The 72089-nt window shown below is 35.9% G+C and overlaps 3 protein-coding genes and 3 pseudogenes across 5 annotated transcripts; 4 read left to right on the top strand and 2 right to left on the bottom strand.

The window, feature by feature from the left end:
• Positions 1-30821: 30821 nt before the first annotated feature.
• On the top strand, positions 30822-32541 carry LOC143627167 (protein FAR1-RELATED SEQUENCE 5-like). The gene is made up of 4 exons (XM_077097053.1): positions 30822-31073; positions 31158-31727; positions 31838-32273; positions 32420-32541. The coding sequence occupies exons 1-4, from the start codon at positions 30822-30824 to the stop codon at positions 32539-32541; spliced, it is 1380 nt and encodes a 459-aa protein (XP_076953168.1).
• An 8662-nt stretch (positions 32542-41203) lies between these two features.
• Positions 41204-42088, top strand: LOC143627131 (ethylene-responsive transcription factor ERF039 pseudogene; annotated as a pseudogene).
• A 5049-nt stretch (positions 42089-47137) lies between these two features.
• On the bottom strand, positions 47138-50573 carry LOC143627155 (putative glycosyltransferase At5g03795). The gene is made up of 4 exons (XM_077097046.1): positions 50090-50573; positions 49864-50000; positions 48765-49113; positions 47138-47942 (listed from the first exon to the last, which is right to left on the bottom strand). Exons 1-4 carry the CDS (start codon positions 50504-50506, stop codon positions 47259-47261), a joined length of 1587 nt encoding a protein of 528 aa, XP_076953161.1. The 5' UTR covers positions 50507-50573; the 3' UTR covers positions 47138-47258.
• Positions 50574-54219: 3646 nt separating this feature from the next.
• Positions 54220-58172, top strand: LOC143627149 (uncharacterized). Its single transcript, XM_077097043.1, has 10 exons — positions 54220-54378; positions 56544-56603; positions 56708-56747; positions 56811-56989; positions 57070-57108; positions 57190-57276; positions 57369-57429; positions 57512-57636; positions 57733-57824; positions 57987-58172. Exons 1-10 carry the CDS (start codon positions 54331-54333, stop codon positions 58099-58101), a joined length of 846 nt encoding a protein of 281 aa, XP_076953158.1. The 5' UTR covers positions 54220-54330; the 3' UTR covers positions 58102-58172.
• A 1928-nt stretch (positions 58173-60100) lies between these two features.
• On the top strand, positions 60101-65758 carry LOC143627154 (E3 ubiquitin ligase PARAQUAT TOLERANCE 3-like; annotated as a pseudogene). The gene is made up of 14 exons (XR_013152545.1): positions 60101-61405; positions 61909-62020; positions 62257-62338; positions 62449-62615; positions 62700-62776; positions 62876-62944; positions 63033-63189; positions 63291-63439; positions 63523-63686; positions 63769-64167; positions 64240-64499; positions 64587-64714; positions 64799-64880; positions 64994-65758. The product of XR_013152545.1 is annotated as an E3 ubiquitin ligase PARAQUAT TOLERANCE 3-like (transcript).
• Positions 65759-69246: 3488 nt separating this feature from the next.
• LOC143627152 (putative aquaporin TIP-type RB7-5A) lies at positions 69247-70848 on the bottom strand (annotated as a pseudogene). The gene is made up of 3 exons (XR_013152543.1): positions 70706-70848; positions 69782-70032; positions 69247-69656 (listed from the first exon to the last, which is right to left on the bottom strand). The product of XR_013152543.1 is annotated as a putative aquaporin TIP-type RB7-5A (transcript).
• Positions 70849-72089: the final 1241 nt, after the last annotated feature.

The following is a 72089-nucleotide window of genomic DNA, read 5'->3' as shown; positions in this document are numbered from 1 at the left end:
ATCATGCACTGCGTGCGCAGGAATGACGAAACCATTGAAGACTACATAACTCGTTTCAATCAGGAATCTCTTGCAATCGGAGGCATCACTGAACAACTCTTGCGCGTGGCCTTTATACAGGGTGCGCGCAGTGATCAACTCCGCAGAGCTCTCGTAAGCAGAGATGGCATGCCAACCACTTGGGCTAAGCTTATGGAAGCATCGCGAGTCTTCGCGCGAAATGAAAAACAAATTGCCCAAGACAGAGCAAGAGATAGATGGCATCAAACAGAAGCGTCGCGCAACAATGAAAGGAGGGGCAAACAAAACTCCGTTTGGTCCAGGTTGCAACAAACCAGTTATTCTCCCGCAGAAAAGCAAGCGCAACAAAGTTCACCCCAGCCCCAAAAAGACATTCTTAATCGCGGAGAGGGTGACAAGAGGGAAGGCGGCAGAGAGCCTAACAGACCTCTGCCAAGAATATGGACTCCCCTCACCAAAACGCCTTCGCAAGTGTTAAACACAGAGAATGTCCAGTTTAAAAGCCCCAAGCCGTTATTCCATAAGGGACCACCGAACAGTGGCAAATATTGTGAGTTTCACAAATCCACAGGGCACAACACCGATGCATGCCATCATTTGAAGGATGCGATTGAAAAAGATGTGAAATCAGGCAAGTTGGCTCACCTGGTAAAAAATCCAAGACCAGAGAATGAACAACCAGACGGAGCCTCAGCCAGCAAAATATTCAAAAGAATCTGTGTAGCTGAAGGAAGAGGACAAGGGCAAAGATCGAGGAAGAGAAGCGCGCAAGTCCAAGGGGATTGGCGCGAGCAACAAGTAATCTTCCCAAGAATCAGAGGAGGCCCGTCAATCAGCAGTCCTCTAGTCATCACTGCACACATCGCTCATTATGAGGTGTCAAAAGTCCTGGTGGACACCGGCAGTGAATCAGACATCATGTATGAGCAATGTTTCAGGAAGTTGGATCCAGCAGACCAAGCAAGGCTCGAAATTGTGAATGCACCAATCTCGGGTGTCTCAAACGAAATTATTCACCCCCTAGGTCAGGTACAATTCGAACTAACTATGGGGGATGAGAAACACAAGCGAGCTGAAATTGTCAACTTCTTGGTCTTGCCCACCACTTCATGCCATAATATGATCTTGGGTAGAGGAACGATTGCCCAATTCAACGCCATACCGTCACCAGCGCACGGCGCGTTGGGGTTCCCAACACCAACAGGAGTAACATTTGTATACCGAGATCATTTGTGCGCAGTAACAAGTATACCTCGAGAAGGGAGAATGAAGCTTCCAATGGCAAACAACGCGCCAGAGGAATGGATTCTCAACCCAAAATTCCCAGAACAAACAATCACAATTGGAGCTACGATATCAGATGACACAAGGGTGAGAATGAAAAGATTGCTCACAACGTATGTATCGGTCTTCGCGTGGCAACATTCTGATATGACTGGGGTTCCGCGAGACCTGGCGCAGCATTCTCTCAACACATTCAAGTCTGTAGAGCCAATTGCTCAAAAGAAAAGAGTCATGGGAGATGAGAATGCAAAGGCCATGAATGAGCAAGTAGAAGATCTACTGCGCGCAAATATCATCTGCCCAATACGATACCAAACATGGGTAGCCAATCCTGTGATGGTAAAGAAGAGCAATGGGTCATGGAGAATGTGCATTGATTTCAAGGACCTCAACAAAGCGTGTCCAAAAGATTGTTACCCCCCCCCCCCAAACATTGACGCGAAGGTGGACTCTGTGGCGCCATTTAAGCTCAAATGTTTCCTGGATGCCTATAAAGGCTATCACCAAATTCAAATGGCACCACAAGATGAGGACAAGACTGCTTTCAGAACTGACAAGGGTGTTTTCTGTTACACAAAAATGCCCTTTGGTTTGAAGAATGCAGGAGCCACTTACCAAAGACTCATGGATGCAGTTTTCAACGAGCAAATTGGAAGAAACTTAGAAGTCTACGTGGATGATTTGGTGATTAAAAGCAGGGAGGAAAAACAAATGCTCAAAGACATCGAAGAAACCCTTCGGCGCCTAAATGAAGTAAACATGAAGCTCAACCCGAGCAAATGCACATTCGGCGTAGAAGAGGGAAAATTTCTCGGTGTAATGGTCACCAAGGATGGTTTCAAGGTGAACCCAGAGAAGGTGGAGGCTATCCTCGACATGCCCTCGCCATCCACCATGAAGGAAGTTCAAAAGTTGAATGGTAGATTGGTATCAATTAACAGGTTCCTAGCGAACCATGCAAGCAAATCTACCCCATTCGTTAACACATTGAGAAATTGCTTAAAGAAAAGCCAATTCAAGTGGACGCCTGAGGCCGAGCAAGCTTTCAGTGAGATAAAAGAATGTCTGATAAATCTGCCTGCGCTCACAGCTCCACTACCTGGCGAAACTCTAACGTTGTACCTGTCAGCAGGAGAGCGCGCCATGGGCGCAGTGTTGTTGGTGGATCGCAAGGGAATCCAAACACCAATCTACTATGTAAGTCGGGTGCTGACAGATCCTGAGACGCGCTACACCATCATAGAAAAGTTAGTTTTATCACTAACACATGCGTCGCGCAAGCTTCATAGATATTTCAATGGTCATCCCATTGAAGTCCTGACTGATTACAACATCCAGCAAGTCTTGCGACGTCCCGCGCTCTCAGGAAGACTGACAAAATGGGCGCTGGAATTAGGGGAGCACACGATCACCTACAAACCTCGTCCAGCAATCAAGGGACAAGTCTTAGCTGATTTCATTGCAGAAATCCCTGAAGGAAAAGTCGAAGAGGCTCAGCGCGAAGTAGACCCTCCGCAAGCCAATAATGAAGAAAATGTTTGGAGATTATTCACTGATGGAGCTTCAAACAACGAAGGGTCCGGCGCAGGCCTCAAGCTGGTGGATCCAGAAAATCATGAGTATACTTACGCAATCAGGTTGGATTTCAAAAGCACCAACAATGAAGCTGAGTATGAAGCCCTGCTGGCTGGTTTGCGCATCGCGCACAAGTTCGGAGTTAAAAAGCTAGAGGCTCATGTCGATTCATACTTGGTAGCAGCACAGGTCAATGGCCTTTATGATGCCAAGGAGAACACTATGCCTCTGTATTTAGAGCAGGCGAAGAAACTCACCGAGCAATTTGACTTCTTCAGAATCATACATATTCCGCGCAGTGAAAACAAGTCTGCCGACGCGCTGAGCAAGATGGCATCAACCAGCTTCGATCATTTCGGCAAAGATGTCAGAGTGGAAGTAATGAGCAATCCGTCGGTGGGAGCGAAGTCTGTCCTTGTAATTCATACAACACCTTCATCATGGATAACTCCAATAATGGAATTCTTGAAGGAGGGAAAGGTACCAGACAATCGCGCACAGGCGAGGAAGATAAGACACAAGTCGCAGAACTACGAACTGCTTGATGGTACGTTATATCGACGCTCTTATCTTGGACCGCTCATGAAATGCTTAGACGCCGAGGAAGCAAACTATGTGATCAGAGAGATACACGAGGGAATCTGTGGAATACATGCTGGCCCACGCATGGTGGTTGCCAAGGCAATGAACGCAGGTTACTATTGGCCAGGCATGTACTTGGACGCATTAAAAGAGATCCAAAAATGCAAAGCGTGTCAGAGCTATGCGCCAAACACCATGCGGCCAAAGAACAACTTGATTCCGGTGACCTCTGCATGGCCTTTCCACAAATGGGCAATCGATATTGTGGGTCCCTTACCACAAGCGCCAGGGCGGTTAAAATTTTTGGTAGTGGCAGTAGACTATTTCACAAAATGGGTTGAAGCCAAGCCACTGGCAAAAATCACAGCCGAGGCAATGAAGCAATTTATTTGGAGCCACATCATATGCCGTTTTGGCCTGCCCATGGAAATTGTGAGCGACAATGGCAAACAATTCACTGACAAGAAGATATCCAGTTGGCTCAAAGAATTGCGCATCAACCAGGTCTTCACTTCAGTATACCACCCTCAAGGGAATGGCCAAGTGGAACGCGCGAACCAAAGCTTGCTGAACGGGCTGAAGAAAAGGTTGGAGGGAGAATCCCATTCATGGGTCGAGGAGCTGCCTAATGTCCTGTGGGCGCACAGGACATTAAGCAAAACCAGCAATGGCGAATCCCCGTTCAGCCTAACCTATGGAACGGAGGCTATGATTACAGCAGAGATTGGATGCCCATCCTATAGAGTGCTCATGATGAGTAAGACGGATAACGAGCGCGAAAGGAGGTTGGATCTCAACTTACTTGAAGGGCGCAGAGATGCGGCTATCATCAGTGAAGCCAAATACAAGAAAAAACTAGAAAAATATTACAATCAGCGCGTGAAAGAATGCCACTTCAAGAAGAATGATTTTGTCCTTCGAAACAATGAAGCTAGTCGCGCGATACCCCCGGGAAAGATGTCCCCTAACTGGGAGGGACCTTATCAAGTCTCGGAAGAATTGGGAAAAGGCGCATACGCTTTAAAAGATTTGAATGGAAAGAAGATCCCGCGCACATGGAACGCAGCACAGCTTAGAAAATGTTTCATGTAAAAATTGTCAAGTTTATAATCAAGGCTTTTTAAGCCATTATGAATAATGATACGCGCTATTTTCTCTTAATGTGTGTTCTATTACCTTTTGCATACATGTTTCACACTTCCCTTTATTAATTTTGAGCAATATGACAACATTGTATTGACATCAAACTAAAAATAAAACGAAGTAAAACATACATGCGCGAGCTTCAAGCTCAAACGCGTTAACGAGTTTTAACTCTAAAACGTCATGGCCTTAGCCCAATAATATGAGCCTTAGCTCAGGGCCTTAGCCCAATAATATGAGCCTTAGCTCAAATTACTCACAACATCCATCCTACATGCTACGCAGCTAGACCATAAAAGTACCTAAGGACAACTAAGGCAAAGCACATGCCAAAGCATAGTTGTTAAGGTCTCAGGTCGGGGCCGCGCATGGGATTACAATGGATATCAGAGTAACACATACTGACACATAAAGGCTAAAAAACTCATTCATAATTCCCTATAATAAATGCGCGATAACGTCGCGCAAAAGATGAATAATGAAATGCCAAGGCACGTGTCAGCATATTCAAGATATCGCAAAATAACTTGAAATATGACAACTGTTAAGGATTAAATAAAAATAATTTCCTTACAACCTTGTTCAAGTTTCAATGTGTAAGCATACGTTATATTCAACAAGCACACGCATGCAATATAAAGAGATGAATTGGGAATGCGCAAGATGCGAATAAGGGAAAAACAAAATTTCATTCCATAAACATAGAAGTTTACAAATTTACAAATGATGAGGTAAAAACTACAAATAAAAAAAAACAAGAAGGGCTTTTCAAGTCTCTATATCAACATCAGCCTCTTCATCGTCCTCATCATTACTTCCTCCCTCAGCATCTGGCGCAGCCCGCTCCTCGTCATCTCCAAACTTACCATAATCAAGCTGTTCGTCTTGAATGGAGTCGTCTTCTATCACGATAGTGTCAGGAGTAGGTCCTTTGGCCACGCCAGAGCCACTAGCAGAGGCAGCATTGCCCGCGCCACCATCGCTGCCACCAGTCCCTTCACATTCATCAAGTAATTTCTTTAGCGCGCCAAGATCGGGCTGGTCAGCAAGCGAGGCTATCTGCAAGTCACAATGAAAAGTATGAGTACAAAAGATCATAAAAATAAGTCAAGTAAACTCATTAAGGTTAAAATACCTGCTCAAGGATGGGAATTGGAGTATTCAAGTACTTCTCCCCCACCTCGGCCATGTCAGCGCAGACAACGTCGAGCTGATAAGGGTAGTCGGATGGATTCTTCTTCAGCATGCCATATTCATAGCCATCCTTAAACCCTTCAGCTCGACCCACCAAGCGCGATGCCGCATTGCAATCCATCACAAGGGTCTGAAACTCATCTGAGTATTTCATCGCATAAGCGCAACGAGTCGCGCCCTGTGAAACTAGCCATTGACGATCCTGCGCGAGGGAAGAAACAGACGTCTCAAGAGCAGGAATCTGAGAGTTTAACAACTCAACAGTTTCCTTGGCTTGTTTTAGCTCTTCTTTGTCAGACGCTGCTGCCGCCAAGGCTTCATTCTTTTCCGCTCGCGCAGCATCGAGCTCTTTCTTCAGGCGCGCAACCTCACTCTCTAATAAAGATTTGTCAGTGTTAGCCTGCGCAAGAGTTTGGTCACGCGTCTCTGCCTCCAACTCCAGGTCACGCGCCCGGTGCGCGTACTTGGCGGCATCCGCTTCTGCCGCTTGCAGCTTCTCCCGCGCGGCCTGCAGCTCATGCCCGCGCTTCACAAAGGCAGCGTTGGCACTTGCCCGGTTCTCACTAAGTTCTGCTTGGAGTTTCTCAGCCCTCTCTATGGCATCAGAAAGATTCCAAGCAGAAACCTTAGCCTCTTGCTTGGCCTCCACAAGGGCATCACGCACTTTTATATAATCATTGCGAAGCTCTTGGGAGGCAGCAAAGAACGCAGACCCAGCAAAAAGGTGGTCGTTGAGCAAGTCCACGCGAGCGCGGTCCTCCTGAAACCTCCTTTCAGCCGGAGGAACAGAGTGAGCCCAGAAGTCTTCACACACGCCCATGGATTGAAATGAGCTATCTTCATTGATATCCCAGCTCGGGCGGTATATGTGATCGGCTTCCTGCAAACACAAAACCACGCAAAAGCAACGTTTTAGTCATCTAAACACTAATCTGGAAGTCCTCACAGCGGAGCAAAACAAACTTATACCTGCGGAGAGCCGGCAGAAAAGTCAGCGCCAGCCCCGCGAGAAGAAGGCTGCGCCACGAAATCTCGTGGCGCTACAGGGCTTGCGCGGCCACCATCGGAATCTTCAAAATTGACCTCCTCATCATCCTCTGTAACAGGTCTTTTCTCCTGCGACTTGGAAAAATCAAAAACAGTCTCACGAGGAGGGCTGCGCACAGGAGGAGGTGAGGGAGGTCTTGACGCCGTTAGTTCAGCGCGTAAAATAGTCTCCTGCTCCTTAGTAATCCCAATGAGAGGAGATTCAGTGCTTGTTGGAGCAGGAGCAGAACTAACGGCGCCGGCGCCAGCAGTGCCACCAGCAGCTTGTGTGCCAGCTATAATTCCTATGAAAAAACCAACAAGGAGAAATGATTCATGACTTGATCTAAAGGAAAAAATCAGAAAATCAAAGCGCAATAAATACCTTGGCGCACCGCCGTCCGCGAATTGAGCATCGCCATGAAGTCCATTTTCCCCCTCTTCGAGGGTAAAACAGGGGACTTCAAAGCAACCTTCGGCGCAGCCTCGGTACCTTGCTGCGCCTGAGGATGAGCCACCAAAGTCGCCGGCTCTACAAACATTTGAGTGAGCAAAGCTTCATTAATAACTCTATCGGAATCACGCTCATAAAACCACAAAATATAAACAAAGTATACCTGTTGGAGAAGATGAAACAGCAGGCGCATCGCTGCTTCCCTTGTCCGCCGCGCGAAGAGATGAGGTGGCAGCATCATACCTCGTGTGGACGGGAGGATTGCCCACACCTCGAGGCAAAGAAGACGAGGAAAACTTGGAGGTAAATCTCTTGGTTTTCTCAAGTCCCTTCGCTTGGGTAGGAGGATCCTGGGCAACAGGGGCATCATTTTTCTTCTGTTTTTTACTGGCCCCTGCGCCAGTTTTGCCTTTAGCTTTGCGCTTAAGTTGTGGCGCCTCAGCTTCTTCCTCCACCCCCTCTTCCGCAAGCTCCAACTCATAATTCTCGAGCGCATCTACAATACGTGCAACAGAAATGTTAACCAAATTTGGTATTCTAAAGGCCTAAGCATAAGTACAAAGGCTTACCAGGCGCATCGCTGTCAAAGCAAAATTCTAAATCAACAGGGATGAACATATCATCGAAGCGATCGGGGAAAGCAACTTCCCCAGCGCTCAGCGCGACAGAACCACCCTCCATATGCTCGTCATAGGCGGCATGGACGTATTCCTTGCTTACTGCATAATACAAGACAAATGATATCAACAAAACGAATTATATTCGCGCAGATATAATGCAATGAGCAAATAACTCACCCAAGCCATCAACATGGAGGACAGGCTCAGTCGCGCTTTCGGTCCACCTTTTGCTCATACCAACCCCCACCAGCGCCTCCTCGCAAATATTCTTGGCGGGGGATGGTTCAGCAGTTAACTTGTTAACTCATGTGCCCGTTGGGTTCTTAAGAACATTCTCATCCGCGGGCGCAGAAGTGATCGCGCGCATGGTCATGCGGATGGGAATCACACCAGCCTTAATATAAAAAAAAATTTCAGACCAGTCATGAAGGCTTTTGAAGGAAACAGTGCAGCACTTAACCTTCTGATTGCGCGGTGTGAATGAGAACCAAGAATCTTGGATTTTTGGCTTGTAAAGATATTGAAAGCGTCGAGGGGTGGGCTCCTCGCGCTGAGCTTTGCACATGAACTCAAAATGAGTCATGCGCACTAGTCCACAAGGATGGACTTGGGATATGTGAATCCCATAAAACTGAAGGAGCGCACCTATAAACCTTGTCATCGGAAAACGAAGGTTACAGTGAGTGAAAAAGTGAGAGTATAAAGAGATATAGCCGGTGGGCGGATCTGCCGCCGTTTGCCCGGTCGCCGGGAGCAGACAGCTGTACTCAGGGAGAAAACCCTGAGAGGCGACGAGATTATCGAAGTCAGACTGTTTCAATTTGCAGGGAATCTCATCCCATCTCTTCACCGTTTTGTTCTTCCCCACCTCCTCCGACGAGGCCTCGGCAGCCCGTTTACCCTTGCCGGTCTTCTTCAAAGTGGACATAACTAACGATTTCACACGGCGTTTGCTGGGGGAAATTGTGGTGTCTGGGTTATCAGACATACAATTGGGAATCAAACAGCGGTTACTTTAAGCACGGAAATCTGGAAGCAAAAGATAAAGGCTCTTAATCGGAATGAAAATTGAAGGAGAAAGAGCTCTGAAAATAACAATGAAGATGAAGAAAAAACCACTCAAAAGGCTTGCTTTTATAGGCCCAGGAGAGAGAAAGAAACAGGTACTGATCAGAGTTACGCTCACGCGCCCCCACTCGCAGGTGCAGGCCAACATGAGCGCGACACGTGTTCCTGACATTGTATGAGGAGACATGAAAGGCCACTGTAGCACCTCGAGCACACGAAAAGTCTGACACATAACGTCTCCATCTCTAACGCATGTCAGCACCAACCAACCACGTACATGGACGATTCATTTCAACCAAAAGGATAGAATTTCGCGCAATGCACTTGTGAGAAATGAAAAAGAAAAGATAAACCCTATTAAAAAAGCAAACCATTAAGTCTAATATCTCTCTTACCTCGCTCGCGCGAGACAAGACACACATTAGACTGGGGGGGCTTGAAGAGGTATGCACCCGCCTTAACATCGAGCGGGGCGGGTCAACCCACAAGATATAGACAAGAGGCTTGAAATCAGGATGTCATGAAGACGCAAAGCCAAAACCTATACGCGTGGCGCATATCACATATGCTCACGCATATCACATATGCTCACGCATCACATATGCTCACGCATCATATATGCTCGCGCATATCACATCTGCGCGTGGCGCATCTGCGCGTGGCGCATCTCACATATGCTCACGCATATCACATCTGCGCATGAAACATCTGTGCGTGAGAATAAAGAGAAGACCTCGCGCATCCCCCGGATAGGCGCATATCACACATGCACACAATCAACCATGTCCTTATCCAAATCAGGATAAGGACAACCATGATTGTGCTCATCAGACAACCTTCCAGAAGGTATCTTCTAAGGAATAAAGAATATGCTGATGTTGACAGCTGCCAATGAAGGGTGGACAACTCAGCAAAGCCCATGTGCTACCACGTGATTGCACATGGGTCAGGTGAAATACCTTGGTCAGAGAATAATCAATGAAAAAGCACCAGGTGTCCTAAGGACACGTGGCGCGAAGCAGTAGGAGGAGGCCAAAAAGGCCCTAATTGGGTCTGAGCCCAATCATTGGAAACCCTAATACTATAAATACCACACCACCTCCACAGTGGAAGGTAAGCAGGAAAATATATTCTGAGCCCTTACTCACTTTTACATTCTTATTATCTTCTCCTACAAAATCTTATTCTCACACCGGAAGGTTACCCCAAAGAGGACCCCTCTGTCCCTTTCTGAGGGGTAAGTTCACGGTGCTGTTCATTTTGTAGGTGGAAGAACTCATATTCCGGAGAATCATCGGTGATATAACACACTCATACCCGAGGAACGTTGATCGTATACTAGTAAGTCGATCTACGCTTCTTCAGTTTCAATGTGTATATTTAGGGGCAGCCTAGACCCCATGCAGGGCTCCGACGCCGTCAAGAACACGATCTCGGTAAGTGCCTAGATTTTTTTTAATTAATCTTAATTAGTAAACTACGTTGAAAAGGGTCTAAAAAATCTGAACAAATTCATTAAACGTTAAATAAACTAACTGAATACTATCGGGCCTGGTAACAAGGTAAACCACTAATGGACTTGTAAGTTGTAATACTAGGGTCTGGGCCTTATAATGACTTTGTTTTGTTTATTGATTTTACAATTATGGTCGATATTTAGAGGGAAAAAAATATGTAAGGGTCATTTTATTTTTTTATACAGGCACTCGAAATTTAGAAGACGGCCCGGTATATAATTTGGAATGTGTCACCCTAGTAACTCTAATTTGGAGAAGCAGAAAAGCAATAAAAAAAATAGATTCTTACCTTGAGGGTTATTCTTTGACTATGTATTATTTAATAACATTATATAGAATGATTACCAAATACAGTAATTAAACAAATCAAGTGTGGTAATGCTTCTCTCACGTCATTGCATAATGCTTCAGAAAACGTCATCCTAATTAAATATAATAATAATTCTTCAGTAATATATAGACGTACGTGAATATAATTTTTATTTTGTATACTCTCAACATGCATGTTTTAGTTTATGACTTCATTTTCATTATTCTTAATTGATTAAAATAAAATTTATATAAAATCAGAATAATTTAATTAACTCACTGAGTTTCTGATATTTTAAGTGTCTATAAATGTAGATGATAATTTTAAATTAATACTTCTCAAGGTTTTAAAACTTTTGTGTTCGGCATAAATAGAAAAATAAATAGAAAATACTTGTTACAAACTTCATTGTTCATAATACACTATTTAAATATTTGTGAGAGCTATCATATGACTAAAAAGCCTGGTTTTATTATATTACTGGGCCCGCTTAGAAAACTATACTTCTTACGTAACTATCAAATGGTGCATGCTTAACATTAACCCATGTCCAATAGTGTAAATGTACATGTTATGTTAATTAATACATATCTTGTATTTGTTATACACATGCATATGTTATGTTTAGTACATGTGATATGTTTATCTTGATTTGATCCCATTATTTGGGTATCCATAAGGCTTCAGCCTCAAAACCCTCTAGCGGGTTACTCTTACCGTGATACTCACAACTTTGTTCCAGACTTGAAAATATGAGATACAACATAATACAACCATCGAGACTACTTCAAATCGGAAGAGTCTCACTCTCCACTACTGCCGAAGCAAGTACCATCCGATACTAACTCCGTTGATATAATAAGTTAGCAATAATAAGTTTGATCAAGTAACAACAAGGGTTCTAGTTGATCAATAATAAGCTTGGTCATGTTTTCACCTACCAAAATTGGGCATAGCAAAGAGTCAATTCTTTTTTTTCTATGTATATACTTATTCGTAATGAAGAGAAATGTTCTAATAAGAAGTTTGATTTTCCTAAGAAGGCTAGAAAGTAGGATATTTTAGTCTACTACTTTAATATTGAAAACCCACTTAATTTATGTGAAAGGAGGGCGAGTCCGCCGCAGGCCCCCACTTAATTCTTTTTTTTTTTCTATGCAATCTCATCTTGTTTAATTTATGCGCTGAAATGAAAACTCTAGCGAAAGGAGGGCGAGTCCGCCGCAGGCCCCCTGTTGGTAACCACTTGTTAAGATATTTGAATTGTTTGGTCTTTTGTAAAGTACTGCCATGATAACCAAGTAAACTACATAATTAGAAGCTCTATGCAAAAACTTGAAAAATAAATTAAGAATACAGATTCAAATATTTGCCAAAAGTTAGAAGAGAGTGTAAATGAAAATGTGTAAACAAGACCCTTATTTTTCAGAAGAAGAGTGTAAATGAAGATGTGTAAAAAAGACCCTTATTTAGAGAGAGAGGGTGGGAGAGAGGAAGGGAGAGAGAGGGAGAGGGAGAGAGAGGGAGGGAGGGAGGGAGAGAGAGAGAGAGAGAGAGACGGAGGGAGAGAGAGAGGGGGAGAGAGAGGGAGGGGGAGAGGGAGAGAGAGAGAGAGAGAGACGGAGGGAGAGAGAGAGAGGGGTAACAACTTGTAATATTCTGAATCTCAGAAAAGACAGATCTTAGCATTGTGAATTGTAAGTTGGTGACAAGACCCACTAAGAGGGTGTTTCTTTTCCTGAGAAGCTCTTCCTGTCATCTTTTGTCTGCGTCGCGCAGACCACGTGCAGATGTTTAGGTCTGTAGATTGTTTGTTTTTCTGAAGACATTTCATTAAAAAAAGGCATGCGCACTCTCTTCCTCGCGCAGACATGGACCAGCTACTTCTCACATCTTCTTGCCCTCTTCTCATCTTTTATTCCATTAAGCCCTTCTTAAACCTGAGAAACACACAACCCCTTCTTTCACCCTTAACCTCTTGTCTACCCTTGCCCCTCCACCTCCATCTTCTTGACCTTTCATTAAAAAAGGTCTGGCTCGTTTACAAACCGAACCGAGCAAAGCGGTTCGTTTTCAATCGAGCGAAAAAGCGAGCGAGCATTTTCCAAGCGAACGAAGAGCGGTTTTGAACGGCCCTTTGCCCGGGTCTACGATAAAGCCTCTTAAATAAAATATAACCAAAAAAAAAAGCCAGACCCTGTTTTGTTCCCAAAATAAGTCATGGTTTAGTTATACTGTATTTTTCTACTTAATTTCTACCATGCATACGAAATCAACACAAAGGGTAATGATCTTTTGATCCCGATTATTATGGATTATTATGAAGAGACGCCCTAAACTTTTGGATCAGGTACAATGTATCTAAGAGCTATCTTCAATGCATACACATTAGTGGTCCCGTATCTTGTTCATTACAAAATATAACATTGAAATCTAATAAAAAAAAACACCCGCATCATTACAAACCGCACATATTTCAGCCACGGCTTGCAAATTAGCATCCATATTGAAACAGTCCCAATCAACAATACCACCATCTTTAGGATCATAAGTAGTCCCTTCCACACGAAACATCCTTAAAGCCGTCGTGTTCCCACCAAACGTTATACATAAATACAATTATATTTGTAATAACTAGTGTGTTTTTTTTTCATGCCATACATACAAAACATACCTAAAGGGTAATTAACTAATGATCTTTTGATCACTATGAATAAACGTCTTAAACTTTTGGACCAAGTACAATGTATGTAAGAACATCTTCAAGCATACACGTTTACAAAAAAAAGCTCCACGTCCACGGTCACATCGATCATATCTTTTTCATTACAAAATATATATATAACATCGAAATCTAATAAAAAAACATAACTAGTTTTCAACCCACCAAACAAGTCAACTAAATCCCATAAGTCAACAAAACACAATATGCGGCAGTCAACTAAATCTCATTTCAACCCACCAAACTAGTCAACTAAATCCCATATCAACCCACCAAAGTCAACTGAATCCCCAACCTAGAACTGGGACTAGAAAATAAAGTTAGTGACCCAAATGTTTATAAGTGTGATTAGCAAAACAAAAGCTCTACTCCATACATCACCATTACCAACAAAAGCTGTGCCCATACTCCACTCCCCTCTATACACCAATGACCAACCAAAGCTTTCAAATATCAAATTAACATTGTCATACCACAAATGAAATCTGATCTACGAATACTGAGTTGAAGACCAGAAAGAATAGAGGTGTACCAATCGGTTTTTCAACCCTAAACGCGTTCGGGTTGAAACCGAACCGGTTCGTGGTCAAGATGATCAAAACCGGTTTGAATTTAAAAAGGTGACATTTGTTGGATTACGGAATTTTATTGGCAAATAAAATCGAGTTTTTTTTACCAAAATGGGTTGGAAGGAAAAAGTATTTACCAAAATGGGTGATTTTGAAAATATATACCAAAATAAGTTTTTTATAAAGTTACTTTTATCACTCTTAATCTTATTGGCTAATAATAATTGCAATTAACATTTTCTATTTAAAAACCATGGACAAAAAAATCAACTGATAATTAAAACTTAATTTTTCTTTAAACAAACTTTAACTATTTGAAAATATTAAATAAATTTCTAAAATTTTAACATTGTGTTCTGGTGTGTTCATACACCAACACTTTTCTTATTCAAATGGCGTTTTTCAACCCTAATCCCGTTTGGGTTGAAACCGAACGGGTTCGTGGTCAAAATGATCAAAACCGGTTTGAATTTAAAAAGGTGACATTTGTTGAATTAAGGAAATTTATTGGCAAATAAAATCTCATTCATTGACATTTAATTTGACGGTTAAGAAATATTAATTCAATTTTCTAGAAATATTAAGTCAATTTCAAGTTTTCATGGTCAAACAATATTATTATATAACTAATTCGATTTCCAAAATCAAACGCCGTTTATTGTAAGATGTAACTATATTTGGAAAATATGTCGAGAATTAAATGGCAAAATGAACCGGTTTCAAACAAGTTTAAACCGGTTTATGTCTCACCGGTTCCAAACCGGTTCATGCTTGAACACTCTAAACCAGTCCAAACCCTACGATTTCAATCGGTTCCAAACCGGTTCCATTAACCGATTCAATTGCCCACCTCTGAAAAAGATGTTTCATCATATAAATATTGAATTAAGAATTTGTAAAGGAAAGCAAATAAGCAACTGAAAACAACTTACTTACACAGGTGTGATCCCAAGCCTTGCTGGAATCAAAGCCACGCGCGCGCTATTTCCTCTCAACGGCCTCGGAATTCGCTTGATGGTCCACAAATGATCATCAATGTCGTATCGAAAGATAACAATGTCATACACACCATCTAGCGTGACAAAATGAAAGGTAATATAATTGACCCCTTCCAAAACTGTGATTTTGTACTTATCAAAATAGGCACTCACGAGGTAGGAGACATTTGACCATGACAGAAATAGATTCCGATTTACCATCAGCCAACACTTGTTTAAGGTTACAGAGTCCAATGCGCCTTAGGAACCCATAAGAAACATTTTGTATTACAATTTCATCAATATCAAAAGCAACTAGGTATCCCTCGCTACACATCTCCAATCTTGAAATTCCGCAACAAATGATTGTACCCGCCGTTCAACCTCCCCGAATACGTCACCAATGTGCCCAAGAGCTCTAAATTGGTAGACCGGCACACCATCTCTAGCAGTTTAGGATGGTCAAGATCTGCGGAGATAAAGTCATCAATTTGAGCACTGAATGCCATTGGCGGTGAGGCCCGGGATATGAATGACTGGAAAAGAAATAGCATTGTGCCACACCGCCTTCAATAATAACATTGTTAAATACGAGGACGTGCCACAGGAATAACGGATCAGCGGTCAATCGCGTGCCAAAGAGAATGGCATTGGCTCTCAACTCGTCAACAATTGGGAACGGAATGTTTTTGAATGTCATATCAAACAGGTTGAACGCTTTGAAACCGCGCTCAAACACCCGAAACACTAGTAAACTCTTTGAAACAACCATGAGGTCAATAGACATGTCTTCTTCGATTTCAGCATCTTCTTCATCAGCGTATTTATTGAAGTTTAAAGCAAAGTTGACAATGGTGTTGTCATTATCTCTAATCGCTGTTAGCATGTTTAAAAGTCCATTTTCATCATCTTGATGGTGATTGAAATGCCAAAGCTCGTGAATACCATGTTGAGCATAGTACATGGCAAACGCAGACATTTAATGGCTGATCGGATAGCAGTGCAGGTTCCTCTAGCGTCGCGTAACTCGAGAAAGTCGAGTCTACCAAGGATATTCCGGAGACAGTCGTCTGGAAGGCGAAGAAAGTGGCAAACAACATCCAAATTCACCTCCCCCATGTTAAACTGGAGAAAACAATAATCAAAAAGCAATCAGTTACAAAGTAAATGCAAAATGTCATAAAAGTAAAAGTGACTACCGTAGTGTTAAACCGGGCAGAACTCAATCAACAACTTCGGAGAAACCCTATTTCATCGCCGCAAAGAAAGAAAGTAAAGGTGAGAGAGTGAGGTTGTGTTTATGTTATTATTTGTCTTCAAACCCTAATTGCCCAACCTCAAGCCCACTCCCAAGCCCCGTTTATCCACAAAATTGAACGCTGTGTTTATTAACCATTGCTAGTGATTCCCTCGCGGCCATTACCGTTGTTTAGACTTGTTGTCGTTTTTTATTTTGCTAGTAACTATTATTATTATTATTATTATTATTATTATTATTATTATTATTATTATTGTTATAAAAGAAACTCAAAAAATGAAACAAGTAAAGGATAATATGAATTATTTACAATCAAAATTCATAATAAATTTAAGAATCATTGCTAGTGATTCCCTCGCGGCCATTACTGTTGTTTAGACTTGTCGTTTTTTATTTTGCTAGTAACTATTATTATTATTATTATTATTATTATTATTATTATAAAAGAAACTCAAAAAATGAAACAAGTAAAGGATAATATGAATTATTTACAATCAAAATTCATAATAAATTTAAGAATCATGTTTGATTTGATATGATTTGATTTGATTTATAAGTCATAGCAATTCCACTGAAATTTAATGAAAAATACTTTTGGATTCGAAATCAACAAACTAAACACCACCGAAATAATGGTCGGTTTTAAGAAATGGTATTAGTTGATAATCATGGTTTTTTTTCAACCTGTTTAATACGACATGCAGAAACATTCCGTACCCAATTGTTGACGAGTTGAGAGCCAATGTCACCCTCTTTGGCACGCGATTGACCGCTGATCCGTTATTCCCGTGACACCACATCCTCGTATTCAACAATGTTATTATTGAAGGCGGTGTAGCACAATGCTATTTCTTTTCCAGTTAGTCATATCCTGGGCCTCATCGCTATCCGCTAATCGCCTTCAATGCTTAAATTGATGACTTTACCTCCGCGGATTTTGACCATCCCCATGGGATGGTGATCGTGCCGACAAACTTTGAGGGTGATATTGCGTTCTCTATTGCTAGAGATGGTGTGCCGGTCTACCAATTTGGAGCTCTTGGGGACATTGGTGACGTATTCGGAGAGGTTGAACGGCAGGTACAACCATTTGCTGCAGAATTTCAAGATTGGAGCAGTGTAGTTTGGTGTAGCGAGGGATGCCTAGTTGCCTTTTATATTGATGAAATTGTAATACAAAATGTTTCTTATGGGTTCCTAAGGCGCATTAGACTCTGTAACCTTAAACACGTGTTGGTTGATGGTACGGCGGAATTTATTTCTGTCGTGGACAAAGGTCTCCTACCTCATGAGTTTGCCTATTTTGATAAGCACAAAATCACAGTATTGGAAGGGGTCATTTATTTTACCTTTCATCTTGTCACGCTAGATGGTGTGTATGACATTGTTATCTTTTGATACGACATTGATGATCATTTGTGGACCATCAAGCGAATTCCGAGGCCGTTCAGAGAAAATGGCGCGCGCGGGGCTTGATTCCAGCAAGGCTTGGGATCACACCTGTGTAAGTAAAGTTGTTTTCAGTTGCTTATTTGTTTATATATTTTGGACTAAATCTTCTTTCTTATAGGTGGGCAATTGAATCGGTTAATGGAACCGGTTTGAAACCGATTTTATATAAACCGGTTTGGAACCGATTGAAACCGTAGGGAATGGACCGGTTTAGAGTGTTCAAGCATGAACCGGTTTGGAACCGGTGAGACATAAACCGGTTTAAACTTGTTTGAAACCGGTTTATTTTGCCATTTAATTCTCGACATATTTTCCAAATATAATTAAATCTTACAATAAATGGCGTTTGATTTTGGAAACTTGAAATCGAATTAGTTATATAATAATATTGTTTGACCATGGAAACTTGAAATTGACTTGAAATTGAATTAATATTTCTTAACCGTCAAAATTAAATGCCAATGAAAGAGATTTTATTTGACAATAAATTTCCTTAATTCAACAAATGTCACCTTTTTAAATTCAAACCGGTTTTGATCATTTTGACCACGAACCGGTTCGGTTTCAACCCAAACGGGTTTAGGGTTGAAAAACGCCATTTGAATAAGAAAATTGATGGTGCTTGGACACACCAAAACACAATGTTAAAATTTTATAAATTTAATTTAATATTTTCAAATAGTTAAAAGTTTTTTTAAAGAAAAATTATGTTTTAATTAGCATTTGATTTTTTTGTCGATGGTTTTTAAATAGAAATGTTAATTGCAATTATTATTAGGCAATAAGATTAAGAGTGATAAAAGTAACTTTATAAAAAAACCTATATTGGTAAATATTTTCAAAATCACCCATTTTGGTAAAAAAAACTCGATTTTATTTGCCAATAAATTTCCTTAATTCAACAAATGTCACCATTCACAATGCCAAGATCTATCTTTTCTTAGATTCAGAATATTACAAGTTGTTACTATTCTCTCTCTTTTAAAACAAATTATATAAATATACCACCCACCAAAGAACATAAAAAATACTTTTTAACCCCAAAAATAAGGGACTTGTTTACACATTTTCATTTCAGACACTCTCTTCTTCTGACTTTTGGCAAATATTTAAAAGGCAAATACCATAAAAAAAACAAGTATACTTCCTATTTTTTCTCATTAAAAGTCTATTAACAATTTTTTGCACATAAAAGTCCTTGTGCATGCTAATTTCGAACACAATGATAAAAAAAATATACAACTTATTTGTGATTTAGTTATCGTTTACTGGAATGACCAAACATGAACACATGTTTTGTTCATTCATTAATGTTCGTTGGTTGTGGTCACGGTTCGGTTTAAACCGTGAAACCATCCAAACAAGTTATCGATTTGGTTTTGCAGTCGGTTTAAATATTTAACTTTCGGTCGGTCAATTGCTTTCAAAACTTTTATATGTTACATTTGTGTTTCCTTAGTTCAACCTACTATCTAAACCAACTATACATATAAAAGAAATCAAGATGAACTACCTTCGTTTCTGCATTAGTATTTGAACTAATGAACTATGTATAATTTTAGAGCTAAAATTAATTGTATTATGGTCATTAGATACTAATTGTCTTACCAATAGATTGAGTCTTTTAAAAATGCTTCAAACCGTGAACCCAAACGAAAACCAAACCGGTACTAATGGTTCAGTATGCAATAGATGACCTTTTTAAGTTGTTTAATTTTCTTTTGTCACTATTGTGTTCAAAATTAGCATGTACAAGGATTTTTATGTGCAATAAAATGTTAAGGGACTTTTATAAGTAAAAATAGAAAGTATGTTGGTTTTTTATGGAATTTGCCCATATTTAAATCTATATTCTTAAAATTTTTTTCAAGCTTTAGCATAGAGCTTCTAATTATGTAGTTTACTTGGTTATCATGTCAGTACTTTACAAAAACCAAACAAATCAAATATCTTATCAAGTGGTTGCCAAGAGGGGGCATGCGGCGGACTCGCCCTCCTTTCGCTAGTTTTTTAATTTCTGCGCATAAATTAAGCAAGATGAGATTGCAGATATCTTGATTAAGTAAAGCCGAAATTAACAAAACCAATTTACATAAGAAAGTATACCTATATATTCGAGCACGCGATAATCAGAAGGGAGGTAGTTGTAAGGCTTTTTACCTGTTGATTATATGTAAATATAAAATGATTGTGATAAAAGATACAGGAAAAAAAAACAAATGACTTACCAGAAGCAGAAGAGGACGCAGAGTGCTGCTTGTTACCTATCATTGGTTAACAAGAAAAGGTCAAGTACTGTGTTATCTTGATATGACATTATAGTTGATCAAAGTTACCAAACACAAAAGGAGTGTGTTTGAAGATAAACTAGTAAACAGAAGCGATTCATATCTACCATGTACAAATTACGTACCCGTGCCTGATGCAGAGTCAGCAAGAGATGCTTTGGCGCCTTTTCACCTGTTAGTATTATTATTATTATTGTTATGACAACAAGACAAGATAAAATTAACCAACTTGTCCAGGATACAAGCCAAGATAACAAAATCTACACATATTGAAGTCAGTCGATAGTAGCATATAACAAGCTAACAGACCGAAAAGAGTGAGTTAAAAAACAAGCACAAGAACAATAACTCAACTCGAGTAAAAGAAAACCATACGACATGCTAAGCCCAAAACAGATTGTTGATTAGCCAAACACTGAAAGTGAAACAGGTATACACAGCAGCAAGTCAACTCAGCATAGAATCAAAATCAAGTAAAACAAACAGAATAATAAGAGACATATTGAACTGCTGAAAGTTACTAAAAGAAAGCAAAAGGAGTATCTGAATTAAGTATACTAGACCAGTTCAATTCAAGTGAAACAGTAGAATCCATACATATTAACCCAAAATAAATTAGAAAACAAAACCAAAAAGAGTACACTCAACAGCAACAACAACTCAACTCAACTCAACTCAACTCAACTCAACTCAGCTCAGCTCAGCTCTCTCATCTCAAAACACACACAGTCAATACTCAACTAAGTTCACGCCACATATCATAAGTTTATCGTATAAAGTACGCACCTTCGTTAACAAGAGACCGGTTGTTGCGATTGATTAACACCTGGCCGGCGACGGTGGCGAGGCAGGTGAAGGATTTGATGATATTTCTAGGGTTAGGGTTTATTCGTATCTTCAGGGAAATTGGGTATATATATATACACGCCAAGTGGTAGGATTTTTTTTTGCCTATGGGGTCCCAATTTATTCGGTTTACAAAATTTTTGGGTCGTTCATTATTCGGGTTGGGTCGAGACGAGGAACATAATAAAACACGGAAATATGGTGTCATCGGAAACGAGTAAGTAGAGAGAATCTAGATTAGACTTTTAACTTATTTTTATTCATACCCGAAAAACATAAAAGAAAGCTATATATATAGTCTTACATACATGATCAAAACATGAAAAAATAACTTTAACACAAATAAATGATTAATTATAATATACATACACAAGATAAATAATAAAATAATATACAAAATCCATGTTGTCATTATATATGTTGTAGGGTAATAATGACTGTATGAGAGAAACTAAAGAAAAACACAAATATCCTAACTAACATTGACTAGGATATAAAAAACAACAAAAACATAGTATGGTGAGACTTGAACCTGCAACATCTCAAAGAAAGAGTAATGGAGTTTCCACTAGACCAGTTCAGTTTTAATAGTATGGGTTTCAAGTATTAATTTTTATGGGGTCCTTACAAAATTTAATATACCGTATCTAAATAATTTTCTAAAAACATTGGTGTCCTGGGACCCGATCGAATGTACGTGGGTCCGCCCCTGTACACGCCCTGTGTCGGCGGGGGCATTTTTCAACTTTGCCCCCTCCGATCAATCATTATTTTAAACTTAAATGGAACCGGTTAGGGCTATTCTAGGAACACCTCACGCCCCCTGTAATTCTGCCTTCATTTATGATGTTGGTTTTCATTTTGAGAGAGAAAATACAAAAGCCCAACAAAAAATAACCCGAAACATAGATAATTTGGATTGATTTACCATCCATATGAGGGTCGGTTCATATAAAGCAAAGACTTTGTGTAGCAACCTAAAACAACCATGTAGCTTGCAAGTACAATCGGTAAAAGCTTTTTTTTATTTTGATCAGTTAAAAACTAAAAAATGAGCAGGTAGTATATACATGGAAAAATCTTTTAAATTTGTGTGAAGTGATAGTTTCACACTTCTTCAAACACATAGATCATTTATGAATTCAATCTATTATAACTAGAGTCACTATTAATGTAAATCACTAAACACTAAACTAATCAACAAATTATGGAGATCGATTCCTGCAATACATTATAATCGATCAATTGTGAAGAGTTATAAATGGTGGGGAAAAGGGTCAAGGGGAAAATCGTCAAGCTCGATCAGAGTCACACTAGAAACATCACTCTCTATTTGTCACTTTCGATAAACATGGTTTCAACAACCAAAACTGGACGATTGCATAGCCACCTAGAGCCACCCCATACATGCTTCCCTCCAACAATTAAGAGTTTCTTAAAATAAGGGATAATGTAAACTAAACGTGTTTTATAACTATAACTATTATTTATTAAAAATAAACTATTATTAAAAATATTGTATTTAATAAGAGTAAGAATCAGAGAAGGAAAAAATGAGAAAGCATATGAAGACGACACATGATATGAAATGTCGTTTTTATTAGATAGTGTAAATATATATTATATTTAGTAAAACTGATTATGAGTGAATGGACCCTTGTTAACCTTGTGAATACACTTGTCGCGTTTTGCATAAGAACCAAAACCATACATTTGTCCTAGATGTCGCCTATGCAATAATGTGACGTATTTATGAAAGTCTAGCCTATACATGATTTTAAAATTGTTTGTTATACCAACATAATATTCGTTGTATGGGGTCATGTATCATCTAATAGTATACTCGTACACGAAGCTGTGAAATTTTTTTAATCAATTATATATATGGTCTCACACTCTCACATTAGTCGGGTATATTCTCCTCAAGCTGAGGTTTTCTTCTGGTATATTCTTATGAAGAACAGACCACTTTATTTTCTTTTCTTCATTCTCATTTCCTAGTTGCAAGTGGTCTTTATTGCTCACACCTCACATGTTAAAGAGTAAAATATATTTATTTGTTATATTAATCAGACTCACAATCAAGAAAAATATACTATTATACATTTCATTGGTGTTTATAAATAATTTTCAGACCTTAATCACATTGGCTGCTACGAAATAAAAATTATTTTCAGCAGACTTATTAATTATTATATAATTGTTTTGGATATTGAAATCCAGACAACTTAAATTAATCACATTGGTCTTTGTTTGGTATTGATTTTATAGTTTGATTATATTGTCTTGTTGTGGCGTTTGTACGATGGAAATGGTTAAATAAATAATGTAAATAGCTATTTAATAAATCAATTTCTGTGTTTTATTTTTCAAGAAGCAGATAGTGACATTATTTTAAACACCAAATCTGCTTTGTACATGAATTCAGTTTCAAACACATTTATAAACGTGTTAAAATGTTGTCTTTTCATTGTGTATATTCAGGGGCAGCCCAGATCCTAACACTCCGCCACCGTTTAGAACACGATCTCGGTGAGGCCCGGATTTATGTTATTTAATCTTAATTGGTAAACTATGCTGAAAATGGTCTAAAAATCGGAATAAGTTCATTAACCATTAAACAATCTAATTATTATATATATTAAAAGAGGGATTTATTCCCCCTCACATATACACTATTCAATTTACTATTCATCTTTCTTTCTTTCTTTCTTTTTTAACTTTTATAAATAAAGTATGTTTAACAAGTGTTAAACTTACTATTAATCTTTTTTTTTAACATTTAAAAATAAAGTATATTTAACAAACCTTAAACGTGGGCAAGTGTCGGTTTTACATGTTTTATTTGTCGGTTAACATTTTTAAACTTTGCTTTCGTATTTGTTATGGTTGGTCTTTAAAATACCCGAAACCTTTTTTATGATTTATAATTATCCCATCGTCATTTGTTTTTATATCCGTGTTTCGACGTTTGATACCACGCTTTTAATATTTGCTTTTTTGGCTTACTAATTCATGTTTACCAATTTGTGTTGAGACTGTCGATACTAACCAAATTTGCATCGGTTCGCTACTTTAACATGTTGGGTAATTTTTGTTCCACATTTGATAGTTTGTTGTATTTTGGCGTTGACATATTTATTTCTTTTGTTTGCTTTCGATGTCGTAACCCGATACATGTTGATTTTGCATCGACTCACAGCACGTTCGTGGTTTAACCTTTTACGTATGTTTTTTTATTCGGTTTAATGGTCCCGTCGCGAAGCGCGGGGTCCTAAATTCTAGTTGAGTATTATTAGGCCTTTTAATGAGGTAAATCACTAATGGACTTGTAAAAGTAAACTAACAATAGTCAGGGCCTAACAGTGACTTTGTTTTGTATATTAATGTTACAGAGGGGGTAAATATGTAAAACATCTCAAACTATATTTTTCCCCAAATATTGTTTCCCTTATCACGATTCCTTCCCTTATCAGTATATCTCCTTCCCCTGTTCAAAGTTCAAAGTTCAATCTCAAAATATCGATGCCTAGATCAATTAATTGAATCGGTCCTAATCTAATTGAAATCGAGCTCCACTGATCACGCACGTTGTTCATCCCGTTATTCCTAACATGTTGATAAAAGGTATTGTTAGGTTAAATTCGTTTTACTACCTTAGATTCAATTATAATCGTGTTTTTGCTTTTGTTTAATCAGAAATCGACTCGTCTGGAAGCATTGTTGCAATTAATGGTGCATTATCGGTTCAATTGAACGATTATATGTCAAATACCTTTGTTACTGCAACAAACGGTTACGACTATGCTGAAATAACCGACTCTGTATCAGAATCTCGTGTCAATCAATCAAGTGTTTCATATTCAGTATCATCCGGCGATGGTGCTTCAAGCTATTGTGTCCAAACCGATAATAATATGCAATCTGTTGGTGTTGAACATCGAGGTAACATATTGACTTTATGGATCTGCATACACACCTGATATTCAATGCGTAAATGATATATATTACGTATGTGTTTTATATTGCATATACGTATTATAGCACCTTTTCCCCATATGATGCAATACACATGTGCATTATACCTGTTAACACTCTGTCTTACATGACGTGTTATCTAAATGTTAACACTATGCGATATTTGTTACAGTCATGTAACGCGTCTTAAATGTTAATGTATTTGTTATAATATATTCAACCTTATACAGGATGTGTGTCGAGTAATGTTTACAATACACCAAACGGAACAACATACTGGAAACCTAACGTGCCCGAAGAATTTGTGCATGTCAAAGACATGGAGTTTGAAACGTGGGACGATGCTGTCAATATGTATAACACGTATGCTGACAAATATGGGTTTTCAATACGTTTAAGCACTATTAAACGAGTCAAGGGTTCGGTAACACACAGATACATGCTTTATACTCAAGCCGGAAAATCGAAATTTCAAGATTTTGATTCAACTAACACAAACTCTGCTTCGATCTCGCGTCGTAGCAGCTCCAAGGCCGTGTGTTGCAATGCCCGCCTAAGATTGAAACACGTTCCAAACACCATGATATTCAAGATATATGATTTTGTTGATATTCATACCCATGAGCTGATTGGACCGAACGCTATGGAGTTTACAAAGAAACGACGAAAAATTGGGTATTCTGAGCACAATTTCATTCAAAAACTAAGTTTAAACAAAATTGGTCCAAACATTGCCCATAACTTGCAATGTTCGTTAAAGGGCGGATCTCACAACGTCAATGGCACTAAAACTGATTTCCAAATTGCTACCAGGGATGTCCGCCTCTTTATTTCTGACAGAGATGCGCAAATGATTGTGGACACAATGACGTCTCGTTCGATCAACTTGCCAAATTTCTCGTTTGAGTACAAAGTTGTTGGAAGTGAACTCCGGTATATATTTTGGGCTGACGATGTTTCAAAATGCAACTATGATGCATTCGGGGAGGTTTTAGGTTATGATGCAACCTACAGTACCAACAAGTAAGTGATCGATACACAGATGCATTACACGTATATATTTATGATGTTAACCATTTTTAACTGCGCATTTGTAACATTCGTTACTTTTCAAACCCGAAAATCTGACCCGTTTTAAATTTCCGGTTTTTATTTATAGATATATGTATTTACATAAATATAGATTTCAATTTTCGCCTTATGATGTCTCGATGTATTTGTATATTTTGTTTATTATCTATACAATATTCTCGATAATTCAAGTTATAATTCAATCGTTTACTATTCGTTTTTTTGTCATTTATCATTTAATAATAATTACGACGATTTATAGTAATTACTCGTCCATTGTCTATCCGTTTAGTTCAAATAACGAATCTCCGAGCTATACAAGTTTATAAAATAATCAATCTCCAAAACTTAACGGGTGTAGAGCATAAACAATCCAAAGATAATAAAATATATCACGTTTGATTAAGATATATATGTTTGTAAAGTTCAAGGGTTAAGAAATAAATAAACTTTAAAATCAGTTTGTATGTATTTAAGAAGTTAGAGGGCTTAAAGTGTAAAATTCAATTAAAATAATAAATAAATAAAAGTCCAGATCTTCCCCCTCTTCTTTCCCACGTTTTTCCGGCGAGGTGAGATTCCGGCGAACGGCAGAAACTCCGGCGACCATTAAAACCCCTTCAAAACGCCATATTAACCCAATTTTAATGATATAAATTCGTTTCTCCATCATCTTAAAGCCTAATCAAGTCGTATTATGAATATTAACACACTACAACGTTCGGATTAATCCCCTAAAACCGCCGGATAATAATTAAAAACTCGATTTAATCATCCAACGTACAAATTGAGGCTATAAATAGCACCCTAATCTTCTTCTAAACTTTTTACAGACATAAAATCCCCCAAACAAACTCGTTATTATCTCTGATTTGTTCGTCCAAGTTTATTCCGGCCAACTTACCGATCTTTCACTTTCCGGCACCATCGAAGGTATTTAATACATGGTTTTAATTCGTTTAAACCCGACAAACAAAACCCCTAACTCAAATTAATCAAACCTGGAACGATTATGGTGAATTGAATCTAGGGTTTTTAAGGTGAAGAAGATGAAGTTGAGTTGTTGTTTATAATGTTTAGTTTCCATCTTTGAACAACAAACTAGTTTGGTCCAGTTGTTGGGTATTCTTTGTGTGGTCATGGAGACCCGGGTCCGAGCTCGTGTCATAGTAAACCTTTTTTATTTCTTTTAAAAAAAACCATTGTTTATCAATTTTAATAAGTTAAATATATATATTTATAATTATACAAAAATAAATAAAATTATTTTTATAGTTAAACAAAAGATGTTTTGATTTCCGTTAACAATTTCCGTTCAAAAATCAACTTTTACAAACCAAATCACTCGTTAAAACTTGTTAAATAATTATCTAGATAATATATATATGATAACGTTGTAACTATATAAATTCTGAACGACAACGATAAATTCCGTAAATATGATTTAAATATAATATTCAACTTATAAGTAATATTATAATAAAATTCATGAAAAACCCGTTAACTTAAATAATAATACACTTAAAATGTGTAACAAAATACTTATAAATAATAATGCATGAACCTTAAAACCAACCCTTTATGTAACACCCCGACCCGGAACGCGCTGACGTGTCACCATACAGATATCAAATCAACCTAAGTCACATTATTAAACCAAAATGAATTAACTTTTAAAAACTTGAACTTCATTATTCTCTCATCACTAATACCCCCGAGTCGCGGATTACCTGAAAACAAAATAAGAAAAACAAAACAAGAAAACACGGCTGAGCCAAAAATTGCCCAGTAACGAAAAGAACAATAGTATAGGTAAGGACAGACGTAAGAAAATAAATATACGGACTTCAATTTAATCTCGAAACCAACCTTTTTACTGAAACATATACTTAATAAAATTTAGAGGTATGATCCGACACTTGGCCAGAACATAATCAAACGCATACAGAAGCATATCAGGAACATATCATAACATATACACACATCAAACCACGTGACTACACATGAAAGAAAGAAATCAAAGTCACGTGAAACGCAAGCACCCACGAGCCAAAACAGAACAGACTGGTACACAGCTAGCTAGTCCATGCACCTATGAGACGGTGAGCGTGGCGTACACCCATTATTCCATCTCCACAAAACAAACGCAAACTCAGAGCTAAGATCGATCTATACGCCTCTAGGGGCCAAAGTGCTACGTAAGCACTAGCTAGAGACGCCGTGAACTTTTATTACGCACTGTCACGATAAGTGCATGCCGTTGACGCCCATACGACATTTCAGACATGCTCGGGTGACAGAGTACAAAAGCTAAAAGCATATAACTAAATATATTTAAAACCGGAACATGCAATAAAGAGTACAAACAAATAATCTATTGCATGTTATATATTATATAAAACAACTGAAATCAAAATATAACTGACATGTAACGAAAATCCGTACTACAAAGTAACGGACTATAATTAATACTAAGAGTAACAAAAACAGAAACCGTACCTTATAAGCGAGTAGCAATAATCGTAAAAAGACTTAAGCTTGATTAAACGTCAAGAGAACCTACAATTATTGTACTAATATTAAATCAATTTTCTTTAGAGTTCGTTTCATTTCTGTATTCATGCACAATTTATTTAGTTATTTAATTGGTGATACGTTCGTTGTATATATATAGATATTTTAATAATATATCTTGAATCAGTTTACTATTATTATTACTATGTTACAAGGTTTAACCAGTATTCATCTGATAGCTATGAGGCTGTTAGATTTAAAACTCCATTTATGCATTCATACGACAAAACACCAACTAATACTTAAATTTCTCACAAGTGTTGTATGCTATTTTAACATGGATTTAACAGATTATCAATTTTTATAAATCTCATTCACCTTGGATTTTGACATCAAAAACTACTAACCTTTTAAAAAGGTTTTATAACAGTTGTTAGGAAAACGATTTAGTATATAAAATATAGCAATTAAAACATGTGTAAACTATAAGTGAATTTATGATGTAATAGAGACTTTGAACCCATGGTGTCTTTGGGTCTGGTAAGGCAACAGAGCCTTCCCAACATGTTTGTCAAAATCACTTTTGGTTTGGTTTTTGCAAAACGAGTGACCTTCACATAATTTAAACTCAAACCTCGTTCTTCTCTCTTTTATTATTATTATTATTATTATTATTATTATTATTATTATTATTATTATTGCTACAGATTACCCATGGACTATGTTAACCCAGCCCTTTAGTTTAAATTAATAAAAACAAACAGACAACAGTAGCTCGATATCGTATATGAGTGTTACCTTCGATCGTAGCTACAACGACGTAGGCGGTTTTTGACTTTCGGCAACAACAGGTTGCGGCGGTGGTGAAGACCTCACGTGTACGAGCAGGGAGCGGAAGTTAGCGTTGGTTGTCTGGCTAACAGCGGCGATGGCGAGAACCCGTATAGCGGTGGCTGTGATGTCAGCGGTTTCTCCGGCTAGTTGCAGGGCGGCGCGGCGGCGGCATATACGGCAGAGAGAAAAGGCTAAGATTTAAGGTTTTTGGATCAATGAAAATCGTTGGAATGTTATCGTATATATATTAAACGAGTTTGAAACAAAATCAAATCCCGATATAGTCGTATTGTTTGTTGTTCACGTTTTCACCGGAAAGAATACGTAAGTGTGTATGCTTCAATTTGTGTTTTAGGAATTGTCAAAACTGGTCCTTGAACTTATCTCAACTAATTCAAACGTTTACAATTTAACCCATTGTGTTTAACCATCTTGAACATCTTATTATTATTATTATTTGATATTAAATATAACATTTTTATGTAACTCATGATTTTTCGTTTATTAACGGTTCATCGGTTTATCAATCTTCTAACATTCGACATTTATTATCTTATTATTTATTGTTTCGAATTTTTGTATATTACACTTTATTTTTCATAAAATTAGTTAGTAATTCTTGTGTTTTTATTATTTTAGCTCGTGAGATTCGATCGTTCGGTTTCATATAACGCACTTTCGATTTTATTTCAAGTTTGTCTTCAACTTCAATGTTAGTTTCTCACACCCCCTTTTTACCCTTGTTAACTATTTTGGGGGTAGATATATATCCTATCAATAATTCAATTTCGTTTATTCATTATTTACAAACTACAATTCGCTACATGGACTTGTGTGTTTATTTGCTTACTTGCTCAAAGATTACGTGCTCATGGTTTCTCATTAAGTATGATCATACGACCCCTATACACTCAGGACCTCGATGTTATGAGTGGAATAGGGACCCCCGATCCGAGTACGTTGGTTGTTACCAACGAAAAGGACACTTACTTGCGCTTTTATCCGAGTACATTGGTGCACAATCCCAACTGGAAAGGACCTTACTTGCTCATTTACACTTGTTCATGGAATTGTAGATTTTTATGTACTTATATCAAAACTTGTGTGAACTCACTAACTATTCAATTAGTTGACTTTATTATATATATATGCTACAGGTACTTTCATTAGAGGATGAAATGACGAAGATAATAGAAGTTATGTTATTTAAATAATAAACAAGAAGATGTTTGTTTTGTTCAATTTCCATTGTGTTTGTTTATTTGAAATAACTTGTGTACTTGATGCTTTGGAATGAATTAATGATAATATTGTCACTTAATAGTGTCACATGTGTTTTGAGCAATCTGTACGTCACACTCAGGCGTTTCCGCTTTAGCCGGGGTGTTACAGCATTGTACTACCGTCACACCTGTTTGATACCAACATTACACTCATGTGTTTTATACGTGTTTTTATGTATGCATTTTGTGTACATATTTTTTTTATCTTTTTTTGTAATTATATGACATATACGGCATGATATTTGTACCATTTACTGGCGTGGATCATCATAAGAAGTGTGTGACATTTGGTGCTGGTCTAATATATGACGAAACTATCGAGTCTTACAAGTGGTTACTCGACAAGTTTCTTAAAACACATAAAAAACAGCCCAAACTCGTTTTAACCGATCAAGATGCTGCGGTTAAACAAGCTGTTCATGCTGTGTTTGACCAGTCAATTCACCGACTTTGCATGTGGCACATTGTTAAGAAGATACCATTAAAAGTACAATTATTTTAATTTTTGTTTTAATTTTTTATTTTTGTTATATATGATGCACATATGTAACGCTCGTGCAATTTTTAACAGATTTCGGGTGACTTATTAGAAAATACAGATTTGCGAGTTTCCATACATAAACTGGTGTGGAACTTGTTTATAACACCTTCTACATTTGAAGAGCAGTGGAAATTGCTTATTGATGACCTTAATTTGAGTGATCATCATTGGCTTACCGAGATTTATGCAATTAGGGAGCAATGGGTCCCTTGTTATTTTAGAGAAATACAATGGTGTTGCCTTATGAAAACCACATCGAGATGTGAAAGCTCCAACTCTCTTTTTAAGGTCAACACCAGTCATGCCAACATGCTTGTCCAATTTCTATTGTGTTTTGGCACTGCTCTTGACAGACAACGAAAAACTCAACTCGAGCTTGACATTGAAACTAGTACAACGACACAAAAAATGCCCGAAAAACTGCCTTTGGAAATACACGCGTCCAAGATATATACACGCAAAATATTCCTGGAGGTTCAAAAGGAAATTTACAGAGGAATGAGGCAATGTTATATTACAACTTCTTCGGAAATAGACGGCGTTAAAAAATTCAACATTGCACATACCAACAAAAGATTCAAAGTAGTCAACAATTATGTGGTAAGTTTGTTTATGTTTTCTGTTATTTTTATGTTTACATGTTAACGCTTACTTTCCTCGGCATTCACCTTATTTTTCATGTTATATTTTTTGTTGGTTAAAATACGTAGGTCGACTTTAATGCACATGATACAACTGTTTCTTGCTCGTGCATGGGGTTCACGCGTGTTGGATATCTGTGCAGACATGCTTTTTGCGTGTTTAGGTACAACCAGGTCGAATTGATACCTGACAAATACTTGCCTGCTCGGTGGATGAGAAACGTGCTTCCGGACAGGGTTCATGACATCTCGAACACATATTCGGCTGAAGATGACGAGGAGTCCGTTATTAGACGCAACATGTTTGAAATATTAACCGAATGTGCTGACCGGCTGAGACACAAACCGGATTGCCTCAATTCCCTCCTTGTCCAGCTTAAAGATATAAAAGACAAGGTGTTTAAAGAGTTCCCGTCTGAGCCACCTTGTAACAGTAAACGTTCGATTATAAGCGAGCTTGTTAGACAGCCCGACACGGTTGTTGTGACTATCAAGCCACCGACTGGTATTAGAAATAAGGGGTCGGGTACTAAACGTCAAGTCGGCGTAGTTGAAAAACTGCTGGAAAATTGTAACAAAACCCAAGGCTGTGTCACAAATGCAACAAATACGTGATCGATCATGACTCCCGTAACTGTGAAAATGTCAAAGCTACCAAAGAAGCCGCCACCACCGCCGCCGCTGTTTTAGATGATGTTGTTGTTGCCAAGTCAACCACCGACCGTTCCGTCAACCGTTATGCCACACGGTCCAAACGTGTTGCTTCTACTTGATTTTATGCATTTAATATTACATGCATGCTTTATTTTATGCACTTTATGTTACATACGCGCATTGCATTGTTATATATTCAATAAGCGCGTCTCATGTTTTCGTATTAGACGATTATGCATTTTAATAAATTTTGAAATGACTGCTGGTACAGCCCAATAAAACTTATGTTTGTGTAATACAGATTAATATTTTGATTTTTATACTTGCCTTTAAACCGTTTTAGACGGGTGCAGTTGCGTGGTATATATCGTCTGCGCATGTTTTCTGACCCGTGCATTATCATTTGTGTGTTGTATGTTTTATATACCTGTGTTTTTTTTACATTCTACGTTCTGAATATTGTATTGCGTATACACATTTACACACGCTTTTTGATGTTACACTGATTATCAGGTTGCGTGTACTCATTATAATGCGTATACGCATGTTCATTCTTTTTTATTTGCACCTCTTAATTTAACGTGTTTTTTAATCTCCAAAATTGTATAATGTAATGTATGGTCACTATCTATCATTACTATGTTTTCGTGTTACATGTGTGCATCACACATTGGTCCCCATATATCCTTTCTCATATTACACGTGTACATTACGCGTTGGTACCTGTATATATCCTTGTTATGTTTTCATGTTACACATGTGCATCACACTTTCCATGTATATTGTACCAGTCACACGTTCTGCTTACATGTCGAACATCATCGTATACGTTGCACATTCCCTATGCATTTTTACACACATTCAACTAACACAAACACTTGCATCCATACCATTCAACAGTTCTATTAACTTGCAAATATTAAAACAAACAAAACAACCAAGACAAATGTTTACAACCGTACCATCCAGCCATCTAATTCAATTACACGTGTCAAAACAAAACAAAATAAGCATGCATAAACTACATGACACTATATGTTTTTATACGATTACCGTTTATTTCAACATTTATCCATTAACCCTCCTTAAAACGAACCTTTTTAACCACAACCTGCTTTGGTTTTTTGCTTTCCCACTCTCTAGCATCCGCCAACATGCCATCCCTTACATTGTTTACTCCCGAAAGCAACATGCAAGGTATGTACTTCATCCTAAGAATATTGATCTGCTCTACCTTTTTGACTTCTTCCACGCTGAAGTCACATTCGACACGATCTCCTCCTCTATAGCACTCCATGTGTCGCATCGCGAATACAGCACAATCTGTTACGTTGCTTGATGTTTTCCATGGTAACTCCACTCTTGTTAGCGACCATGTACGCATAATCTCTTTAGCCTTTGGGTGTCCAACCAATGTCAGGTACCTGCCGAATATGTCAATCTGTGTAAACAAAAAAAAATATCATTATAACAAACGTGTATGACAACAGTATATATTTATAATGTAAATACATGTTCAACTTGTTAACATAATACGCATGTGTATCACCGACCGCCTACTTGTATTTATCGCTAATAATATTTTTATACTGTGCCTTGACTTACCACTTTGTACGGCGTGCTTTTGTTCGCGTAAACTGTGCTGGTTCTAACTCCATACACGGTCTTCACCATGTTGTCGAAAACATAAACACCAGTTTCCCTCATGTCGAAAGCGATTACGTAAAAGTGATTTTTTTCATAAATTGGAAACAACACCGCATCATACTCTCTTAAACCCATCTTGCTTTCATCCTTATTTAGCACAGACAACATGTTTTATTTAAACGCGTTTACTCTTTGTTCATGTGTTGATTTCTTCTGTGTAAGCATCCATCCAATCTTGCATATTTAATTAATGCCACTTCAACATTAGTTTATATAAGCGTTATTCAAATTATTCTAAGGCTATATATACTGTAAACTTACAATCGTTGATGCGCGACAAAATAAACGGTTTATTGACCCCGGGCTTCTAAATTGTTCTTGATAGTTTAAAACCGTGACCCAACAGTCAACCACGCTTCGCTGAACCGGATTACTCGGCAACAGAAACTCCAACAAATAAGCTCTCGTGGAAACACCATAGTCAGCGTCAAACATATCCTTTATGTGTAATATTAAATTTATAACAAATACTAACATTATATATATTAAATTGAAAACTCCATATGTTTATATAGTACATATATGTATTATTCATGCATCTATAATTAACAACACGTATACGCACTTTAATGCGTATACGCAATAATATAGTAAGTGTACATATGCACCAGCTTAATAACGTGTATGCGTGAAACATCAATACTTACATAATGTTTCATGAACCGTACACATACACACTGTTGCCATATTAACGTGTTACATATATGCATTAATATGTGTGCATATTGCTACATACACGCACTACTATGTTTTCATATGTAATTACAAACATAATACGTGTATAAAAAATTAATAAAACATTTTTACCCGAATGTTTTATCAGCAATCCCGTCTTCATCCTCCTCCGAAAGTTCTGTAGATTTCAACCTTGTGCTCTTTCTTTCTTTATTCTTTTTATACTCTACCAGTCCTCTTAGGTACCGACAAACCATCATTTCTTCATCACTCATCACCTGTTCTATGTCAACCGGTTGGTACGACCCTATATCAATGCCACCTGATTCTTGGGAGCTGAAACCGAGACTGAAACTCGGTTTTTCATAATCGACTTCTTTTGTTTTATCTGTGATATTCTTTATCACGTCATCCAGCTTCAAACCACCCTCATCCTCTTCAGCATCGTCTTCAATCTTCTCACCATCAACGTTCGCATTGTCACCCTCCTCCTCTTCAGCCTCGACTTCAATCTTCTCACCATCAACGTTCGCATTGTCGTCATTCGACGTTTACAACATCTTTGTAGAAATTTTTATACCTGTCAACAAAAGTCTTTATCTCGCTAATTGTAGGAAAAGCCGAACGTGCTTCACGCAGAGCTCCTTCGATTATTTTTTTGTCTTTGATGGCATATTCGAATAGCGTGTCAAGCTTGGTCACATGTCCCTATTAATAAAAAAGCACATCATAAGTTATTAATGCTAACAGTCCCATTATAATAAATATATACACGTGTGATGGTTGTAAGTCGTACCATCTGATCATTCGGGCTATACAGATTTGCAGACGTGTTAGTCTCTGTTTCGTCCTCGCTTTCATCTCCATCCACACCCAAACACATGTCCCTAATCTCACCCTGTCCAAAACCTCCATGTTTCTTTTCTAACCTTTCCTTTTTTTCAGATTTGCCATGCTCCAAAATTTTATCGGGCTCATTCTACGTTCCACATTAAACCCGGGAGATGTGACTCTATCCACATAGGTTAACTGCCATTTTTTACAACCGTTAGATACACGCACGTTTAATAATGCTAAAAAAATTTACAATCATTTATTTAATGAAATTCGTACCACAAGTATCGTCAGCGGGCCAGTGAATATTGATTTCAGATCGCATCTTCTCCAACCAGACTTGCATTTTTTCATTGAATCGACGATGAAAGAGCACCAATCAATATCACAGATGTTTGTGTCGTCTCTTATGTGATGAATGAATTCAAGCTTGCACTTCCCCGTCTGTTGAATCTCACCCATGGCGCTAAGGAACATCGCCAAAAAGTCAAGCTTGAACATCATCCCACCGTCATCACGATTATCTTCAATCTTTTCAGCTATCTCGGTTGGTGCGACATACGTTCCCCTATACCTCTTTTTCCAAGTTTCTTGTATTCCTACAAACTTCTTGGTACACTCAGTCGACGATAACTGTATACCGCTGTTTGGTATCCCGAGCAGTTGGTGGATTGTGTTGTTGTCTATTTTGAGCTTATTGGCACCCAAATCAATCTCCATATTAGCCGCGTTGAACTTATCAACCACGAAATGCCCTAACCCAGCCGGTATACCGTCTACTTTAAATTGTAGCATTTTCCCAAATCCTATGCTTTGAACGGCGGCCCGTTGTGTCCTTGACAGCTTTTTGATGCATGAAAAAAGCTGTTTTGGCGACGAGCGAGTCCTTAACACACCTCCTTCATACTTCTTTGCCACTATTCTCTTTCCCTTTGCAGTTTTCTTTCAACCTGTTAAAACACAAGTAACACGTACGTTTAATACAATAATAACGCATATATGTATACATATCTAAAACACATGTCATACATGATTATGGCCTACATCTAACATGTCGTAATATGCACGCGCTTTCGTACACGTAATACATCGAGTCCGCTTAAACGTGAAATACAACAGTAGTATGCATGTGCATTTATTAATGTAATGTGTATACGTATTACAATAATGATGCGTACAACACATATGCACTGCATACATGCAATACGTTATATCTGCATCAACATTTAATACACACATATACGCGTAAATGTCTAACACATCGGTAGTGCGTATTTGTTATACACCTAAACGTATAAGACACATTAAATCATGTAATGCATATACGTATTGCACTAACGATACAAATAATGCGTAATCAATTCATATGCGCACTACATTAAGTCTACATTAATGTTTAATACACCATATCCGCGTAAATGCTCGACTCATCTGTAATAAGTATGTGCTATATGCGTAAACGTATAAGACAAATTAATATTGTATCTACCTAAATTGGTAGTGCATAGGTGTAATACAACATATAATGCTCGTGTACTCACCTTCATTGCTTTTGGATACGTCAACATCCAGTGTTCCACTTCTCAAAACGCATGCACGTTTTGATGATCTTGATATAACTTTTGCTGTAAAATATATGAAATATCATATATGTATATAATACGTGTTAACAAGTATGTGTGCGTTTGAGAGTTTTTTACCTGGACTCGCATCCTCAACGTCCGACGATATTCCTTTATTCGATGTCCTGCTCCTTTTATGCCCTGATGACCGTGACTTATTTGATTTTTCTATAGGTGTAAAAGAAATAAATAAACGTATAAAATTAAAAAAAACAAAAAAAATATACAGTTGACCATTTCATGCTTTTAAAAATAACGAAAAAATAAATAAACTTTATATCTTACCTGTGTCTATATCAGTAGCCGGCTGTGTTTTACTTTTTTCTTTGTTATATACGACTCTTATCTTTTTGACCACATGTTCTGTCTGCTCGTCGTTGTCCGCTATAGGCACTTGTATTGGCCTTCCGGTTTCAGCAACTGTTTCATGTCGTTTGCCTTTCTTTGTAAGTTTTAAAATTGTCATTTCCTGTTATTACCTATATAAATTATGTCCACGTGTTAGTAAACATGATAAAAGTTTCATATATTTGCATGTACATATACCTAAACAAACACCATACAATTCCTTACTCTATTCATGTTATAATGTAACACACCTATGCATTTATATACATTTTACGACCATGTAAGACAACATTAAAGTATTTTTACAAACTTATCTATAAAACTCTCAATCAGTCACGGTAATTATGTGCTGCGTATATGCAATCGAAAAAATAGTAAATTTTCATCAATGTTTTATTAATTTGTTAAAAAAACATATACATATATAACAGAGTATAATGCGTATGTGAAGCGATATATGCAAAATAATGTTCGATCTACTAATGACTCATGTAACAACCAAAAAACGCACAATAATATCATATGTTCGTTCGATTATATGTAATATGCTAATGAATCATGTAATACATATGTGCAATACACGTATATGAGCTATTATCAGCATATTGTAACCCGATTTTGAGATATAACTCAAGAAAAACAGAGAATAATGCGTACGTGTAGTGGTATACACAAAATAATGTTTGACTCACAACCAAAACGCGCAATAATATCATGTGTTCGTTCGATTATGTGTAATATGCTAACGAATCATGTAATACATATGTGCAATCACACGTATACGAGCTATTATCAGCATATTGTAACCCGATTTTTAGATATAAGTCACGAAAAACAGAGAATAATGCGTACGTGTAGTGGTGTACACAAAATAATGTTTGACTCACAACCAAAACACGCAATAATATCATATGTTCGTTCGATTATGTGTAATATGCTAATGAATCATGTAATACATATGTGCAATCACACGTAGACGAGCTATTATCAGCATATTGTAACCCAATTTTTAGATATAAATCACGAAAAACAGAGAATAATGCGTACGTGTAGTGGTGTACACAAAATAATGTTTGACTCACAACCAAAACGAGCAATAATATCATATGTTCGTTCGATTATGTGTAATATGCTAACGAATCATGTAATACATATGTGCAATCACACGTATACGAGCTATTATCAGCATATTATAACCCGATTTTTAGATATAAATCACGAAAACAGAGAATCAGCTATTGAATAATTACATGATAGTGTTACTCGGCTTCGATTTTATGTTATTCGCGTTTAATCGGGCGGCTGGTTTGAATTGTGTTCGTCTGGTCTTCAATAAACCCTAGGTTGGATGAACGACGATTGAGAATTGAGATGTGCGTGAGATCTGGAGAGAGAGGGGATAGATAGGAAGCGATGGTTTTGGGAGGGTTTTTGTTATATTTTGGTAATTCCTTAATTGCCTTTTTCTAATAAAAACGGGACTTCTTGTCAGATTATTTTTTTTTTCCAGTTTTGATTAGGTGAAATTAATGAAAATAATAGAGTTCTCTAGTTCTCTCATTTAGAAGAGTTCTCTCTAGATCTCACCCATATATATATATATATTGGGTGGGGGGAGGGAGATTCTATATAAGCACCATTTTATTTTCTATTACATATATTTGAAATTTCTGAGATGACCCCGTATATAATTTTGCATCTGTGTCACACTTGTAACTTTAATTTGGAGAAGCAGAAAAACAATAAAAAAAATAGATTCTGAACTTGAAGGTTGTATTCTTTGACTAATGTATATTTAATAACATAATATAGAATGAATACCAAATACAGTAATTAAACAAAGCAAGTGTGGTAATGCTTCTCTCATGTCATTGCATAATGCTTAACAAAACGTCATCCTAATTAAATATAATAATTCTTAAGTAATATATAGACGTGAATATAATTTTTATTTTGTATACTCTCACCATGTTTCAGTTTATTACTTCATTTCATTTTTATTTATATATAATACAGAATAATTTAATTAACTCACTGAGTTTTTAATATTTTAACTGTTAATAAATCATCATCATCGTACTCAGTATATCCACCAATAGCAAAGCTATGGTAGAGCCTGAGAATGGTAAAATGCAGACAACTTACCTCTATTCTTTAAGAGTAGAGAGACTGTTTCCGGTGAGAGCCCCGGCTCGATAGATTTTAAAACTTATGTGTTTGGTATAAATAGAAAAGACTTCATGTTACAAACTTCATAATACACTGTTCAAATATAACTAAAAAAACCTATACTTATGTAACTATCAAATGGGTGCATGCTTAACATTAACCCATGCCTAATAATGTATGTAAGGAGTTGTTAATAAATACACATCTTATGTATTTGTCATACATGTGCGGTGTTTAGTTTAGTACCAAAATTGGGCATAGCAAAGAGTCAATTCTTATATATATATATATATGGTTAATGTAAAAAACAATATTTTTGTGAGAAGAATAAGAATAGATCTAGGCCCTTGGATCTATGATCTAGTGGTTGAGATTGGTAGTTTCTAAATAATTGTATTGTTTCATATTTACATTGTATAGTGTCATATTTAGGTGGTTTCTTTTATTTTAAAGCTCTTCTCACACTTCTCACAAAACACTTGTTTTTTATTTGAACTCTTTTCTATATATATATATATATATATATATATATATATATGATGAGTATCATTACAGAACTCTTAAATTATTTAAGAACTTGAAGGAACCCTTAAAAATTAACGCTTTTTATAAAAAAAATTTATGTCATTGTTATTTGAGTGTAGTTTTATCATTTTTATATTTACATTTATGATTACAATTATACAAATTAGTTTTTACACATATCTAATTTTCTTTAACACATATGTAAGTTTGTTATTACATAAATTTTACACACATGTAAACTTTTGATTTACATATGTAAATAAAAAATTTATATATTAAACATGATAAAACTACTCTCAAGTAATGTTATTAAATTAAAAAAATATATAAAAAATATTTGGTTTTTTTGAAGTTCCTAAAAGTTCTTAAAAAAGTTTTTAACTTTTTTTGAGTTCTTATATGAATAAGTATATATATATATATATATACTTATTTATAACGAATACTAATTATATGTTTGATAATCTAGAAGAATTTGAAATAAATATCTTAAGTCGTATATATAAATGTGTTCACAATATGCATTGTAGGTGTTGGTTCACTATCTCCTTTATTGAAAACGTTTAAATATATAACTTACCACATATTTTTATAAATTATTATAATTGAAAAGTTTATGCTGTCATGAATTATTAACTTATATGGGGTACACAAATGAAACAAAAAGACAAGATAAGTTGCATATAAAGATTGGACACATGCATCATGAGCTCCTCATATTCATGTTCATGTTCTCTAATTCCCAACCACCACCATCACCTCTCCACAACCACCAGTTAGTTAAAGTCAAAAGAAGAGACAGGTGCGGGCGGTTGGCCCTAAACTCAGCCCATTAGTTACGATTTACGAATCCTAGTATAGTCCCGGTGTATCAATATTATTGCTATGTACTTGTAATCATTATCACTCTAGTTGCAATATGTGAACGTAGGTTAATCTAGAGAATTCTAGACTGAACCACAATTTATCCTTGTGTTCTTTAATTGCTTTCGTGTGTGTGCAAGATCCTAACCACCACCATGCCCAAGAAGACCAACAACGATGGCGAAACCACCGTCTACCACGGTGTCCGTCAACGAAGTTGGGGCAAATGGGTATCCGAAATCCGGGAGCCAAAGAAAAAATCAAGAATATGGCTCGGCTCATTCGAAAACCCCGAGATGGCGGCTCGAGCCCATGATGTAGCAGCCATAGCCATCAAAGGTCACTCAGCTATCCTCAACTTCCCTCACTTGGCTCATGAGCTGCCCAATCCGGCTTCCAAGTCACCTAGAGATATACAAGCCGCGGCCCTCAAAGCCGCAGCTTCAGCCACGGCTGAAGTTAGTCCAAGAGACTCCAATAACATGCAAGCCGAGCTTGAAGCCAGTATTGGCAGCTTGCCTACTTATGATGATATATTTCTTGATTTACCTGATCTCGGACATCGAATTGATTGGGTTTTGTATTCGCTGCCGGAGTATATAGTCGGAGTTGAGACCGGTGATGGTGAATTATGGCCACAAGAGCATGTCTCTGGGAGTTATTGTTCATAAGTAAATTATGTTAATATGTTAATATCATTTAGATTGAATTTCGAAGTAATTAAGTACTCTTAAACCGTCTTTATTTAGTCAAGGTTGGCCAGCAACAAGTGTTATTGGAGTGGATTTTCAAATTTTTAGTTATTATTAGTTAAAGCTCATTTGCTTATTTATATAATAAATCAGACTCCATGTTTTGTGTATGAGAGTCATGATATTTTGTAAACATTACACGTTTGCATAAATAGTAATAGTGTTTCGTATTTCGTTTTTTAAGTTATTTATAAAACCTTGTATACACTGTGATTTATGAGAAAGAAACAGTTATCATTTATTATGTATTTTGTAAATTACTATCTTCTTATATAAATCTAAATTTAATAGAAAGTGATTTTTAGATTCTTAGTTTTTACTAAAAACGGGTTGGGACCATTTTTCTTTAACAAGCATATATGGCTTGATGCCCCCATAACCAATAAAAGAATTGAAAATAATGTTTTTTATTTTATAATAGACAACCAAACCACAAACTTTAATTTTTTAAAATTTAGCCACAAATTAATACTATTATTTAATTTTCTTCTTTTCTTTTTAAAGAAAAGACTAAATACGTCTTAACTTTTTTTTTCTGATATTCTGGTTTAAGTTTTATGATGAACTTAACTACTACCGATGTCGGTACCCGTATTCGTTTTTATGCTTTTCACTCGATGTAAAACGCAAGTCATTATTATTTTGGGTATATCACGACCTTATTCCTTTCTATGATTCTCAATCGATGTAAATATGTGACGATATCCTTTTGAACATATCACAATTAAATCTCTTTAAAAAAATTGGTTGATATGTCGAATGACAGTACCATAACGAATCGATACCAACAGAAACTAAATTTCCACCTCATCGCACGAGGGATTTCAACTGGTAATAGATTAAATGATCATGGAATTTAATAATTATAGGTGATGATATAATCCAGTTATAACCAAATTAACCTTGAATGGTACAATGATAAGCATATGACTTCTCTCACAAAGGTTTCAATTTCGAATATTATTTTATTGGTTTTTTACATGTTCTTTTAAAGGCCAGTTGTACAGCATAAAGTCATAAACTACGATTTACCGAATGCCACTGGTTAGTGTTATGTGTGGCAATCATGACCCATTCTTCAAATAATGAGTTGATTTAAGTAAAAAAATATTTGCATAAGGTAGATCTGTACGGTTAGGTCAAACAATAAGACGGGTCAATTATGGTCTTATTAAATCATATAGCTGGTTAAAACAGACCACTTTTATAAAACTGTCATTAAACGGGTCCAAAGGAACAAAAGGGTTAGCACCATCCACGATCATTAATTGTCTCCACCATCTAATTGTTGTTATCGGCACAACTGCCGCCTCCCCTTCCATCGCCCCTACTACCTCCACCGGTGTTCTGATCCGTGCAACATAGATTAATGCCACCATTGCCGACACCACCCGCGACACCGCCATCATGGTCGCCACCCCCCACCATCATCGTCGGGGAGTCCATTGCCACTACCACAGTCACCAACACTCTTTTAACTCTTAGTAGTTGTTTTCCCATCAACTTCTTTAAACCACACTCAAAAGGTTAGCTGGTCCCGTTTTTATAAGTGGTATGGGCTTCATTTCCTAAATTTTAGCCACGACATAATATGTAGGACCCTTCAAAATCAAGACATGTTCTCAACACTTGAAAAGGAAACGTGACAAATCCGTTTTGGACCATTTTTGTCATATAGTGACATGATTCATTTGTCACTCTCTCTTTAATGTTTCCATTTAGCCATGAGATTTTGGAATCTTTAGTGTTTTGTTTGATTAGGTAAAACTCACATGTGTGAAAATGTTAGTTTTATGGTACTTGAGGTGGAGGTATTATTCATGTTGTGACAAGTATAGAATTGGAAATCCGTAACACAAACACTTAACTATTATATATATTATACACTAGTTTTTAAACCCGTGTATTTAACTATTATATATATTATACACTAGTTTTTAAACCCGTGTATTACACGGAATTTGTCAAATTACCAAAATTTAGGTATTTAATCATATGTAATTTATGGATTTTCTTTTTAATTTATAGATTAAATTTAATATTATCACACACACGTACTTCAAATGCTACATATTTATAATTTTCATTTTTCTAAGATTGAAATAATTTTTTAAGGTGGCATAAAATCGGTACCGGTACCGTACCGGTACCGATACCGAAATCGGTACCGATTTGGTACCGAATCGGTACCAAAGTTTTAAGTTTCGGGATCGGTACGGTACCGGTATTTCCCGATTTTTTACCCTCAGTACCGGTACTATCCCGGTACCGTACCGGTACCGAACCGAATATTTCGGTACCAGTACCGGTACAAAGAATTTCCAATTTTCGGGATCGGGAAATCGGGATCGGTACCGGTACCATCCCATGCTCATCCCTATAAAGATATGTTACATTAACGAACTTAATGTGGATGAAGATGATGTTAATGCTAATGTAGATGAAGGTAATGTGGGTGAAGATGATGCTAATGTAAATCCTAGTATTGATATATTTGATTCTAGAACTTGGGATGGGCTCACTCCAAACTTGATTAATGAATTGGTTAAGAAAGGTCCCAAAACGATATGAGAGCCTAAAAATTCGCTTAAGTTCGATCATTTTGATACACTATTTTTGTTTTGTTTATTTTTTTACAATTGTATTCGTATTGGGGTTTTATGGTTTTATGAAATTATGTAAAACTTACAATATATATCCTTAAACTTTAGTTAACTTTTGTAATATGTGAAAATGTTTACATATTTTACCCCTCATATTTATCAAAAAAATTGACAAACTTACCTTTTTTTTTTGGCTTTCGTCCATATTTTTAAATATATAATGTTCTTAAAAAAACAGAACCAACCATTATGACGTGCTTATTTTTGTCGATGTTTCGATATTAAAAAATTTCAAAGCCGATTTGTAGATTATAATGTACAAGTCAATGAGCATTAGGTACAACTTAGATATGCAACTAAAAACCTATAAAATGTTTATAAACACCTCTCGTTCTATTTTACATTATCAACTATGAAATTATAAAACCAACCCTCCCAATTATATAATTCAAAACACAAAACCATTCGAATAAAATCAACTCAATGTACACATAAACTTCTATTTAGTTGTGGTTTGCTGCCTCATAAACTTAGATTAAAGATCGGATGTTCAATGACATTGATACGGAATATCGATTCATCATGTGGTTTATGTAATGGCACAAGTGTTTGACTTTACATGTTTTTTCTTCATGTTTTTCCATCATACTAAGTTAATCATTTTTGTATTACACAAGTTAGGAAATTGTATGGACGAAATGTAGAAAAAGTTTGAATCTTTGGTATGTATACTAACTACATATAACATTATTACTTTGTTAAAACATATATAAGAAACTATTTTTTTTCTTTTTTCAGTATCGAAACCGCTATAGAAGATGTAGCAATGCAAGTAGCAAACAAAAAAAGAATCTTATCCTCCACCAAATGTATCAACGAAACATGGGCATCAACCTCTTTATGAATCTTTAGATAACATATTCGCCAATGATGAATGGTGGTTGAAAAATCAAGATGAGATAATTAGGATACGGGAGAAGTATGACTAACACATACAAATATACATATTCATTTCTTGCTCTCAATATGACTTTTATCCGGTCACAACATTTGGAACCACAAAAGTTTTGATCTGAAAGTGTTTCACGACTCTCAGATATCCAAGACAACCCGTTTTTTGTCAATTTCCCCGACATATAGTGGGTAGGCGATCATGTAACCCCAGCATGTGTAACACTTAAAACAAGAGTTACAAGTGTATTATACGGTTTATACAGTTCTCAGCATAAAATATCAAACAAAGAGTGTTGCATTATGCGCCCAAAACACGTTTGTGGTATTTGATAACACGCATTCGACTGTTATAAGATCGTATTAACAATTACAACCTTACTTATAATTACTGAAGTACAAAACACACACATGTATAATTAAGAAGAACAAAAGGTGGGGTGATTCTTTTTACGTGGTTGTGGTATAGGACAACGTTAGTAAAGTACTAAAGTTTTGAAGCATGTGGTGTTATTCTAATATAGTCACGTGTGAAGGCCCACAACACACCCTTCCTATCATAGTTAAATCTGCAATGTATGCCAGGTTGTCCCGACGCATGTTTATAACCAGAATGAAATGACCGGGAAGAGACTACAAAACCAGTAAACAACTTCATTCGAATAGCTCAGTTACCATTTAGACCAGTTGAACTGGCGAACGGGACATGATTTTAAAATTTTTTACTTCTAAAATCCCAAGTTAGTATTTCTCGTATTTTGTTAATACTGCAAATCCACATACAAAAAATAAAGTGGTTCCACAATTTGTTTTAAATTAGGTATATGCTAACTTTTAAATTATTTATGACATAATCCGTTTATTAAATTGATCCAACTAGTAGACGGTTTGATGAGTAGTTCATTTAAAAAAAAAACAGTGAACACCCCTTTTTACCTGGCATGTTTTGCTTTTTCTGCCGTCTATTCTGTCTGTCATTTCCATAGATTTGGGAATCTATTATGTTTATTTGTTCATACACGTGTTCAATCTAACAAAGCTTGTATACTGTAGTTGCATCATTTGTCCATATACCTTACAAAGTTAAAATTTTGTCACATTGTTCAACAAAGGGGACATGATCCAGCTGTCGACGTTGCTCAATTCACTTTTTGGCATGCGGATATGCATAAAGTGGAAGAATGTGCATGGGTCGGTTTACGTTGATTTTGGATTCAAACCGAACCCAAACTGATATGCATAAAGTGGACCGCCAAGGGTGTGCATGTGTGGGTTTGGCTTGATTTTGGATTCAAACTGAACCAAAACCAAAATGTCAGTTTCAGGAAAGCTCCGGTTTCTTTTTTACGTATCAGTTTGGTTTGATAACGCGCTAGTTTTTTAGTTTTACCTTTGTGCTTGAATTGTTCGGAATTTTTTTACTCAACATCCTGAATTTAGATCTAAAACTCTTGGCCTAAAATTTGTTAATCAAATCAAGCCTAAAATTTGGGCCATAAAACCATAAAATGCATAATTCAAAATAATAAATGTGGACCCAAAATATAATTAAGCAGTCCCAAACCAATAAATGAGAAAATACCATATATACACAAACACATACAACAAATAAAAAAAAATCAAGTGTATTCACACGATAAATACATACATATATACACGTATACATAAATATCACACAATAAATAACAAGATCAGGGTGTTGTTTATCTATAGTGAGGTTTCAAGAGCCATATATAATCACACAACAAATAAGCAAAACTCATATACCAAGTAATAAAAAAAGAAACTAATGTGTACCTGTAAAATCTTGAATATGGTTAAGCCTACTAAACCAGATTGAATGCAGAATCATATGAAACATATCATACTTTACAGGCGTACGGTCCCAGTAAAAATGCCGCTGCAGCATTTTCACATTATTTTGCATCATATGATATCGCTTCATAGGTATAGCTTCTAGAATATCTTTCAATTTAGGAATATCATTTTCAGCCACAATAACAGAAAAAGCACTCCAATTCAATACTTCATTCAACGGAGGGACGAAATTGTCAGCAATAATAACGGGAACGCATTCATAATATATGGCTTCCACTATTCTCGGGCTGTTAACTTCAAAGCCCATTGGGCAGATGCAATATTTGCTGGATTTCATGTGAAGAGAATAGGATTTTGTTTTGTAGGACATGGGCCCGGATATTATCATTTTCTTGTCTTTATTGGCCCAGTGTTTAATGAGGGTCGGGCGGACCCTACCGTGCATTCCTCCAGCAAAGAAAGCGAGTATAAGACGTTGTGAGATTTTTTTACCACCCATGTTTCTAAGTGGTCTTCTAGGGTTTCCTATGGTGGTTTCTGGTAATGAAACGTCCTTCCCGGCTATGAAAACACCTTCGGAAGTGTCGGCATTGCAGAGGGCTTTTACGGTATTTTTTGTTAGGTCCTCGTGTTCTTTTAATGTGTATGGACCCTGAATAAATGTAAATCAAAGTGGGAGTGTGAGACTGATGTGAGGGCAAAATGGTCACTTATATAGATACTTAGACCACCAAAATATCAAATTTGACCATTTTGCGCAGCGCTATACCATAAGGTAAAAGAAAGAGTTAAGCTGGTGAAAGGGCAAAAAGGTCATTTATTTAAATACAGTCTTAGATCACCATAATATTAGGTTTGACCATTCTGCTCTATACCATAAGATAGAAAAAGAGTTGGAACTGGTGTAAGGGCAAAATGGTCATCTTTTAGATACTATTGGGCCATCAAAATATTAAATTTGATCATTTTGTGTGATACCATATGGTAAAAAAAGAGTTAAACTGGTGTAAGGGCAAAATGGTCATTAATTAGGATGCACTACTTAGACCACCAAAATATTGAATTTGACCATTTTGTGCGAAACCATATGGTAAAAAAAGAGTTTAACTGGCGTAAGGGCAAAATGGTCATTAATTTGGATGCACTACTTAGACCACCAAAATATTAAATTTGACCATTTTGCGCTATACCATAAGGTTAAAAAAAAGAAGCTAAACTGGTGTAAGTGAAAAATGGTCATTTATTTAGATATACTTAGACCACCAAAAAATTGAAATTTGACCATTTTACGCTATACCATAAGGTTAAAAAAAGAGTTAAACTGGTGTAAGGACAAAATGCTCAAAAATAAAAAAATTGGTGATGTAAACAGTAAACGCTAATGAGTTTAAAGTGTCCCTTTAACTAGAAAATGTAAGAGTCATGTCCATTAAAATGTTTACATATGACTTTTTTGTTGTAACTAGCATCATACCCAATCATGGCAAGCAACTAGAAAGTGATCTGAACCACGAGTCCGATTCCAGAAAGGATATTTTGAAGCAATCTTGTTGACATAATCTCTTAGAAAGATTGATAGTGGCTTGATATTATGTGAGTCAGGAACATAAAGAGCACGTTGGAGTTGGCGTGCACTGTATGGTAGATAGAATAGGTGGGCCTTTTGAGGGTCCCGTGTGACAAACTGTTTGCTTGACTCCATAAACTTCATAAACCAACCTTCTGAAGAATAAATTCCTCTGAGATAAGGAGTATGGAAAATAGGTCTCTTTCCATCTTGGTATACATAAACTTTCAATAATAACTCCATCAATTCATAACTCCTGTTAAAAACAGTCAGTAAATTAGCATGTAATGATTCATGCAGATCAACTTATAAAAAGAAAACCAATTTGTGGTGCATTTATGATTTCTTTTTCATATATTAAACTTAGTGCACACAAATAACTGAATTAACTTTAAGAACTAGAGCAAGAAGTCCTATGTTTTTAAGAAATTATTCACCAACCATTCATAATTCTAGATAAAAAATATTATGTTGTGATCACGTGCAATGCAGAATGATTAAACTATACCTATTCCACAGTTTCTTTTCATGAATCTCTATCTGAGAAGCCTATGGTTTTGCTTCAATCTTTATACTTGAAGCATGACTTGCATCATTCCCCTTAATTGTCCAAACTGAAACCACACAATGACCAAACATAACTGTTCAGATCCTTACGCTCCACAAAATAATGTTCACTAATCACTACCACCTTTTCTCTTTTAAGGTTTACTTATACATATGCTAATAACACAAACATCACTACATCAGAAAAAAAACAATAGTTGGTAGGGTAATAATGATATGTATTAATCCATTCAAGTGATACACTTTTCGAAACAAAAAGCACAATCGGAAGTTTATAAGGTCATGACTCATATTGAAGCTCATATGTGTGCATCATTAAATATGTGGTGCATACTGGTAGATGATAGTGTAGGAAGAATACAAATCAGTATGATCTTACATGTTCACATCTATAAATGAATTAAACCATGTAAGAATTTTGCAAGGACCTCAAATTTACCTTTCAAAAACGGTTATATTTCTGAATAAAGGTACATAGAGATTTGGGTCATGGTAGTCAACACCAACTGAGATAGTGTCAAGCTCCTTTTTGGCATACACGAGCGCTTCATATGGTGATAATCCCTTTAAATCTCTCTACAAATTCAGCTTATCAAAAAATCTAATAATAATAATAATTAAGGAAATTGAACATTTCATTATCATTAGAAGCTTAGTAATATTACCAGATAGCGTTTACGTCTTCTTTCAGAAGCAGAGGAAAATGATAAAGGTAGTACTGATTTATTAGGTTTATTGTTGTCCACCTGCTTCCTTGTTTCATTAACTTTCACTTTCTCTTGCACAACTACAACTGACCGAACTAACTGACTAGAAGAATTAAGCATAGCGGTCTCGGGGTCTGTTTTAATAGCCTCATACTGTTTATCTCTGGTCAAAGGAGGAGTGATTTGACTTTTCAAGTTAATATCAAAGTGATTTGTATCAGGGAGAGACGAATCCGGTATCGTAAGTTGATAAGGAAGTGTTTTCAATTGAAAAAGAGCAAAGGTTATTGTGATGATGGCTCCAATAGGGAGTAACTTCTTCCAATCAATTTTGAATATTAAAAAAACGACGATATTCTGCACTATCTTATTCATCTCCTTAAAATTCAGCACTTGCTTCTACTGCTAAATAGACTGTATAACCAATTTAAATGTCAATATTTATGGTCATAAATACTGAATTCTCTTCATAAACCTAGTCCTCCTCGGGAAAATAACACCATAACTTTTGTCTTTAGCATATTCCAACAAGTTGCAATGTTTCTGTAAAAAAAATTATAAGTCGTCAAGTTTTTGTAATATTCATAACTTGGAACAAAGATGATATCTCGACTTAAAATACAACCATCTTTGCTAAAAATGGAAATATAAATGCATGACTGATAGAGCGAATTTAAAGCCATAAGCAAGTAAAATGTGGCATTGCTTATGATAGTTTCCTTAATATATTAATCTGATTAAACTAACTTCTAATTTCTATGATGAATATAATATTTAGTAGCTCTAGGTCTGTAGACGAACCAAACATTCAGTGAATTGTTCATAAACCGTTCGGCGGGAAGTTTGTTTATTTAATAAATGAACGAACATGAACCAAACTTTGTGTCCGTTTAATTAAACAAAAGGACATGACGTTTCGTTCATATATTTATGTTCATGAATGTTCGTTTATGATGTTTTGTTTAAGACCGTGTGTTTATGTCCGTTTAACCCATTTAACTATGTAATTTTTAAAAATAATTAAACATGTATCAGACTTCAATTGGTGTTCGTTTATGATTGTTTATTCATGTCCGTTTATGTTCATGAACTGTTCGTTTAGATTCTTAACGCGCGAACACAGACAATATTATTTTCTTAACGACGAACACGAACAAAAAAGTTAATTTAACGAGCATGAACATGCCCTCATTAATTTCCGTTCGTGTCATTTACAGGCCCTTAATATGAGCTACTCCACATATTAAGAAACAATTTAATGAACTCCGATCTCAAATTCTTCCCCTAAACACCGGAAAATTCTAGACCTAAAGGTGTGTAAAATAACTTTATTAATTCAATATAAATATCATTACCAAATAATCCAGTTCTATTAGGTTTCAAATCTGAGAGTGATAATAATTATAATGTGGAAAGTTAACGTACAAACTAATAAAGGTGTGTTAACTGTGTGAATCAGGTAGTATAGTTATATATACAAGTAACTATTTGTGATTACACTACACTATAATACACTATGTTGTATATATAATTACACTATGATGCTGTAATTACACCGCACTATAATTACGCTATGTTTTATATATTATTAATATTGTTATTAAATAATCCAGCTCTTATAGGTTTCAAATCTGATAATAATAATAATAATAATAATAATAATAATAATAATAATAATAATAATATGTTATAGCCAGTGAATTCTATAATGTAACTGACATGTCATCATAGATCTAGCTTTTATCTAGATTCATATGGAACATGTCTTACTGTTTTGCATCAATTGAGATGTGAATTCATTACAACAAGATATTAAGAGTGCACTAGTTATGAAATCACATAATACGCTACAGATAAACTAATCATATTGTTTGAATCAAATGCGTACAGTAAAATTGAGATGGAGATCATCAAACCTCAGTTAAAGTGGAGTCTGAAATCGGTCTGTTAAATTAAACACGGAGTGGATTAACGGTTTGTTCGTCGGCATGTTTTATAATGTTTTCACTTTTCAACACCCTGCTCTCAATCAATCCAGCTCACAAAGTCACAGTATAAATTAAGGAATATGGGGAATTTTAACTTATTATTTATTTACTTTGGGAGACAATGACGCGTGAGTAACGGTTAAAGTTTGGAATATTTATGGTTTTAGGTTTGAGATCCGACTTAATGAAATTATCTCACATTAGTGGGATTGGTGTTTCTTGGTTAGTCAAGCGTCAAAGTCGATATGGACGGTTATATTTCGTTTTAGAATGATTCACTCGGATATTGAATGTAGTTTCAGGCGTTATTACAAAAAGCTATATAATTGTACATAACATCTCTTGATCTCTCGTAATATTGTGGAGTATATAATGTTATGTATCAACTTATATATATGGTGTAAACATAATAATGATGACTTAATAACACTTATAAGTTCATTGTTGTAGAGCTCTCTGTGTGTTAGTCGGTTGTGATAGAGGTAGGGGTGTTCATCGGGTCAATTCGATTGGGTCGGGTTAGTCAGGTTTTTCATAGAAAATATCTAACCCGCAACCCGGCCATATTAAGGTTCGGGTTAGTCGGGTTCAGGTTATTCTGGTTTCGGGTTAATCGGATTAACCATGTTACTTTATAATTTTAAGTTGTTTTTTTTGTGTTTTTAACTTATAGGTTGCAAAATTTCTCATTCCACTAAATTTTTAAATTCTTTTACAAGTAATTATCTTATAATTACATATATAGGCCTATAACGAATCGAACCGACATGAATAAAGGCATGCCCGTGTTCGTTCATTTTACTTCTAATAAACACGAACACTTGATCGAACATATATTTGTGTTCACGTTCGTTATTTAAAAACTAAACATGTTCTTGTTCCTTTATTAAAATCTATACGAATAGTTCACGAACATATTTAAACAAGAGATAGACGAACATGAAGGAACATATGTGTACATGCATTAACAAACATAAACATAAATGAACACATTTAAATAACACACAAACAAACAAATATAAAACATATTAGAGTGTTATAATTTCTAAATGCAAATAATATTTAATATTTTTTTTTAATATGTAAACAAACATGAATGAACATAAGTGAATGTTATAAACGAACGTTTACGAACATAAATGAACGATTGAAACATGTGTTCATGTTCGTTCGTTTAATTAAATTAGCACAACCAAAATGAACTTTTTTCCGCCAAACGGTTCATGAACAAGCAAAATAATTAATTCATCTATAAAGCTTACAATATTGTTTTTATAATGCTTATTTCACTTTTTCATCATTGTATTTAAAGTGAAGTATCACCATTAATCGGGTTAACCCGAAACCCAATTTTTTTCCAAAAATAAACCCGATCCAAACCCTATTAACAACTCGGGTTAACCCGAATAACCCGATTAATAATTTTTGACCCTATTTAACCCGGCCCAAATTAGCTTATTCGGGTTCGGGTCGGGTTAGTCGGGTTCGGGTATTTTGAACACCCCTATATAGAGGGACTAACGATAAATCGGGATCGATATAGATTAATCAAATTGACATTTATATTATTTGAATGATTTTAACCAATTAGCAATTAATCAACAACTAATCGTTGGGATACCAACTATCAATTCATCAGGGATAAATCAGTGACTACATGTGATTTTTACAACCATGAACGTATGTTTTTCTTCTCTCTTTTTTTCCGTTAAGAAAAATCAAATAAAAATAAACCCAACCGAAGTTGCAGACATGGCTGGCAAACTGGGCACATGTTTAGATACGATAAGACCTATTTAGCATAAAAAAAAAAAAAACTAAAGCGATCGTTTAAAAAGTAACTAAAACTAAGATGCTAGAATACATCATTTCTCCTTCTTGGTACATACAATGTATAACTGTCTCACTCAAACCATCAAAGCGGTCGTTTTCATTTTTGGAACGTGTGTTAGTCGCATTGTCTCTAACACGTTAAACACGAACCGTCAGCCATAGTTGCATTAGTCTCCAAGTTAGTTAGAACCTCTTTAGAATGTAAAATGACAGTAATACCCTTCAACCATCATCCTAAGTTAGTATTTTCAGAGTTTCAGAAATGTATCAAATCTATAATAATAATAATAATAATAATCAATCGTTTGATCCTACAGTCAACAACAATCTGAGATCGATCTAGGGTTTTTGATTTCAGTGGTATTTATTTATTTGATCATGGCAGCTCCGTTCTTTTCAACGCCGTTTCAGCCGTTTGTGTATCAGGTATTAATTTCAGCTCCAACGCTTTGTTTTGATTTTGCATATGGTTCGATTAGCGTTGTTGATTTGTTGCGAGCTTATTATTTAGCATATATGTGTATTTACGCATCTGAATTGTATGTAAACCTGATTTTAATTCGAATTCACTACTAAATCGCCGTGATTTTTAGGTCATTAGTTGAATAATTGTACTTGATTTGTTATGAGACTGAAGCCTGATAGCCCTAGGTTTTCACTCTTCAGGTCATGAGTCATGAAGTGTGAAATGTTTGCCTGGTTTAGCTGTATAAGTTAGTGAACTTGAATTCTCAGTTAGTTAGCTAAAGCTGAGTTATAGAAAGAAAATTAAGGAAATTGAGCGGGAAGCTAGGTCGAAGTGTTGTTAGTCGATACACAGTGGAAACACAAACACCTATGCAGTTGATATATATCGGTTATCGGTCCTTTGGTAAAATATCGGTACGATAATATCGGTGATATTGACCGATGTTGGACCAATATTTGACCGATATTCCGAATATCAGTGTTTTAAGTCTTAATTATCAATTTTTAGTGTTCAATGTTAGTGATATATATTAATCAGTTTCTACTTGCTACGATTGCTAGTGTTTTGCAATTTGCAAAAGGTTTGTTTGTTAATGGTAGGAGAGTATACTGAATTATCAGTGTCAAATTGCTATATATATATATATATATATATATATAGCAATTTTACATGATATTAAAATTACCGATAACTCACCGGTATCCAGTATCTCACCGCAATAACCGATATCTCATATATCGGTCCTTGACCGATATCCCGTATCCGATATTTTTCTGCACTAACAGATTAGACAAACACAGACGCACAAAGGAAAGCAGAAAATAAACGGCACAAGAAGTTATGTGGTTCGGTCAAGGTGACCTACGTCCACAGCTGAAATTAGGGTTTATTCATTGAACCAAAACCACAATTAAACAATTTAAACCCAAAAAACTTTACCAATCCTAACATTAAGTGCTATACAATGTATGATGTTGGTTTCATCTTAGACCTGTTCGTCAATTGATCATCAGCAGGTGATATTTTCAAATGACATAGTGCTAAATAATATCTTAAGGAGTGGTAGCTTTGAGATTTTGTGTATTAATAATGCTAAGTAGTCTTTTAAGGAGGCAATATCAGTACCTTGTATTATCAAAAGCTGAGCTGTACTAAATTAGTTTACTACTTTGGAGTTGGAATGTGGTCTGCGAGCGACGTGTAAGTTTCTTATGTAAACAAGTTTGAATAAATCTTACTTTTATAGTCACGTAAGTAAGGATATTTCAGTTCATTTCAGTTATTCTCTTTTCTTTTTCTTATTTGATTTTGAATTATGAAAAGAGTTTCTATGTTGCGAGTTAGTAGTTACTGTAACTGTGTTTCCTTGAAGTGAAAGGAAGAAGAAAAACTTTTTCTTTATGTTGTTTCGTGTAACTGTCTTTCCTTAAAGACAGTTCAATCTTGCCTTCAGAATAATGATATAATTTCTATTTTCTATGGTATGTGGAAGAATTCAATGATGCTATAACTTAGTATGGTAATGATGCATTAGCAAAATGAATATCGTTCTTAAATACTTAACTGTTGGCTTCATTGATTTGCCGTTTATATGATTGGCTGTTAGAATATTTATCATTTTCCGGCATACTAGTTGAGAAAAGGTTATTTTTTCACAGCCATGGAAGCAGGAGTCTAAAAAGGGATTGAAACAATGTATTTCCCGTAAATTTTCAGTTTTGCCATTTTAAGAAAGAGTTTAAGCATTATGTAACTTATGTTAGCTAGTGGTATCCAAATGTAGGGTTGCAAGTCTCAATTAAGAATATGCAAAGGATATAACATTTCTTCATGTTATTTCCTATAACCGATACATTGATGTCGTCAAGGAGACTTTTACCCGTAAAGTAAGAGTTGTAAACCATTGGTCAAATATTGAAATGAAACTAAAAAAGATGGGTATATATATTATGTTGTGCATATGCTGTATTAGAATATTGATGTAGGGCGACTACTTCTAGTTTTTGCTTGTATACATGTTGTACTAGAATACAGTTTTAACATTTGAAACTTCTAGCAAGTAACAACTATATATTATTTTCTTCCTGTTAATAACTTGACTAATGGCGTTAACTTTAAATAGAGTCAGCAAGAAGATGTAACGCCTTTCCAGATTTTTGGTGGTGAGGCTCAGATTGTTCAGGTATTTTTTTGTGCAATTATATCTTTCAAAAGAACTTTTATTTTTACCAAAACAACCCCCTTCCCGAGTCATAACAACCGTTAGATTTATATTGTCCATGCCAGATAATGCTGAAGCCAGAAGAGAAAGTCAGTGCAAGGCCAGGTAAATCAATGAATTCTAATATTATCAGACCACAAACTCTAAAATTGTGTGAATTCTTTGCAGGTTGCATGTGCTACATGTCGGGTTCCACCCAAATGGAAAATGTTTATGCCCCAGAAAATGAGGCGGGAATGTGGCAGTGGCTTTTTGGCAAGACTGTAACCGGCACACTTTTTCTAAATACCGGTTCTACTGATGGATTTGTTGGCATTGCTGCGCCGTCTCTAGCAAGGATTCTCCCGGTTTATATTGTTCTTTATTTCTTTTGTTTGTTGATCAAGTCGGCATGTCATATACTTAAGTTTTACTTTAAATGCTGCAGATTGACTTGGCCAAGTTTGGTGGTGAAATTTTGTGTCAGGTATTCAATTCATCACTTGTTTTTCCTTTACTTTTATCATATTTTATTTCTCTATTTGACTTTTTTGATATTGTATTGTAGCCAGATGCATTCCTTTGCTCCATGGGTGATGTGAAGGTCAGCAATACTTTTGACCAGCGGGCCCGTAATGTCATACCTGGGGTAGAGGTGAGATTTTGATTCTGTTCCCGAGTGAATGTTTTCTTGCCTGACAAGTAATGAAAATGATAATCCGAATGACGTTCTTATCCCGTTTGTAGGGTTTCTTGAGACAAAAGCTATCTGGCCAAGGCTTGGCATTCATAATCGGGGGTGGATCCGGTATACTATTTATAACTTACTGTTTTGGTCTTTTTGAAATATTTCTTAATTTGACCTTTTTAATTTTTTTATTTTTCTTTAGTGGTGCAGAAAAATCTTGAGGTGGGTGAGACACTTTCGGTTGACATGTCTAGCATTATTGCCGTGCCATCTACAGTTAATGTGCAAGTAAAATATAACGGTCCGATGAGAAGAGTGGTCTTTGGGGTAACATTCTTATTATTTGGGGTCATGATAAATTACCTTTACTTGTATTGCTTTCTAAAATTGTTATTTAATACTGCCATACTGGTCTTTATATAGGGGGAGAATCTAGTAACCGCAGTGTTAACAGGACCCGGCATCGTCTTTATTCAGAGTATGCCATTCCCTCGGTTTTCTCAGCGCGTTGCTAGGTAACTTCTATATTCTATCAGATGCAAAATTATAATTTAAATAAAAGAAATTAGCTTATTATTGTAGTGAGTGTCAGTAATCATGTTTAACACTTGATAAAAGTAGCGGAGTTTTTTCTGACCTTTAAAAGTGAACTCAAAACTGAATCTTTCGTTTTACAGGGCGGTGACATCACCTAACATGAGAGATAACCCAAAGTTGTTCATGCAGATAGCCATATTCTTCTTTCTCGCTTACGTTGTGGTTGTTTCGTCTTTAATCTTGACAGACATATGATTCTTTTAGTTTTCTATCTCTTGTTAAGTTCAAGTTTTACAACCCGACCAGGGCCTAGGCAACTGAGCTGGAGAAAAACCGGGTTAAGGTAAAAAAAAACTTAGTTTTAAAACAGGTTCGGTTCTTTGCTTCTCGAACCAGTGAACAAAGACTCGTTTAACAAAGCTGACCCGAGACATTGTACAATTTATCAGATTTCCAGCTACTTTTTATTTGTTTGTTTGATACTAAGCTTATGTGAATGCAATCTTTTCTAGTCATTGTATGTAGAAGAGTTTCATGCCATGAACACATAATTGAAGATATATTCATCTATAAATACTCGTATAATAATTAAAGTTGTGATTTATAAATTGCACACAATACGATTAAGAACAAATCAAGATTTAATCATAATACAGAGAGGAACCCAAGTATCAATTGATGAATGGAATTATGAGAAACTGAAAAAGTGCAGTTCTAGATGGTGAAATTCGACCTTTATTTGCTTATGTTATCATATAATTCAATTTTGATGCCTTAAGTCCTTAACCATGGCTCAACACTGTATGTAATAATGTAAAGATCTTGTTGTTCGTTTGCATTCTGTCATAATAAAATATTGTAAGAGAACGTATCGAAATCATCACGAGTTAATAGAAATTTCGGATAACAATTAGAATTGCTTGGCATGATAACCCATTTTTAAATAGCAAATAGTAGAATGTTTGCAACAAATGTTGATTTTTGCTAAACGCATTCCATAAAGATAATAAGTTTATTTTCTTAAGTTAACATGGCTGATAGTTAATGCTTTGGATTTTTATGGCTTTAATGCTTTGGATCTTCATGGCTTCAGGTTAGAAATCTGACTCAAAGAGTTTTGTCACAAAGATGGGTGTTCTTGATGGTGCTAGCGTCAAATTTATTATCAACGCTTGGCATTCTGTATCAGGATGACTAACTTGGGTATTGGGGTAATTTCAAACAATGTTTTAAAATCGGTTTTTTACTCACATTGGGTTGGACTAAAAAATGGTATAACCGGTTGAACATGGTTGTACCTGAAGGTTCAACCGGGTTGAATAGTTTTATCTTTTAAATTTCATATAAATGCATTTTCAACTAAAAAATAACCCAAACATACAAGATTTCATAATAAAAAATAATCCAAAATATAATCCATAATTAAAAATATAATATAAAAACACTTGGTTTTCAAACAAAGGTTTTATCTTTAGGATAACATAATTAGAATTGCAATAGGTTTGTGACATTGTTTACTAGTTTACCTGTTTTAATTTTATTTACTAGGTTAAATGTCATTTTAAAAAACATGGGCTGCAAAACGTTTCAAAAATCTATCGGGCATAAAACCGGTTTGTCGGTTTAAACCGATATTTTTAAATAAAACCGGCGGTATGATGCTCTAGCAAACCGTTCAAAAATACATGGCTCTAAATACCAGTTGCTTGTTTGAAATCCGGTATAACCGGTTAAATCGGCAGTACGAATTGGTTTTTAAAATACTTGTTTCAAACGTTGTTAAAGAAATTTAATTTAAAATAAATTTTATAACAATAAAACAAAATAAAATACACGAGTACACCATAAATAGGGGTTAGAGATGAGATTTACTTGTACCGGTATCGAAAACACCCGTACCAAAAATCAGTTAAACTGGGTACCAAGTATCGTACCGAATTTTATGATAGGGGTACGGGTATAGGCACATGCATGTTAGTATGGTACAAATTTGCTACCACTTTGGTTTCTTTTTTTTTCAAATATTCACTGAACTTGGTATCGATATTGATACGAGTAACAAAATCCAGGTAACGGTACACAACTAATACCAAGTTGGCTAAACTAGTACAAGTACAGTACTGACATTCAATAAACTATAATATCAAAACCATAATACAAAACCAATAAACCCATAATATCAAAAGGGTACCGAGTACCAAAATCCCCATATCCAAACAGGTTCCAAGTACCAAAAGATTCGCTTGAAAATGCTCACTAGGTGAGACGTTCCAATTAAAGTCTACATATTTCAAACATGCACCGAGTACCGAAACACCCGTATTCGTATCCATAAGCGTACCTTAAGTACCGAAAACCGAGAGTACAACAAATACGGTACACGTAAAAGTACATTCTGGAAGAATCTAGGGGACTAAAGTGTAAACATGGTTACTATTAAAGGACCAAAACCTCTTTATTTCCAAAGTCGGCAACTCTCACGCGTAGTGCGTTATCATCATCATCCCGGCGATTTTGCCCTAATTTCTTCCAATCGAAGCTTACAATCCTTCAAATTACCTTCAACCATCCAATCAAATCTCCAATCGGTGACTCGTACAAGGCGATTCACAACGTCAATCGCTAGAAACCGAGTTCAACTTCGTGTTTTGACGAACATCCGTACAGTTTACTCAAAACTCGCGAAAATTGGGCGAAATCAGACGATTTGAAACTAGATCTGACAAATTGGAAGCAGTTCTATTGTGATTACATCGTTACGGCGCTTTTGCCCTAATTTTCATCGAAGCTCGTAATCGTTGAAATTAATTGAAATAATATCAACGAATCTTCAATTGGTGACTTATTGAAGGCGATTTATAACATTAATTGACGAATATTCGCGAATACTGTACGGAAATTGACGATTTGAAACCAGATCTGAGAAATTGGAAGCTGATTTGTTGCTGTGTGTGAAGAATCAAGTTCAGGAGGACGAGTTGAAGAGTCCACGTGGCATCGGAGGTTATGATTTGTGAAATCGTTCAGTTTTTCGTTAATATCGGAAGCTAGGGTTTCTGAGAAGCTGTTTGATTGCTATAATTCGATGAATTGAAGAACCTACGTGGAATCGGAGGTTCTAGCTCGTGATATCCGTTGTATCGGATCGAAAAACCGACGAATTGAAGATTGATTGAAGCTATTTGCAGACGTGCAGTGGAAAAACAGAAAAAAAATAGTTTGATTTTGTACTGTTATTAATATTATTATTGTGTTTAGGAGTTCAATTGAGGCGTTTGATATTTTTGGTTTATATTAACACGCCTAAATTGATACTAGTGGTATTGCATTTTGTGGTTGTTACTGATAAGATTTTTTGGAGGAAAAAGAAAAAAGAATTTTTTGATATTAATTATGGCAGTATATTACAACTTTAAAAGTGCAAAAGATTATGACTCGATTCCGATAGATGGACATTTTATAACCGTTGCCTCTTTGAAAGAAAAAATATATGAATCAAAGCAGTTGGGCAGGGGCACTGATTATGATCTTGTTGTCACCAACGCCCAGACGAATGAAGGTGTGTTTGTTTTAAGTTCCGGGCTTTGTTGATTTTCTGTTCTTGGGTTTCATTGTCCAAACAGTTTTTTGGGAAATTTACAGTGAATTTTAAGTTATGTGGCATCTAAAGGGTTTAATAACAATCATTCTTTGAGTTGACATGATGTTTTTTTTTTAATAAAATTTGTTAATAATGTGCATTTTTTAGTAGCCTACAGGTTTAAGATTATGTGTTGGTTAATTTACACTTAGTTTTAACTGCATTGATTAATATATTGGTTAAGGAGTGGTCAACTTTTGCTAAATGATCTGTAATTTTAATATTTAGTTTGGATTGGATGTACTGGATTCACATTAATCCATGTAAAGGGTGTTAATTTAGGTAGTATTTATAACTTTTTATAAAGTGTGCAGATATGAGCTGTCACTTGGGGTGAAATTTGGTATAATATATTGTAGTGTGAAATGGATCTATAATCTATTTATGGTGTTTCACAAAAGTGTTATTTTTTGCAATTTCAGAATATCTTGATGAAGACATGTTGATACCAAAAAATACTTCTGTTTTAATCCGTCGAATTCCTGGACAGCCTCGAAAGCCTATAGTTGCAGCACCAATTACTGAACCTGCCGAGTATAGTTTCAAAACCTTTTAGTTTAAATTAATTAGTTAATATTTTGGTTACGTGGATTGGATTTGGTTATATCTTATTTGCTGGTGGCTTAGGCTTGACTGCTTGGCTTCAACCACTTCTTTTGGTCATGCGAACCAAACCATGGTTTATCAACCCTGCACATGGTTAATGGTCATGTTATGTGACTCAAGTTTAAGAACATTGGTTGAATTATCGTTTGTGATTTAAACTGCAGGACAAAAACGGTTAATGAGACAGAGAGTGCACAACAGGCAAAAAGTAACTTTTCAGGGGCTGGTTTTTCTGTTACTAACTATGTAAGTTTCGATTAGCTGTAACATTTTAGGAACTTGATCACTTATTCCGATTTTAGACTACACATTTAGCACATGATGATAACCCATCGTTTGTTTTTTGGATTTTGTAGCTTGATGGTTCAGAATATGATGAATTTGGAAATGATTTGTATGAAATTCCGGATGTTGTTCCGGTTATGTCTAACAATCAAGTTCAGGAAGCTCCTGCTCCTAGTAAAGCTGACGAGGATAGCAAGATTCAGGCTTTAATTGACACACCAGCATTGGACTGGCAACAGTGAGATTTCTTTGTGTTTTAGCTTCTTTTATATGATGATTCAATTTTATGAAGTGGGACTAATCATGAGTTGTTGACATGTAGGCAAAATTTTGATGCCTTTGGTGCTGGTAGAGGCTTTGGGCGTGGAATGGCTGGTCGAATGGGGGCTCGTGGTTTCGGTAATATTGTTAAAATTTAAAAGCAATTCAACTTTTTTATTAAGTTTTTGTTATATTCATATTTATTTGGAAACTGATATATATTTCTTAACTTGTCAGGTCGGGGCGGTGGTTTTGAGCGAAAAACACCACCACCGGGCTATGTATGCCACAGATGCAAAACACCAGGTAGATTGATCAGTTATATTGAACGATTTTAAATATTGGATCGTAGCCTTTTATTAATGTCTGAAACGATATAATTCTCATTTCACAGGTCATTTCATTCAGCATTGCCCTACAAACGGTGACCCTAATTTTGACATCAAGAGAGTGAAACCTCCAACTGGCATTCCAAAATCTATGTTAATGGCTACACCAGATGGTTCATATGCATTACCCAGTGGTGCAGTGGCGGTTTTGAAACCAAATGAGTATGTTGTTTGTTTTTGTTTTTGTTTTTTTCTCATGTTTTGTAAACTTTATATGCATAAGCTAATTATGTTATTATATATTATAAATATTATTGTAACAGGGCTGCTTTTGAGAAGGAGATTGAAGGTATGCCTTCTACCCGTACAGTTGGTGATCTCCCGCCAGAGCTTCACTGCCCTTTATGCAAAGAAGTTATGAAAGATGCTGTTTTAACAAGCAAATGTTGTTTCAAAAGTTTTTGTGATAAATGTGAGTTTTTGTCCTTATATTTTCTGTTTTTACACTTATTTCTCTATTTTCTTTAATCATGATGAAGCTTTAATCTTTATTAGGTATACGAGATCACATTATCGATAAATCAGTCTGTGTGTGTGGTGCGACAAACGGCTAGCGGATGATCTTTTACCCAATAAGACACTACGTGATACGATAAATCGAATACTGGAGTCAAATAATAGCAGTGCTGAGAATGGTGGCAGTGCTTATCATGTTCAAGGTATATAGTTATGACCAAAATATTATTTTAATAAATTACAAATAGTTATCAAATATATAATTACTTATTTGTATTCTTTAAGATATGGAATCTGCTAGATGTGCACCACCACCACCACCACCACAACAACCACCTAAGGTTCCATCCCCATCACCATCTGCAACCTCCAAAGGGGAGCAACCGCCACAACAAAACGCGGATGATACAAAGGTACAACCGGGCCCCACTGAAAATAATGTGGCTCCTGTGGTTCAGGCTGTTCAGCAGACAACAGTAAAAGTCAATAAAGCCCCTGATGTTTCTGAAGCTACATACGAGTCTAAAAGTATGATGGAACCAGCAGCGTCACAGGGTAGTGGTCGACCAGTTGATGATGAAGTGCAGCAGAAACAAGTCCCTACTGAAGCAAAAAAGAAGAAAAAGAAGAAAGTTAACAGCATGCTATGAGTGGTAAGAGTTCTGATTATACCTACTAGTAATGGTTTTATAATGATCTATTATACATAAGATTGAATGAGTAACATTATTCTTTTTGCGATTATTATTGCAGCAGCAGAGATGCAGTGGAGGGCCTCACAGGAGTTTGGTGGCCCTATGAACTATATGATGCCTCAAGGTCCTAACCCTTACAATCCTTACTGGAACGGGATGCAGCCCGGTATGGACCCATTTATGGGCCTGTATGGTGGTGGCATGCCGTACATGGGTGGTTACGTGCCTGGGCCAATGGATGTTCCTTTTGGAGGCATGTTTCCCCAAGATCCATTTGGTGTACCAATGAATCCAATGATGCCTCCTTTTATTCCACCTCAAAGATATTTATTTATTTTTGGTCTGATTAAATTATTTTGTTCTTGTGATATAGCTGGAGTATTTAATATTCATAAAATGTGTTGTAACAGGGATCTTGCAGAGTTAGGAATGGGCATGAATGGCGGCGCCCCCCCTATGAGTCGAGACGAGTTTGAAGCCCGGAGAGCCGAGTTGAAGCGGAAGCGGGATTTTGAGAAACTTGGTGGAACCGGAAGGTAATTTCATTTAATTGCATGATATATTAATTCAATTTAATATTAGAAAATAAATTTAGCTTATATTAATTCAATTCGCCGCAGCAGCAGAGAAATGCCAAAAGACAGGGAGTTCAACCGAGAGGCGCGCCACAAGGAGGATGGTCCTCCGATGAAGTCGAAAACTGTATGCAGCTATTTTAATTGTATATAATATATATTATTGAGTATTGACTAATATTTATTGATTTGAACTTTCTATAACTGATAATATGTTTCTGTTTTTTTGTTGATTTTCAGAGACCATTACCCCCACCGAGCAGTGACGGTCACCATCACAAAACCGAGAGACCATTACCGCCTGATCGCCGCCGTTCCCAGGAAGTCGGTCTTGATGTTCCTCCACACCCGTCCTCAAAGAGGAGATCTTCTAGTGATCGTTATGATTATGACGACTATGAAGACCGTCACCACCACCACCACTCATCACACAAGAGTCACCGTCGATCGGAATCGTCATCCACTAGAAGACCGTCCCAAGCACCACCAAGCTCAGATTCCAAACCGATTGCAGCATCAGCTTCTGCAACCGCTGCCGCCAGTGACGGGAAACACAAGCCGAGTGTCTTCTCTCGCATCAGCTTCCCTGAGGAAGAAGCTGCCGCTGCAGCTTCCAAGAAACGTAAGGTCACGTCAAGTTCATCGGAGGCGGCTGCAGGCGGATCTGTGGCAGTGTCCAGGAAGAGCAGCACCAAGACTACCTCTGCCGCCAGTGCAGATTACGAGTCTAGTGATGATGATAGGCATTTCAAGAGGCGGCCTTCGAGATATGAGTCGTCTCCAGTTCGGGACCGTGAGCACTACAGCAAGCACAGATAGCCGAGATCAAGAACATACTTTGAAATGTGTTTGTTTTTACTTTGGATGTATCACCGTAATTTTACTTGATGGACTAAGTAAAATTATGTACTTTTGCTGTATGGGTTTTTGTTAATGTGATTTTCTCTTTGTTTTGATGAAATATGCATTTTGAAGAAATAAAGGTGGTGTTCATATGTTTTTCAAGCTTGTTTATGATTATGTTTTCAATTTTATCCGTAAGTTCTTCAAGCTTGTTTATGATTATGTTTTCAATTTTCTCTTTAAAATTAATATACAAATTTTGAAAAAAAAGGCAATTAAATCAAATAAACAAAAATAAATAGTTTCCCTTGAGTATGTTGACCCACCCTTCCTACTTTATTGTGTTTTTAACTTTACTAGTTTAAGGCCCGTGTATTACACAGGTAATTGATGAAAATTTTGTATTTTAATCATTAAGTGAAATATATTTAACAAAATGATCATATATTTTATAAAATTACAATTAAAATTAAAGTTACAGAAATTACATAATTAAGATTACACAAATATGTTACAAATAAGTAAAACAGTCTTTGTACACTACATTTGTGATTTTATTGGTTGGTATACATTGTTTATCACAAATCAAATCTTTAATCCATGTCTGCTTATAACTCTTGATAAGGTAACATATAGGTATGTTTATAACTCTTGATATAGCCACGTATAATTGCCCGTGTGATAAATAAGATTCTTCATGTACCTACCAACCCTCGATAAATGATAATATATCCACGAAACTAACAAAAAAAATATTCTTACACATAAAATATCATGCATGTTAATCAATTAATATATATAATGTTATTTGAGATCATATGCTCATGTTTATCCCAAAACATGATTATCTAAAAACCATATTACCTGAACTTTGCTGATATAGTCATCCTTATAATTTTTAGAATTTGAAATTGATTGATCATGATAAATTTGGTGTCATTAATATTCAGTGTATGACAAATATATACTTGATTTTATATTTTACAATTAACAATTGTATAATCAAGCAACATACAAACCGGAAATTAAAATATAACAAAATGTTTTTTTTTCCATTTCTATTAATGAAAAATGACAAAGACATACTAACCTTAAAGTCATGCTCGAAGAAAAATGATTATTCTTAGTTAGTAGAATAATAGAATATTTAAAGTTGCATAAAGTGAATGTAGTGATTCTTATTTATGAGAGATGAAAGTATTTGATACGGAATGTTTAAATTTTGAATACCAATCTTCTGCTATTTGTTAATATTATGGGAGTTGTTGGAATATTTAATTAATCGATATATATATATATATATATATATATATATATATATATATATATATATATATTTAAAAAACTTATAGAAAAAAAGTAAAGATTTCGGATTTGTTGGAAGCATGGTAAATGACTTTTAAGCGGATTAACTATTTTTTTGTAAATTAATGTGAAAATATATGTTCTGAAGCATTTTTGAAAATTAAATATTGTTTTTTTACTGCTAAAACTCTTTATACTACAAAAAATAAACCTTTAATGAAACTTTAATTGCGATGAAATGAAACTTGTTAGAATTAACATTAGTTGACAATAATGAACCTTTATTTGCTTTAATTTGCAATTACATGTGACTTTAAAATTATATTCTAACAAACATGTAACGTCAATTTTATTATTTCCTTATTTCACCATTTATGTTAATGAATGAATTGATTAGGATTTACATATAATAAAAACAAACTTGAATTACCAACAGACTCCCCCTTGACCGTTGCTCTCAATTCTAACAAACACAAAAGATTATCTATTACAAACCATGCACCAACAGACTCCCCCTTTTCCGTTGCTCTTCTATGTTCTTCTTCTGGTAGGACTCAATCAACCAGCAGTGTCTGAATCTGTCATGAAACTTTACAAATCTACCAATCACCTGACATGGCTTAAAAGATAAGAACCGTATATTGAAATAAGTGAAAAAAATGTGAGGATGGCTATGAGGATGACAAGTGACAAAAATAGGGGCTTGAAAGTAAGGGCCAAGGGGTACTCAAGAGTAATCAAACATCGAAAAAAATCGAAAACCAAATCGAATCCGTAATCGAAAAAACCGAATCCGAATTAGAATCCAATTTTCGATTTGGTTATAACCAAAAACCAAATTCTGTTTTCGATTTGGTTATAACCAAAAACCAAATTCTGAATTCGATTTACAGATATGTTTTTTTTTATTTTTTAAGTAATTAGTTTGATTTATTCGGTTAACCAAATTAATCGATTAAAAAATATATTATATTGATTGTATTTTATATATGGTCCATTTTTTTAAAGCTTATTTACAATATTTATCCCAATGTCCATGTCCACAATTATAAATATGTTATATACTCATAATCACTAATTAGTCGTCGACTTTCCATGTTTTATTGTGACTTTAACCTTTTGGTTTTATGATGTATATATTGTGTTTGTTTAGTATGGCCATTAAGGCATTAACGATTGTTCGGATTCGGAACACAAACAAAAATTAAAGTCAAGCTAAATTGTTGTTTTGGATGAATTCGATTAATACGGTTCAAATTGATTTGCTCGGTTTTAACCAACCCGGACCGAATTGAATTTGGTTTGATTACTGTTCGATTTTCCCCTTTTCGAGTTTGGTTAGGTTCGATTTAGATTAGGGTTACAAAAATCTCATAACTGAACAAAAATCGAACAAATTGAATAAATCGTTAACCGAAACGTTGAACACCCCCTACTTGAAAGGGGGCTTCAAAAGCTAATGTGGCATGGTTTTAAAGTCCTGCACACCACACCAAGGTGGTAAGGGAAGGGCTTCGACATGTTAGTGGGCGGCAAGGAGTTATTTTCAACACATGGTGGGGCCCAAACGCTAAATGGGTGAGGTTTTCAAGTGGTAAATGGACTTTAAACCACAACACAATATTAAAGGGTTAGACTTTAACATGATGTGACATTTTAACTTGGGCTTTATAGACCTCCGTAGCACCCAACCTTAATACTCTAAACTTAAGCAAACTTAGGTCTCTCAATAGTATAGGTTAGGCGCGATATTGTATGTCTCGTATTTTGTTTCATTGACATGTAACAGTTTATGTTCACGTGGTTTGGTCAAAATAAGTGTTAACGGTTTCAATCCATTTCTTTTTCGAACCACACGAATATTGACCAAAGTAACGGACGACGTTAATCAACTGAACTAATATGAAAAAAAAATGAAACTGTATCCCCAGGCAAGAAAAGATTAGATTGAAGCCCTTATAATTTAACTCAAAATAGTAATGGCATTCATGTTGTCTTGGTTATTCCTTTTGTTTTGTTTGCAAATTGCAATTAGATATATATTGTAAATATATTACTAATAATAACCGATAAGATATTATATTATTTGAAGCCAATAATAACTAATGATAAAAATTATTAAAACATCTACAAGTCGAGTACTTGATTATATGAACACCTCTTCTCATTAAGATTTTAAAGTTGCAAACATGACATTTGTTACAAGGAAGAAAAATGAGAGGAAAAAAAAGAAGAAAAAGTACAAGTTCAATATTATGAGAGTTTGGTGTAAATAATTCACCCACCCTCAAGATTTCAAATGGTCCTCAAACAATGAGGATGTTACACCCTCGACCATCAATGAAATCATGACACACAAACTGAAACAAGAAGGAAGTTCTTAAGCATAGTCTTCAGCGGCTGGAAGTGCTTCGTATGATCCAATGAAAACATAACCATAGATGAGCCCGGCTAGCCCACCACCGATCAATGGACCAACCCAGTAAATCCAGTTTTGAGAGAAATCTCCAGCAACAACAGCAGGGCCAAATGATCGAGCTGGGTTCATTGATCCACCGCTAAAAGGTCCAGCGGCCAAAATGTTGGCTCCAACAATGAACCCAATTGCGATTGGTGCAATGGTTCCGAGTGAGCCCTTTTTAGGATCAGCTGCGGTGGCATAAACTGTGTAGACTAGAGCAAAAGTAATAATGATCTCAAAAACGACTCCTTGAACACCATTCATGCCATCTGCAACTCCGTGTGTTGGGACGGCCTGTCAAATATCAAATATATAAGCACACATCTAAACTCAAGATAAGTTGTTGGTTTATCATACGTATATAAATGCGAAGTGGGTTAAATTTAAACTAGAATAGTCTGCAAGTGTAAAAGACTTACCAAGCCACCGGTAACAAATTGAAGAAGAAAGCATGCAACGATGGAACCAAGACACTGGGCGATCCAGTAAAATAGGCCTGTTATGATGGTAATGTTACCACCAATCGCCAATCCGAAGGTGACAGCTGGATTCAAATGGCCACCAGAGATGTTTGCGGCCATTGATACCCCAACAAACAAAGCAAGAGCATGGGCTATGGCTATTGCGACTAATCCTGCTGGGTCCAGTGCTGCATCTGATGTAAGTTTGCCTGAAAAATTTGTAAAGGTTACTTTGTATTAAATATGTAGTAAAACTTGTTATTGTAAACATACATTCTTAAGTTCTTATTTATGGTATTAGAAGACTGCAAGTGTATTATATTTTTTAGAACAACGATGCGTGCTACATAATTGTATACTATCTAAATACCCGCAAGGTGCTTAGGGTATGAGAGAGAAGGTTAGGGGTTTAAATCCCGTAGTGTACAAATGCTTAGTCGTTTAAAAGAAAAATACCCGCAATGAAATTTGAACTCTCACACTTGGTTGAGTGGAATTACCAACGCCATTGGACAAAAGTTCTCATGACAAGTATATTATAACTGGTATAATCTATAATATGGAACCAATATAAATCATTTTTCACATTTGATAATAAATAAAATTTATTTAGACATGCGTACTCAGTCCACTACATACTAGGTATTAAACCGAGATAATACGCAAATATGTCAAGCTCAATTCAGAACCACCGAGTCTAGTGTCAAACATAGTGGGTATATAATGAAACACTTTATTTAATTTAAATCACTTATAACGGTCTTTTCGGATTTTTAAGCGTGTATTAAATGCTTGTGTATCATAAGCCTTGGGCCATAAGCTTTCGGAATACCTAAAACCCGAAAGAATTAAAATGCATGTTTAAATAAGAAACCAACATACCATAAGCAATAGCTGATCCGACACCAGCAAATACAAAAAGAAGTGTGGCAATAAATTCAGCTAAGTAAGTCTTGAGTGAACCCGCACTCAAAAGAGTCACCAATGCTACCAAAAGCCAACTTCACCATTTTTTGGATTGGAAATAGATCACTAGAAGTGAGAATATGATATGGTTGACTTGCTAAATGTGTGATTTGCAAATGGGTTCATCAAGCTTAATATAGTGCATGATTTCATAATTTTATAATAACTCAATTATTTACTTGTTTAAGTGAGGTGGATATAACATATATTATCATGTGGCCATGAAGGGCCCGATGTATAGAGTTTGTGCTGGCACCGACCATGGGGCCAAGATGGATAGTTTCTGACCGTTGATTGGAGCCGCCCCACCGGCCTTAATTTGTATATATTACATTTTACAACTCAATTATAAATCACAATTACAAAAGTGCAAAATAATGCCATTAAAAAAATTTCAAGTCCTTATCATAACATCATGGTTCTAGTGATTTTGGTCCACAAATTTTGTTTATTTGTTTTTATTGAGAGCCGAAAGTTGGAGTGAAAATGCAAAACTATGAAATGAGAAACTTTTATAATATAAGAGTTTAATATATAGTTTAAAGATGTGGTAATTAGTACGTTTCCATTTAGTATAGCTTAAAAGGGTTTGTATATAAACTTTATATATAGTTAGTTCATTTCATTTTAGTACATCATTAATCATATTAAAGCATAGTTTTATTTTGAATGTTTTTAAATATGTACAATAGTGACTTATCATACATTAAGTACACGACCTAGATTATAAAACACGTGATGGTGGTTTCGTAAATAATCCAAAACTAGTTTTTTGATCAAATTAATCGATTACAATTCAAGTCTAATCCAATCTCAAAACTCCGCACTCTATCTCATCCAATTTTTGAAACCTTAATCAGAGCTTAAAGTATGAAAACTCAAAAGTCAAAAGCAAAATCAAAATAAAATGTCATTGAACATCAAGAATCTTCAAATTGATAAAAAAAATGATGGTTTAATCAATCAAATTGACGTGTATCATCAATCGATTATAAAATTGTAGTATAATATACTCAGTTGAGCTCTGATTATTGTTCAGAATATTACGTTTAAACGTTCAAAACAAAACTCATGTACATTACACTCAGAACAAAATAAACAATAGGCATTTAAATGTTCTGAACATAACTGAAGACACTTTAAACGTTCAGGACAAAATTGTATGACACTCAAAACAAAAATGATCAAAATGAATTACACTTAAAACATTCACAAAAATCTAAGGCATTTAGAATAAAACTTTAGACATTCATAACAAAAACTGTAAACACCTGACACAAAAACTTTAACCGTTCACAAG

Source organism: Bidens hawaiensis, unplaced genomic scaffold (assembly GCF_021521415.1).
Source record: "Bidens hawaiensis isolate Kalapana, Puna unplaced genomic scaffold, B.hawaiensis_p1.1 tig00004599_1, whole genome shotgun sequence".
NCBI classification, from domain to species: domain Eukaryota; kingdom Viridiplantae; phylum Streptophyta; class Magnoliopsida; order Asterales; family Asteraceae; genus Bidens; species Bidens hawaiensis.
Note: the sequence above shows the minus strand (reverse complement) of the source record. Positions and strands in the feature narration are given on the sequence as shown.

Bases quoted from the DNA above. Each gene is read 5' to 3' on its own strand.
- LOC143627167 (XM_077097053.1), top strand. From the start codon at position 30,822: ATGATATTTGTACCATTTACTGGCGTGGATCATCATAAGAAGTGTGTG. The intron at 31,074-31,157 runs GTACAATTATTT...AATTTTTAACAG, and splicing joins TTAAGAAGATACCATTAAAA to ATTTCGGGTGACTTATTAGA. The intron at 31,728-31,837 runs GTAAGTTTGTTT...TAAAATACGTAG, and splicing joins AAGTAGTCAACAATTATGTG to GTCGACTTTAATGCACATGA.
- LOC143627155 (XM_077097046.1), bottom strand. From the start codon at position 50,506: ATGAATAAGATAGTGCAGAATATCGTCGTTTTTTTAATATTCAAAATT. The intron at 50,001-50,089 runs GTAATATTACTA...CTGAATTTGTAG, and splicing joins GAAGACGTAAACGCTATCTG to AGAGATTTAAAGGGATTATC. The intron at 49,114-49,863 runs GTAAATTTGAGG...TGTTTTTAACAG, and splicing joins AATATAACCGTTTTTGAAAG to GAGTTATGAATTGATGGAGT.
- LOC143627149 (XM_077097043.1), top strand. From the start codon at position 54,331: ATGGCAGCTCCGTTCTTTTCAACGCCGTTTCAGCCGTTTGTGTATCAG. The intron at 57,109-57,189 runs GTATTCAATTCA...ATTGTATTGTAG, and splicing joins GTGGTGAAATTTTGTGTCAG to CCAGATGCATTCCTTTGCTC. The intron at 57,430-57,511 runs GTATACTATTTA...ATTTTTCTTTAG, and splicing joins CATAATCGGGGGTGGATCCG to TGGTGCAGAAAAATCTTGAG.